This window comes from Helianthus annuus, chromosome 10, assembly GCF_002127325.2.
Source record: "Helianthus annuus cultivar XRQ/B chromosome 10, HanXRQr2.0-SUNRISE, whole genome shotgun sequence".
Classification (NCBI taxonomy): domain Eukaryota; kingdom Viridiplantae; phylum Streptophyta; class Magnoliopsida; order Asterales; family Asteraceae; genus Helianthus; species Helianthus annuus.
This window is the reverse complement of record NC_035442.2, coordinates 95203360-95272555: the sequence shown is the minus strand read 5'-3', so window position 1 is coordinate 95272555 and position 69196 is coordinate 95203360. Positions and strand designations below refer to the sequence as shown.

The following is a 69196-nucleotide window of genomic DNA, read 5'->3' as shown; positions in this document are numbered from 1 at the left end:
TATTCTAATTCGATTCGAATTCGAAACTTTAGTCGAATACGAATCGAATACGAATTGGGTTTTTTATTCGAATACGAATTCGAATCGAATTCGATAGGTTTTAATCGAATTCGAATCGAATACGAATTCAAGGAAAAATAAAAATTATTCGAACAATTCGATTCGATGAACACCCCTAGGAGGGGGGCCGGCGTGGTGTGCCGCGCGTCGCCGAACCAAGACGGAGGGGGAGACGGACCCATACCGTCCAGCCTAATAGTTTAAAATCACCTGCTGAGGTATTAAATTTTCGTTTTGTAACGTTTGGAGGTATTAACATTAATTGTTTGTTAAACTATTAGTACCTAAGTATGCTATTTGTACAAACCACATGGACTAACTATGTTAATTTCATCATAGAAATTAATACATCCAAACGTTACAAAATGAAAAGTTAATACCATAGAAGGTGATTTTAAACTATTAGTACCTAATGATGTTATTTTGTGCAAACCACAGAGACTATGTAATTAACTCTATATATATGATACATATTAAACGTGTTTAATCTGTGTTATTTATAGCAATTTTAAAGTTTATAAAGTTGACCGATAGCTAGTGGTGGAGTGGTAAGGGAGAGACCTTGTGTTCCAAGTGACTCAAGTTCAATTCCTGCCCCTAGCATTTAGTTTCTGCGGCACCTGGTGATGATGGGAGACTAGGCGAGTAGGCGGCGATCGCTAGTTCGATCCTTGAACTGAGCGGGTTTTACCTCACCGCACTGTCGTGCCTTCGGGCGAGTGTTCACGGGCTTCGGCCCTAGGTGAGGGTTTTCCCTGGTTCGGAAGACGAGTGTATCCCGATGTGGTGAATTTCGCCAGTAACCCATTTGGAGGATTCGTTGACCGTTTAAAAAAAAAGATTAATTCTAATATATCGAATTTAGGACCTTTACCTAATGAAAGTTACAAGCATCCAAAAGAATTGAACATCAAATCTTTCACGTAACTAAATAATGGATTAATTGATACACGTTAAACAAGTTTTCGTCTCTTGATATCCAAATCTATGAAATTATTGTCCCTCCCCATCCATTATAAAAAAATGGTCGTGCTATAGGTCCCAATTGGGTCCACACTAAGTATACACACTTAATTCGAAAGACCCATGTTAACAACCTTAGACAGTGATCCATCTGAAGCTGACAAACAAGATTTGGATAAAATTTGTATGTTTTACAAGTTCGTTTGGGTATGTTATATAGCTACATAATTTGTTAATTGTTAGTCATACGATTTGCTAATTTAGAACATGTCTAAATGGTTGACTAGTTGAGCATGCTATTTATTATTACAAACTAGTGGGAAAGCCCGCGCGTTGCGGCAGGTGCCCCGACTGATATCAGATTCAATTAGGCGGATGTCCCGACTGATATCAGATTCAATTAGGCGGGTGTCCCGACTGATATCAGATTCAATTATCATGCCTATTACGAACCACAACCCATTCCAGGTTTCTAACATTTTGTAGGTTTTCATTTGATCAGAATTTCAAGCCAGTAACTACAAGGCACACGAGTGCAGTATGTCAAGTATGCATTGCTTGATTTGTTTGTGGCCACATGTTTTTAACTCAACTGGTGTGAAGTATTATTTCCACAATATCAAAGGTAACTTATAACCTATATTAGACAATATGTCTTCTACAAAAATGAAACACAAAATTAAAAAAAAAATTGAGTAATAACTCTAGAAAGAAGAAAAAAGTTGCAATATAAATTACCTAATAAGCTATGGTGACAACCACCATAAAAAATGTAACAAAAAACAGCATTTGTTTTCTCGAGCAACATTTAGGCTCTGGTCTCACCGGTTTCTTCTTCATTCTCACCAGACATTTCCTCAAGTGATTTCCCGTTTGATTCCGGCACCAGAAATGTACACAATATCCCCAACAAGTTAATCACACCCAACACAATCAATGAGTTCTTTACTCCTATGCCCGGTGGATACCCGTGATCCGCCTTAGCAGGATCTTTATTTTGAGCCAAGTAAAAGAACCCGAAAGCCCCAACTATCGCCCCGAGTTTCCCTGACGCTGCGGATATCCCATGACAAGTTGATCTCAACCGGGCCCGGAAAATCTCTGCTGGGACGACGAATGTTGTCGCATTGGGCCCGAAATTTGCGAAGAAGAATGTTAACGAGTAGAAGACAACAAAACCCATGTTGTGTTTGGGTTGTGATGAAACAATGGTTAACCGGGCAGGGTTAACACACTGGTCTCGTCAAGAAGGGTTAATCCCTTCCTCTCGAGGATCGCTGGCTGGATCACCGGTGGTTGATCTCCTGCACAAGGAAACAAGCCGTGACTCGTAACAAGGAGGATGGGGTGGGGGGTGCTCCTTGTTACCACTCTCCGGCGTGAGAATCAGTAGTTTGCTTGGGAAGCAAAGTAAGATAGTAGTAGTAGTGAGAGAGTTGTGAGAAGATACCTCAAACCTGGTTTGGGGTTGGTATTTATAGCCGAGGAGTGAAGGAGGATGATGATGGATGGACTGACGACGTGCTGCACCTTTTCAGGTGTGTCAGGCTCGTCGGTTATGGAGGTTACGCCACGTCAGTCCATTGCTTACGTAGCTCTGACAGGTAACTGCCATTGGTGCCACTTGCACTGTGGTGTCAGTACCACTTGCTTGAGTACATAGGATGCGGTGCAAGCCGCATCGCTACGTGCGGTAACATCTGAAGTTACCGCGTCTCCTACTTGTGACCAAGGAATACGCGAGATGCGGTGCTAGCCGCATCGTCGTCTTGCCTGCATCCCTTGTCGTGACGAAAATGTCCGCATGGTGCGGTGTCAGCCGTACCGCTACGTTCATCTTCTTCTATGCCTAAGGTAAGGCTTTTCTGTATTGATAGAAGTGTTCACTAGATGCGGTGCGATGCCGCATCGCTGTGAATACTTCCGTTTTCATACACCAGATGTGATGCTATGTCGCATCACTCTACCGTTCTCATGTTCCATGTAAGTCCTTTGTTACTAGACAGATTGGATTCAACCCTTGTGTCGACGCGTTCCCGCATGGGCACAAGTAGGTTGTTAGTTAGTGGGGGTTTTGATAAGGGTAATGGTCACTCGCGGTCCATGCTGACGCGAGATCTGGGACCATACCCCTTCAAGTCCCCCCAGTCTAGTGTTGCTGCCACATACAAGGTGTATGTGGGAGGAGTACTGGACTATGGTGTTTGGAAGGTAGTTTGGAGTCTGGAGAAGATCCTAGACCATGTGTGGTCTTTTCTGTATGTAAATGAAGCTGGAGGTCCGGAAGGGTCATCTGACGCCTCTTCCGTATCGGTGAAGGAATCTCGTTTGATGCGAGATTCTCAGCCGATTTATGTCACCAGGTGGCCTGCCACCTGTTGTTGTGCCGAAAGTCTCTTGGAGACCTTGTTAGTAATGCTGCACAAACTTCGAACCAACCTCTGAGGTGGTGGTTCGAAGGTATGTGGAGGTTTCCCATCCTTTAAAGGTGGTCTTTTCTTCATACCAATTGTTGAATTGGTGCATGAAGAAGAAAAGAAACTTTTGGACCAATCTTTGAGACTGGGATCAAAAGTTGTTGATGCTTGCAAGTGCTTTGCTCAAGCTCTATGTTCAGCATCGAGTTATGAGACGACGATCCCTTTTTTGTTGGGTTTTCGTGTTTATCGTCATAGCTCTCTAGTAACCGCACGTTCTTTGCGGTTACCTCGTTGCGTCATTGTTGGCCATGTTTTGTCGAACAATGTATATTCGTACTATGGGTAAATAAACATGGTCATAGGCAAGGGTATGCCCACCATTGTTTATTCTATGCGGCCCATAGTCGGGCTAACAAAGTCATAAGCAGACTTGTTACCGCTGTTCGGACGCTTGTTGTTCGACGAGGGTTTATTTAGAGCGCTGTTCTGCGTTCGTTTTGGAGCCACTTACCTTCCCGCTCCAATACCGAGTTTGCTTTGCAGTAGCATTGTTCGGTGATGTGGAGTGAGCTTGGCTCTTCCGTAGCAACCACTCTGCGGAAGCTATGGTTATGTCCGTAGCTCCTCGTGAGTGTCTGTGGTTTTGCATTACCACATTTGCTCAAAGCGGGTGTGGCTCGGATGTAGCTCTTGAATGTGCGTTCGCGTGCATTCCCTTCCTTCCTTTTGTTAAAGAAGGTGTTCATGTACCCTCTGCGGTTGTGAACCGGACAGGAGGGATTTGAAGCTTGAAGAGAATGAAGGCAATGCGGTTCCCCTGTGTCTGAGATGCGGTTCAGTCCAACGGCCAGCGCTGGTTCTGAGCATCTGACACACCTGAACGGGCTCGTGTGTGACATGTCCGCGTATTCCACGTGTGCTCGTGGGTAGTGCGGATAGGTATTATACCCCCTTATAGTGTAGAGATATATATTTTTACCTATTTTTAGGGGTATGTTAAAAAACGACATGCGGTATGGGTTATGGTGCGGTATACCAGAGAAACCGCATGCCGCTTATAATTGGATAATGTAGTCGCTTTTTGTTGCATACGTGGCTGGACGCACGTGTGAGTTGGTGGAAGTTGGTGAGATCTTCCTGGCATGTGCTGAAATGAAAGGACGTTTGCACTGCCCGAGGCATTAAATGCACTGTAGCGAAGAGTGTAAACGTCTCTTGTGTCAGGCGCGTGGGTGGCCACGCGCGCGTGATAACCGTCAGCGGAAACGGCGCTCGACACGTGGTGTCATACGATTCGCCCTTTTTGAACGTGATCATTTGATTTCTCCCTCCGCATTAATTGCGATGGGTATATAAGGGGAAACCGTTCGTGGTTTCCCCTCACTTGTTTGAAATTTTCAAAAATTTGCCGGTGAGCGAAACTTGTTCTTTGTCTTCTCCGACGAAATTCCTTGAAGTTCTAGTGAGGGTTTTGGTTTTTCTGTGCACCATCTTCTGTTTCTTTGATATTCTTGATGGCTGAACCATCTAATCCACACAATGTGGAGGGTGAAAACCCTGAACAGCCGGTAGTATCGGCTGATGAAGACGAAGATGATGACGTTGACGTTCCCGGTGGTGGGTTACCGGTGTTGAAATGGTCCAAGGGTGGTTTTAAAACCCTGATGGCCACTGTGCAGATGGCCAAAGACTGGAATGCTACTTACCCACAAGTGGGGGACACCGGTGCCGATGCTCCGGCCGGTTATATAACCTTGTGGGCGATTTTTTCAACCACGGCAACCTTAGGTTGCCGGTGACGGTGTTTGTGGCGGAGGTATTGGAGTATTATCACCTCCATATCTCCCAACTTAGTCCTTTCGGAATGTTCCGAATTCGGAATTTTGAGTACACATTCCGTGGCCATGGCCTGCCCATTACAGTGGAGAATTTCCGGCGGTTCTACCAGTTGACGGTGAACACCGGTTTTTTCTCGTTTACTCAAAGGCATGGGAGTCTGAAGTTGATGACACCCCCTAAGGGTGTGACAGGCTGGAAGAAGAGGTTCTTCTACGTGAAAGCCTGTGCGGTCTATGCTAGCATGTCTTTCAGGAATGTCAACGTTGGAGTTTCTGATGAAGATATTCCTGTTGCTTCCGCAAAGACCGTGGACTGGTTCTCTAGGCTGCGGCCTATTGAACTCAAGAAGTTGGATAATGATCAACTGTGGATATTGCGGATGATGCTCTCCAGACCGGATAGGAAGGAAAGGCCCGTTTTGCGGGAACAGGGTGGTGGTAAGCTCTTTACACCTTGTTATTTTCCTTATTTCCCAAGTCTTTGTAGTAACCTGCATGCATGTATCAGCGGATGCGGTTGGGTTGTGGAGGATGTTTGAGCCCGATTTCAAGGGCCAAGTTGAACTGATTGCGGTTGAGCTGAAGAAAGGTTTCAACCTTGAGATTCTTAAGAACTTCCGCGTGCCGTCGAAAGCGGTGCTGGAGGCCCCGGTTCCGGGAGACGCAAGAGGTACGTCTTACGTGGCATTAGTTTTTTCAGTTTATCTTTTTGACTGGTTCTGTTGATTGTGTTTAATCCAGGTATCCTTGCGGATTTGGGGAAGTTTGAGAAACGCGTCCCCAAAAAGACTGTGGAGAAGAAAACGGTGAAGACCGTGCGGGGTCGTGGCAAGGGGAGTGTTGAAGGCTCAGCTGCCCCTTCTTCAGTTTTTGAAGCCGCAGGTACCTATCTTGTTCTCGGGGATATACCGATTACGTCGTAGTATCTGACACCCTTGAGGGTTTGGGTGTTATAGGTAGTGGTGCGGCTGTGGGTGGAACTGCTGTGGTTCCCCCCGTTGTTGGAGAGAAAAGGGGACCAGAGCAGAAAGCTGCTGGTGGTGGAGACCCGAAACGGCGGAGACTGCAGACCAGGAGAGTTGCTCCGGTGCAGAAGAAACCTGCCGTTGCTGCTGGTAAGTATATCTCTTTTCCTTGTTTTGTATGTACAATGGGTGGGAAATACTCATTGAATACTCTTTGTATTGCAGAATCCCGAGATGCGGGGTATTCTTTTTTCGACATCCCTGCGTCTCCTCCGCATACCGCTGCTGCGGGTGCGGGTGTATCGAAGGAGACGGTCGCGCCCAAGGAGCCTACGGCCCCTTTTGTTGGGCCGGTTCGCGATCCCCCCTTGGAGAAGACGGTGGAGACGACTGCTGACCGGATTTTTGACACTGTGGACTCCTCGGACAATCTGATCTCTCCTGATGAGGGTGATGGATTGAACTTGAGGTTTTCAGATGCCGGTAAGCAGAAGTCTGATGCTGAGGTGCGGCAGCAGGATGCTGAGCCGCAGAAGTCTCCTGCTGGGGAAAAAGGTAGCGGCTCGTCTGCTGGTGGTGCGGGTTATAACGGGCCTCCAATTCAGCCTGGGGAGTCTGAATTGGAGTATTATTACCGCACATACTCCCCGGGTCGCAGTATGGTGTATCACCGACCCCCCTGGACTGTTATGCAGGGGGACGACATTTCTAACGACCCTGCGGCATGTAGGGAGATTTTGGGTGGTCTGGGTACCCCTTTTGAAGTCGAGCGTGCCCGTGCCGCGCCCCGAGAGCTGCGTATTAACCAGCTTTCATCAATGCTGGTAGGGACTTCCATTGTGGCAAATGCCATTTTGGAAGATTATAAGGTGCTAGGCCGCCGCGAGGAAGAAACTGCTCGCATGCGGGCCGAGGCAGAGAAGTTGGTTGAGGCTGCTCGTGCGGGTGCGGAGCAGCTCGAGAAGGACAAGGCTGCTTTTGAGAAGCAGAAGCAGACTTCTGAATGGGCTGCCGCTGCCCAGCTGAAACAGGTGCGTACCCTTGCTAAACTTCTTGCTGATGAGCGCAAGAGTTGGAATGAAAAAATGTCCAATGAGCGCAAGAAGTGGAATGCATCGTGGGCTAAGCAGAATGACATTCTGTTTCATGCTCGGCAGGAGCTGACAAATGCCAAGGCAGCGAACGCTACCTTGAGCCAGCAGAAGGCTGCGGCTGAGGCCATTTCTGTGAAAGCGCTGCAGGCGAAGGCCGACGCCCTGAAGGCGCTTGGAGAGGCCAAAGAAGCCGGGGCTCGTGCCTCAAAGGCCCTTGAAGAGGCCGCAGAGAAGGAGAGCCGTGCTTCTAAGGCTCTTGAAGAGGCGAATGCGGAGCGCATTCGTTTGGACAAAGTTGTTGCCAGCCTGCAGGTATGTTTCTTTACCTCTGTTGTATATTTCCTTTCGTGTTTCGTAAATGTTTATCATGTAAACTGTTTACTATTTTTTGACAGGCTGATGTTCAGGCCCGGGAGGTCGCTGTTACGGACCTTACTGCCCGCGTGTCTGCTGCGGAGAAGCGGGCTGACGCCGCTGCTGAGGCCAAGGATGCCTTGGTGTCCTCTTTTGACCAGCTGGAAGCTGACCGTGAGTGGTTGCGGACTCACGGCATCGCGCGTGTAAGTATCCGTTGTCTTTGCATTTGCTTGGGTTAGTATCCAAGACTTATGATCCCTTTATTGCAGATTGTTGAGGCTATAATGAATGCCCCTGAGACCGCATCTGGTTTGGACCTGGTTAAGGAACGTGCGCGCGATGCTGGCTTCAAGGCTGGTTATAACCGCTGCATTGGGCATATCAATGTATTATCCGCAGGCGGTTATACTGATCAGGCATCTGGGTTCCGTGATGTGGATACCGAAGGTCGTCTGAAAGCGGCCGTAGCCTCCTTTTATGATACGCCCCTTGCCTGTGTAGGGGAGCTGGACGACTGTTTGGAGGTTGCGGACTATGTTGACCGCTTGCGGATGCTTTATCCGGATGTGGAAGAGGAAGAACCTGCTGGTGGTGCCGGAGGAGATGCGGGGACCAGCGGTACAAAATAGGGTTTAGGTTGGCGAGTGTGCCTCCTTTTTGTATTCCTCTTGTATAGCATAGGAACTTTATGTAAATTCACTAAGCATCCTGTGGACACTTGAATTTTTTGAATATAAAGTTTCTTTGTTCAGTTTATACAAGTGTTTTTAATTCTTGCATGTCTGAACGTATGTATGCGTAACTTTACCCATTTATGAACGGGGTCAAGTATACTCCATACTGTTGTTGTATGAGTATGCATCAATTCTGTTATTTACCGTGTGAGGGTTTTAGAATTGCTTAAGCTTTGTAAAAGCTTATATTACCGGAACTCTACCCATTTGTGAATGGGGTCAAGTGTACTCCATACCTTTGTCGTATGAGTCCGCGTCAATTCCATTGTTTGCCTTTTTTGGGCTCAGGAATTGTGTCAAGTGTTTGACAAAAACTTGTGTATCCGGCCGGATGAACATGCAAGTCTTTTTGCCTTTTGCTGGCCTATTACAATATTTGTGTGTGGTTACCACTTTGTATGGGTATCTCGAATGAAGATTTTGCCAATCTGTTTTTGGGATACCGCAAAGTGGAACACGCATTTGTAATAGTGATAACAAACAATAATGTATAAAATTGCGTATTTATTTATTTGCAAATGGCCTGCGGCCCGATAGGTTACATAGAGAAATGTAAGAACATGGCTTACATATAACAGCGTCGAAGCTGTTGTGCATTCCATGTGCGTGCGATAGGTTCGCCTTCTAGTGTTTGCAATCTGTACGCGCCTTTCCCTAAGACCTCTTTGATGAGGTAGGGTCCTTCCCACTTGGGGGCGAGTTTGCCTGGGCGCTCGGCATTAGATGCCTCATTGTCGCGTGGGACGTAGTCTCCTGGGTTGAAAGTACAAACGCGGACGCGCGCGTTGTAGTACTTTTCAAGTTTGGATTTATATTTGGCCTCGTTGATGGCAGCGTTTTCACGCCTTTCTTCCAAGAGGTCCAAATCGATCCTGCGTTCCATGTTGTTGTCTAGTTTTTCAATAGCCAACATTCTAGGAGAGGGGAGACCTACTTCTGCGGGGATCACCGCTTCTGAACCGTAGACTAGGCTGAAGGGTGTTTCCCCATTGCTTGTTTTTGGGCTTGTACGGTGAGCCCATAAGATACTTGGGAGTTCATCGACCCAGCCACGCCTGGCCGTTCCCAACCGTGCCTTGATCCCTTCGACTAGGCTTTTATTGATACTCTCGACTTGGCCGTTCCCTTGCGGGTGTGCGACTGATGAGAATATGTGCTCAATATGTAGTTCCTCTAGCCATTTTTGAAATTCGTCGGCAGCGAAGTTGGTGCCGTTATCGGTGACAATGCACATTGGTAATCCGAAACGGCAGATGATGTGTTCCCAAATGAACTTTCTTGTTATCATAGCAGTGGTTGAGGCGAGTGGTTTTGCTTCTACCCATTTGGTGAAGTAATCGACCGCCACTATGATAAATTTAACCGCACCTGGAGCGTCAGGGAAAGGTCCCACAACGTCAATTGCCCATTTCTGAAAGGGCCATGCGGTTGTGACAGGGACTAAGTTGTTTTTTGGCCGCAAGGTTTTTGGAGCATGACGTTGACAGTCGATGCACTTGCACAACTCTTTGACGGCGTCCAGGTGCATGCCGGGCCAGTAATACCCGGCATTCATGATTTTGGCCACTACCATGCGTGGTACAGCGTGTATGCCACATATGCCCTCGTGTATCTCTCGAATGAGGTATGTGGCATCCTGGGGGTTGACGCATCGTAGTAGTGGCCCGAGGTATGATTTGCGGTATAAGATACCGTCTCCCATTTGATAATGGCACGCTTTGTATTGTAGTTTGCGTGCTTCTGATTTGCTTTCGGGAGTCACACCTGATTGTAGATATGCGATAATAGGTGTCATCCATGATGTTGAACCGTATTGAATGACGTTGACTTGGCGCAGGGGTACCGAAGGATTTTGCAGGATTTCGATGCGTATCTCCTTTGCCAAGTGTTGGAAGCTGGTAGATGCAAGTTTTGATAGTGCATCTGCGGACTTGTTTTCGCTTCGATTAATATGGCGAATATTGAACGAAGTGAATTTGGATTTTAGTTGCAGGACTTGCTCGAGGTAGAGGATCATGATATCCCCCTTTGCGGCATAGTCGCCGCGTACTTGGCCTGCAACTAATAAAGAGTCGACGTGGGCTTCCAGATGTTGCACGCCGATTTTGACTGCTAAACGTAGCCCCGCTAACAGAGCCTCATATTCTGCCTCGTTGTTTGTGCTTTTGAATTCGAGGCGGATTGCATATGTAAGTTCTTGGCCGTCAGGGCTGACGAGTCGCAGACCTGCACCCGCCCCTTCGTCGTTGGAGGCACCATCTGTGAAGAGTGCCCATGTCTCTGAGGAGGGTGGCGTTGGTGCAGGAGTTTGTGCTTCTTCGCATTCTTGGATGCGATTCACCGGTACTTCGGCGGCGAAATCAGCTAAGATCTGGCCTTTAATCGCGGGGCGCGGCTTATAATGTATCGTGTGCGCGCCCAGCTCGATTGCCCATTTCGCTAATCTCCCAGAGATGTCGGGTTTGGAGAGGATCGGGCCGATCCTGTAATTGGTTAGCACTGTGATGACGTGGTTTACGAAGTAGCGTCGCAACCGTCTTGAAGCGTGCACTAATGCTAGTACCAATTTCTCCATTATTGAGTACCTCGTTTCTGGGTCGTTGAGCATCTTGCTGATGTAGTAGATGGGTGTTTGAACCCCCTTTCGCTCCACAATTAGTACCGCACCCACCGTGTTGTCCGCGGCGGATAGGTATAGTATGAGTGGCTCATCCTTGCGTGGTGCGGTTAGAGTTGGGAGTTGTATCAAACACTCCTTCATTTCCCGGAAGGCCTGTTCAGCCTCTGCGGTCCACTGGAATTGTTCTTTCTTTGAACAGCTCCGCAGGGTCTTGATGAACGGATAAGACTTAGCTGCGTGGTTGGCTAAGAATCTGTTGAGTGCCGCTAGCCTGCCGGCTAGCCGTTGCATATCCTTCATCGATGAAGGCGATGGCATGCGCTCGATCGCCTGGACTTTCTCCGGGTTCACCTTGAATCCATCTTTAGTCACGATGAACCCAAGGAATTTGCCTTCTTCCATTCCAAACGAGCATTTCCCTGGATTGAGCTTTATGTTAACGCTTCGCAGAGTTTGGAATGTTCTTTCAATATCTGTGAGCATGGTATTTTCTTCCATGCTCATGACGACCAGGTCGTCCATGTAGATTTCGACACTTTTGCTTATTTGGCCGCGGAAAGTGTCGTTCATCAACTTTTGGTAGGTTGAGCCCGCGTTGCGCAACCCAAACGGCATTTTTGTATAGCAGTAATTTCCGGTGGGAGTCCGGAATGCCGTTTTGTCTTCATCCTCGATTGCCATTTGTACTTGATGGTATCCTTTGTAGCAATCGAGGAAACACTTCCACCTGAATGGTGCGAGATTATCGACCTTTTCGTCGATTTCTGGAAGCACGTAACAATCCTTGGGGCAGGTTTTGTTAAGGTCTTTGTAATCGACGCACATGCGCCAGCCCCCGGACGGGTTTTCTACCATGACTGGGTTGGACAACCAAGTCTGGTATTTGACTTCCCGCAGGATGCCTGCGGAGAGCAGTTCTTCGATCTGCTCTTGCATCGCCTGATTTTTAGCTGACCCAAGGTGGCGTTGGCCTTGGATCACTGGCTTGATACCTGGCATGGTATTCAAGTGATGTTGCGCAATATCACGTGGGACCCCGGTCATGTCTGCGGGTGTCCACGCGAAGATGTCCTGGTTACTGAAGAGAAGCTGCTTCAGTTGCGCTTTGGTGGTCGGGGACAAGGCGTGACCCAATGTGACCTTTTGTTCTGGGTATCTCGCGTTGAGAACCCATTTTTCTGGCTGGTCGTTGGGAGTGGGCCTTGCGACCTTGGTCGGACGTACTTCGTCCGACATCATGACGTCCCTGCGGGCATAGATTATCGCGACCCCCAATTCGGTTGGGAAACCAACCGCAGAGTGGGGGACCGACGTAATCATATTGAAATCTCCTTGGGATTCTCTCCCGAGGAGTACGTCATATCTGGAGGTGTGAGGTAAAACCATGAAGTTTACCTCTTCTGTCCTTGTGCGGTTTCCGCTGGAAAGACGCACAGGGAAAGTAATCTGGCCTAGGGGAAAGACAGTTTCCCCTGCGAACCCGGTTAACGGGTAATCTACTGCTTGCAACCGATCTTTGTCCTCCTGGTCGAACTGGTTGAAGCATTGTTCGTAGATTATATCAGATGTACTGCCCGGGTCGATGAATAGACGCTCGGTGCAGTAGTGTGCCAGTTGGCCTGAAATGACGACGGCGCGCCTATCGCGCGGTCCGCCTCGGACTTTTGGAAAGACGACTTGCTCGTCCTTCCAGTTACATTCCGACCTTCTTGCCGCCTTTCGCGGCCTGCCCTTGCCTCCGTGGATCATGTGGGTGGAAGCCACGTGCATGGTTCTCTTCCCGGAGGAGGTACCTTCGCCATGAGGGGTAATGCGCTTGGTGGGTTTTTGCCCACCTGGCAAAAGATGTTGCAGTTTCCCCTCCTTTAAGGCGCGCTCAATCTCCAGTCGGAGACTGATGCAGCTGTTGGTGGTGTGGCCCGAGTCCTTGTGGTACTCACAGTAGAGTGTGAGGTCCTGATTTTTCTTGGACTTCATTGGTTGGGCCGGTCGCAAGAACTGTGGGTCCGCAAGGAGGACCTCACTTGGCGACATGGTGATCTCGGTCCAGTTGCGGTCCCGAGATTCTTTTTTTGACGCCCGATTGTCTCGGGCGGGGTTGTAGTTCTTTGGGTCGGACGTGTTGGTTTGCGGGAAGTATGGTTTGGAAATATCGCGATTTCCAATGTCCCGGTTGCGTTTATTGTTACGCTTGGACCCTTGTTGGGATGTTTCGGCTTGGGGTTTTGCCTTTGTCACATGCGTTTCGAGTGACCGCTGTGTCTGGGCGTATTTCTTGACCGCAGTCATGACATCTTCCCATTTTTTGGGCAAGCCCTCCTTGCCAGAGATGGTCATGATCATCTCTCTGTCTTTGACGGCCCGGATGAAGTGGTTTCGTGCCATCTGGTCTGCCACGTCACCTATCTCCAGGCACTCTTTATTATATCGGACGACGAATGCTTCGAGCGATTCGTCGTTCCTTCGCCAGATGTTCATGACGTCACACGAATCTCGTTCGTGGCGTCGCTGCTGGCAAAAATGTGCGAGGAACTTGGTACGCAAGTCCTCGAATGAATCCAGTGATCCCACTGGCAAAGAATCGAACCATGCCCTGGCCAGGCCCGTAAGGGTCTGGGGGAAAAAATTACACCAAGTGGGTTCGTCCCACTGGCCGTTGATGCCCGCGCCCATGAAGACGTTCATGTGGTCGTCCGGGTCGGTCGAACCACTGTATTTCCCAACGTTGAATGGGAAGTTTGTCGTGGTGACATGGGCGTTGGCGATCCGCGTGCCGAACTTGGAATTTTCGGCCGCTGCCTTTGGCCTGTATGGTTCGTTCGCAGGGCGCTTTGCCGCCCTAAGGTATGTGTTGCGGGGGTGACTGGGAGGAACATAGTTGCGTCCTCCTGGTCTGCTACTGGTGTCATGCGAATCACCGCGGTAGCTGTGGTCGTCAGGGTCGGTATGACCGTACCCTTCGGTGTATGGTTGTGGGCCCAATCGGCTCTGAATGCCTGGGCCGCGTCTGGAGGTTGATCGCCTCCTGTCCTCGCCATGGGGGCCAAGGCGGGTATGTACCGGTCCTCTGGTGTGGGACCCGTATGAGGAATCATCCTCGTTGAGGGTGTGGACCGAACAGTAAGACGATCCCCGTTCTTCACGTCGGCTTCTTGAAGCCGGGCGTGAATGTATCCTGCCGTCGTATTGTAAAATACGCTCAACAGGGGTGTGCGGTGCTGGGGGAAGCCCAGCTCGTATATTCGCTTCAGTACAAGCGCGGTTGTATGCTGCAGTCAGCGTGGCTGCCTGCTGCTCGTACCAGGCATGAACGGTCATGCCTGGTGGGATCACAGATGGGAACTGTGATAAGTCATGTCCGAACATAAAGGAGGGGCTCCTTTGTGTGGACGTGCCAATGTGTCCGGGTTGGGAGGTCGAGGCATTGACCCCTACCGGGTTTGGGATTGGAGGATTTTGGTTATCCGCAGTGTTGTTTTGGTGATCAGTCATGATCGTGAGAGAGGAAAAAGGATGGTTTAGAAAATGCTAAGAGTAGCGGTGGGCGCCAATGATGAAACAATGGTTAACCGGGCAGGGTTAACACACTGGTCTCGTCAAGAAGGGTTAATCCCTTCCTCTCGAGGATCGCTGGCTGGATCACCGGTGGTTGATCTCCTGCACAAGGAAACAAGCCGTGACTCGTAACAAGGAGGATGGGGTGGGGGGTGCTCCTTGTTACCACTCTCCGGCGTGAGAATCAGTAGTTTGCTTGGGAAGCAAAGTAAGATAGTAGTAGTAGTGAGAGAGTTGTGAGAAGATACCTCAAACCTGGTTTGGGGTTGGTATTTATAGCCGAGGAGTGAAGGAGGATGATGATGGATGGACTGACGACGTGCTGCACCTTTTCAGGTGTGTCAGGCTCGTCGGTTATGGAGGTTACGCCACGTCAGTCCATTGCTTACGTAGCTCTGACAGGTAACTGCCATTGGTGCCACTTGCACTGTGGTGTCAGTACCACTTGCTTGAGTACATAGGATGCGGTGCAAGCCGCATCGCTACGTGCGGTAACATCTGAAGTTACCGCGTCTCCTACTTGTGACCAAGGAATACGCGAGATGCGGTGCTAGCCGCATCGTCGTCTTGCCTGCATCCCTTGTCGTGACGAAAATGTCCGCATGGTGCGGTGTCAGCCGTACCGCTACGTTCATCTTCTTCTATGCCTAAGGTAAGGCTTTTCTGTATTGATAGAAGTGTTCACTGGATGCGGTGCGATGCCGCATCGCTGTGAATACTTCCGTTTTCATACACCAGATGTGATGCTATGTCGCATCACTCTACCGTTCTCATGTTCCATGTAAGTCCTTTGTTACTAGACAGATTGGATTCAACCCTTGTGTCGACGCGTTCCCGCATGGGCACAAGTAGGTTGTTAGTTAGTGGGGGTTTTGATAAGGGTAATGGTCACTCGCGGTCCATGCTGACGCGAGATCTGGGACCATACCCCTTCAGGTTGGATCCAATAGTTGTAAGGGAATGCTAAAACAAACATGAAAATTGTTATCATGATGAATCCTATTAGATGGATTGCCCGCGCGTTGCGGCGGGTGCCCAACTAATATGAGATTTAGTTATGATTTTATTACGAACCACAACCCGTTCTTGGTTTATTTAGTGAAAATGCCTTCTATAAAAATAGAGAAAGTTTGTTGGCCCAATCTATATTATTTAATTTTTTAACCGAATGTCTAAAATACCCTTTAGAAAGGATGAAAATTTTGTTAAATGATATGGACACAAACTACTACAAATTACCCTTTATCGCTTCTTTTCCTCTTCTTTTCGTATTCTCGAAAGTTTATATTCCTCCAATGTTGTTACCAGTCGCGCCTATAAACAATGTTTTTAAAACTATTAAAAAACCATAGGAGAAAAATGTGAAGAACAAAAAAATGAAATATTTTGTGATATAATGCAGTATACGTGTAAAACGCACCCCATCATAAAGGAACATCTTATTTTTATCATCTTCCCATGTGACCGTTTTACATATCAAGTTATCGACAATAGCTGCAATCGATTGATCATAAATATTTTAGTCAACCATACCAAAGAAATCATGTTATAACCAAAGAAAAAGTAAATACATGGAATCTTCTTGTTGGTAATTCGAGCTCAATCAGCCCGTCTTAAACTTATATGAGCACTTCTTCCACCACCGAATCGGTATTGTTCCTACAAAAAAGCAATGTGAACTAAAAAAACCGAAACATATAATTTGTACATGAAATAGTAACTTTAAGCATGAGGGCACAAGCTATAGGTGGCAAAAAAGTGTGGGCCAAACGGGTCAAAACAAATTAATACTCAGGACACTTTATTCTGTCCTCATCCAAAATTTCATTTTAGATAATATAATAAGTGTGACTTTCAAATACGCGTACTAACATATTTCTTCAATTATTTTGAGCGGTGAAAAACACTTTGGGTGACTTTTAAACTGTTTGACCCGTTGCTTTGTGAGTTTTGAGAAAAGAAAAATACCAGATTATAATCTTTAAGCTAGATCTCCTCCTCACAAGCAGAGAGCCACCAATCTATGTGCTCCATGATTTCTTTTCGGCCCAAAGTTTCATTTGATACTTCACTTATTTGCGTTTCACTTTTCGCTAAAAGTTCACCAGGGTCCACCACCCTAAAATATAAAACACTTGAGCTTCAATTTTCTAACATTTAACACGTATATTATTTGGAAAAGTATAAAAATGGACAGGAGATACGTTTGCAGGCCCAAACCGCCTAACCTATACTCAAAAGATTATTTATTTTGACTCAATACTTAACCCGCCCGACATAACAAGACTGCTTACCTGAATCCATCATTGCATTAGATTTTTCAAAAGTTGTTCTCGGAATAGTTCGATATGGGTTTTGAAACATAATTCTTCCAGTTCTACCCTCGTGGATTGTAGGGTTCCGGGGGAAGAAAGAGAGAAAGGGAAAGCTGATGGGGTTGCAGCGGCGCCACGGCCCTACGGCGCGTCACCTCCTCCTCTGTTTCTTTACCTTTTAGTTACACAGCTCGCTCTTCTTTAGCTCGGTGTTCTACGACTTTTGTGAACGGCATTAATGGCGTCTCATGGCGGCGATGGTCGTTGGTTGCTTGCCAGGTATGTGAAAGGCTCTTTGTAGGCTTTGTTGTCTTCCTTTTTCATTATTTATCGGTGTTCTTTGCGTTTCGAATTCTTGAATTGCATTTGATAATTTGGTGTTGTGTATACTAATTTGTTGACTGATTAATTATTTGTCATGTTGTAGGGTTGATATTGTTGTTCTGTTGCTACTTCAAGTTAGAATAGGAGTTTTTTTTTTCAACCCTATGCAGTTGATTCAGGTGATCTATAAATTTTAGGCATTTAGGTTTATGCTGTTTTTCGTATCGTTTTGTTGTTTTAGGTTTTGTTTTTTTAAGGCGTGTTGAATATTGTTTATCTGACGTTTGATTTTTCGTTTTTCTTTCTGATTTGTGTGTTTGGTTTTGTTTTGGTTAGCTGATGATGTCTAATAAACTATGGTTTCGGGTACAATATTGATGATTTTGTTGCTGTCGTTGTTTTCAGGCGTTGTAGAGGATATTTTAGGTTGTGATTCAAGTTGACATTTAGTTAGCAAGTAATCCGACAAGTCATACTCTACATTGAATCCATAGTTGCTACGTACAATGTAATTAATCAGGTGTTGCTTGGCGAGATCCAAAGAGTATCCTCGAGGGAAGGTAGGGCTGCCATTAAACTTCATTGATAATGGGTTTTTCAACAGTAAGTCCGCTAGTTTCATTGAAATTATATATTTATATGTGTTTTTCTTGAGATTGTGATTGCTTTGTTGGATATTTTGACTTTGTTCAGGTGTATGACATCAGATTATGATGCAATATCCACCATATTTGATGTTCATAAATATGCCAAAACACCAAAAGATGCAGTTGCAGAAGTGGTTAAAGCAGGTGTGTATGTCTTATTTACTACTTTTTATTATTTAGGTAACAAAAACATTCGCCCAGTGATTCAGAAGCTGTTAGACCATGTGTAGTAGTACACATGAATAATGCCCCCACCCATGGGCATTGTGCGACACGTGTCATCCCAGTCAACAAAGGGGCATTATGGGCGATTTTCACAAATGGGCGATGCCCAATAATGCCCCATCGATTGATTACCCAATTATTTAAAAAAATAAAAATAAAACAAATAATATTACTTGGAATATTCTTATTGGACAGACAAAAATGAGAAAGCATGCACAGGCGTTTTTTAAATAACGCGGAGGACCATTTTTTGAAAAAAAAAAAACGCTTAAACACGCCTAGGGGGTGGGCGTGTTTGGGCGTGATTGGTGAGGAAAAACGCCAAAATTGATACCACTACGCATGGTCTTATTGTACTGGCTGGGATAAGTGGACGTGGTAGCTTCCCTATGCATGTCGACAAGTTTTTTAAGGTTGATGCTTCTGTTTCTGATACATTACCAGTAGCGTAGTAATTTTTTCCGCCTTTACTTGCGAATGGGTCATATTTGGGTTGTGCTTTATCTCAAAACGGGTCAATAAAATTTGTTGTATACTTTTGTACATATAAACTAACGAGTAAACAACTTAGGAGTTTAAGGTTGCTTCTATTGTGTTGGCTCCAGGTCCTCAACACCTCCCTTCTTTCATATAAGGTTTTCCTCTACTGCGCACAGTTAACAGTGTTGAATGTCTGTTGCAAACAGGTGACAGAGGATGGACGACAAAGAAATATAAACTCTTAGGCTGGAAGGAGCTATACCACCAATAGAAGTCCAACTTCTACGCTGCTGGATTCCCGCCTTTAGAGACGTCAAAACATGTTACACACTGGTCAACTGACAGGTAGACTGGTACACCTCACATTGTTTACCCATATACAAAAAATAACACTATTATCATTGCATTACTACACATTTTAAGCTTAAAAGCATGTACACGTCTTAGAACACGACTTGGGTTTTAGTTATTAGGATGCAATAAGCTTAATCTACTACTATTTGAACTAAGATAATAATGTTAAATCATCTGCATATTCAGCCATCACCTATAAGAATGAGCTCGGTACCGTAACGGTACCAAAAATACCGGTCCCAAAAAACCTACTCTTGACGCCTTTACTTGCGAATGAGTCATATTTGGGTTGTGCTTTATCTCAAACGGGTCAATAAAATTTGTTGTATACTTTTCTACATATAAACTAACGATTAAACAACTTAGGCGTTTAAGGTTGCTTCTATTGTGTTGGCTCCGGGTCCGGGTCCTCAACACCTCCCTTCTTTGCCTCTACAACACTAGAGCACGTGTCCTTCTTTCAAGGCCTTCAACCTGGACTATATCAACAATTTTAGCTCAAGGTGAATATAAGTATTGTTATATGCATTGAAATATATTACAATTACAAACACTATAAGATATAAAAGGTTAACGGTAACTTTTAAAATGTTTCAAATAATAGTGATTTTTTAGGGATGTTAATCAGTAGTGTTCATGTTTTGACGAGTCGGACCTGCCTTGAACACGACATGGACCCGGATATCATGTCACACATGAAAAGTTATTTTTATTGAAAGAAATATGCTAAATCATGCTTATTTGTTTTTAATAATTTTGAACTTTCGGATAAAACTACCCAAAATAGTTTTAAGTTATTGTTACATAAACACATTTCTAACAAGTAAATGAATGGGTCAAATGGGTACCTCAAACACAGCCCGTTAAGTTAAACGTGTATCCAAGTTTGACCCACACTTGTATAGACTAAACCTAAATCCTTAAGACTATGGGGTGTGGAGGGGCTTGGGTTGGGGGCATTGCTCGACACGTGGCAGATGTGGGCTCCACCAGTCCACACCCAAAAAAGTGGGGTGTGGTAGCGGCGTGGCCAGACGGGGCGCCATGTGGTTTTTTTTTTATAAAATTGAAAGCTAAATTCATTTTATCCCCCCCCCCCCCCCCGCCAGGCTCAATCCCCACGCAAGCGGGGCAACACCATGGCCAACGCTAGCCCGGTGTTGTCTAGCCAGCGTTGCTTGGCAACCGCCGTCCCAACCCACACCCCACGGTCTAAAGTCGATCTCATAATAAGTTTCTTCAATTATAAATTTAATTTTAACAAAATGAATAATGCATATGTGGTGGTATACTATAGGCAGTTGCAAACTTTTTATCTGGAGTTATCACCAGCAAAGAGAGTACTAAAGTATACGCAACCTATGGTAAATGCAGTTGAAAAGTCAGAAATGCTAAAACATCATGACAAAGAAGGTAAAACCCAACTATGTGTTAAGACCATCAATTTTCTTACGAGAATGATTAGCCAATTTCAACCCTATGTTAGGTGTGTTTCTGCTGTTAAAATTATTCCTAAAAATTAATGCTTAATATTTTTTTATTAGGTTTTAAATGCACCAAGGCTATTTGGTTTCTACACCTAAGTAAGAAAGGCAAATAGATTAGTAAATAATGCCAGACAAGTCACATGTTTTAATCCAACCCTGTTTTGACCCGTTATCAAACTCACCCATACTATTGAGCACATATTTGATAAATTACAATTATACAGGTGGGGACCTTGACGTTACATGTCGAACTCACGTCACGATTATAAGTCACGAGAATCAGTTGGTGATTTAACACCAGAATTCTACAATGACATCCTCTTCTTTGTTGTAATCGACATATTAGAAGATTTTGACATCAGCAAAAAAGCTTGAGCACGCCTATAAGACATTCTAATACGACCCGGCTTCCATTTCGCTCACATGCATACAAAAACTCCGGATGACAATTAAGCACTCTACTACAGATGAAGAAAGCAGCAAACGCCACAAAGGAAAATCGCCTTGAAGGGTCAACGCAAAAGTCCTTTTGCTTCTAGGTATGTATGTGGACATGTAATCTTTTGGGTCCACTTAATATATAATATTTTGGTTCAACTGAAACATTTTCTCCAATTCAACACAGATTGTATGTATGTACATTGTATAAAGTCCAATTCACACATATTAAAGAGTCGAATACATCATATACGGAACACGACAAAAAACACATTGTAAAACGCGCAACGCGCGATGATGAATAACACTAGTTCAATCAAATATAAAGAAAAGATAGCCTGAAATTATATTTATTCAAGTGAAGTAGTAAAACAACGGGTCAAGTTATTCTACAAAGGCTTCTAATTGTAAGAAGTGTAAGAAGGATTTATAGAGTGACAAGTGTCCAATAACCTAAAACGAAACCCACTACATCACCACCAAAAACCTAAACACCCACCCCCACCCCACCCCACCACCACCCAAAAACCTAACCCCCCCCCCCCCCCCCGGCAAAAAAAAAAAAAACTATACCTCACCAAAAAAACCCCAAAAAACCTAACCCCCCACCCCCCAAAAACCTAAAAAAAATCTAAAAAAAACTAAACCCCCACCCCCACCACCACCCAAAAACCCTCGGCAAAAAAAAATTTTTTTTTGGGGGGGGGGGGGGTTTAGGTTTTTGGTGGTGGTGGATGTTTAAGGTTTTTTTTTTTTGTTTGTAGTGGGGTTTTTTGTGTAGTGGGTTTTTTTAGGTTATTCAACACTTGTCACTCTATAAATCCTTCTTACACTTCTTACAATTAGGATCCTTTGTTTTTGATCCTAATCCGTAAAACAACATCCTGGTCTCAAAATATGACTTGATGTTAGCAAATTTTGATAGTTCAGAAAGTCAGTGTGAAGTCACAGACTATTAACACCATATGAAATCATATAAATGCATAAAGGCTACAACAATCCAATTCACAACCATAATCTCGATGACTAAATCGGTAATCACTGACTCTTCTGTCTAATGATTATAATACTCATATCATTACACAAACTCACAAAAAAGATGTGTGTTTGACTTATTTGGTCAATGCTACTTCTGCCGTCTCCCAGTCCTAGAAGCCTGCTCTAGCATGAAAACTATTATCAATTTAGGCTACATTTCTCACTTTGCAGTAATTGTTGAAAAAACTAAGCTTTTGCAAACCAATTTTCCAAAATTAAACAACTTTAAAGTCAAACCTTTGAATCGATCCACAAAACATCATAGCCAACCTTGCCCTCTACCACATAGCTCTTCTCTAATGCCGCGATGCGCCCTCTAGCCAGCCTTCCGTGCTCTCCCATGCACGAACATGTGACGATGTTCCACCGTGGTGCCCTCCGACATGGCCATCTCCTCGCCAAACGCCATGACGGTAACACACAGACTGACAAAGGAAATAGTTAGTAGACTCTGAAACATCCAATGCCAACATAAAAGGACCAAATCTTAAAACTTTGTCATCCTTCATCTAAGTTTCCACAAAATATATTTTGAAATTATGATGAATATACCTTGTGAATCATCTCTGGCGTCAAGTTAAAAGGAACTCTGTTCGACTGAAACCAAAAGAATTGAAAAGGCCAGCATTAATATCACTACAAGTAGAAAACTCCAAGAATAATTAGAGGTGCAAGATGGGCGGATTGAATAATCAATCAAATCCATTATATTTATCCTTTATAATTAAAAAGGATGCTAAAAAATAAGAAAACCATCGTCTACAACATCATTAAACTTATCATAAGTCATTGGAAAAGAAATTTACCAGAGGATATGAGTATCTGTCGATGAATATACATGCCAGTCCAGGTCTACAGGAATCTGTAAGAATTAGGGTTAGGGTTTAGAATCAATCAAGCAATCGTAAGTGATGGAAATTGTGGGTGACAGTACCTTGGATTCCTTTTCAAATATATTGAGGTCGTTTTCAAGGGCGGCGACAACATCGGTCTTGGTGGAATCGGAATCGGAGCCGGACTCCCCTTCATACGTTCGCTTCCTCATCATTCTAAGTTAGGGTTTCCATCGCTTACAGATCCAGAAAGAAACAAAGGGCACCTGATGAAACACAGAATAACACTATGGTTAATCTGTGGGGTTGTTTCTCCTGTGGGTTCAATCTCCTTTCTAACTCGCGAAAATGACCTGGGTCCTGCAAAACAATAACACCATTAGTCTCGTTAAGAGGGGAATATGGGGGTTTCCCTCTTAACCAGGCTCCGGCGTGAGAATAAGTACTGTTCTGAGGAGGAATAAACAGTGTGTGTTGAGTGTGTGAGTATAGAGAGCAAGATGGATCAACCTGAATGATGAAGGGTCCTATTTATAGCCGGAGGGTGAAGGAGGGAGGAGCAGCTGTGCCAGCTGTGGTTGCGCGCCAGCTGTCCGACCAAGGGGAATATCCTCTTGGTCTCCTCTGCCATGACCAGGGTAGTGGTACACGTGGCGCTCTTACATTTGTTCATTTTGGAGACGTCGTACTGACGTTGTCGGGCTGCTCCTTGATTTGTTGCAGGCTTACATGGTGTTCAATGTCTGGTGACACGTGTTGTCCTTCTTGTCGGATGGAGCATCCTTGGTGCCACCTTGACGTCTTCCAGAAGCTTCTGGATTACCTTGCTGATGTAGGCGCCATGTAGTATAAAAAAGTGGTGTGGTCCTTGCCATGTAGGCGAGGAATTGGGACCATACCTCTTCAAGTCTCCCCAGTCCAGTGTGCCTTCTAGTTGAGTTGTTCGTCTAGGAGGGATTCTGGACTTATAAGGGTAGTGGTTGTTAAGGTTGATGTTTGTTATGCGCGTTTTTATGGCAATGGTTGCATGGCGCGCGGCGTGTTGGGAATTTGCAAAAGTTGAGCCAAATGGACGCACGGCGCATGTGTTTTGGCAACTTATAAAAGTTGAGCCAACTGGACGCACGACGCATGGGTTTTGGCAACTTGTAAAATTTGAGCCAACTGGACGCACGGCGCATGGTTTTTGGCAACTTGTAAAAGTTGAGCCAACTGGACGCACGACGCATGGGTTTTGGCAACTTGTAAAAGTTGAGCCAAATGGACGCATGGCGCATGTGCTTTGTAAAAGTTGAGCCAAGTGGATGCATGACGCATGGGTTTTGGCAACTTGTAAAAGTTGAACCAAATGGACGCATGGCGCATGACGCATGGCACTTGTTGGTTTCTTCTGCAGGAAGCTTTGTTGTCTTGGGGGGGAAACAACTGATGTGACTGTCTAGTGTCCCTGTCTTATCGGAGGTGAACAGACGCCTTTTTCAGTGTGTCAGTTGCTTTTCTCCACATTGTCAGGCGTGTGCCGTCCACGTTCCCGGAAAAAGAGGTGACGGTTTCTCTTTCATCTGACGTGTTTCTTCCCCATTGGATGTCCTTCTGGCTTCCTGACGGCCCACTACCCATCGCATTAAATGCGATGGGTATAAATACATGGCGGTTTCCTCCTCTTTCTTCACTTTTCAAAATTTGAAATTTGGTGTTCTCTCCCACTCCTTCATCTTTTTCCCTTCTTTTTCTCAAGCATTTTCGTCTTAACCTTCTGTTTTTCTTTGATCATGTCTGGGGCGAATCCTTCCCAGAAGAAGAGAAAGAATAAAGGGAAGGCTCCCCCTGGCCCTGACCAGGCAGTGATAGGGTGGAAAGAAGAAGAGTTCCACAACTTGGTGAGGGAGATGGGTTTTCGTCCTGAATGGGGAGCCCAGTATCCGACTGCTGGTTCCACTGCCATGGATGCACCTACGGGCTACTTGACTTTATATGCTGCGTTTTTCCGGGAGGGCAACTTCAGGCTTCCGATTACCAAGTTTACTGCTTCGGTGTTGAGGAACTATGGGCTCCATATTTCTCAGATTAACGCGATTGGGCTTCCCCGTGTTACTCACTTTGAATTTGTTTGTAGAGCCAACCGTGTTGATCCGACGTTTGAAATGTTCAACGTCTTCTACAGTGTTACTTACACCAATGGTTTTTATTCTTTCGACTCCCGGACGGGTGTTACTCCTGTTTGTTCCGTTCCTCTAAAGAGACGATTGGAAACAGAAGTTTTTCTACATTCGTCGCGGTGCTATTCCTATGGATATGCATTACCGGTCGGTGGTGAAGGGATCCCGAAGATAGATGTTTTGGTGGGTTTTGCTGAACAGGACTGGTACAAGAAAGTAACACATAAGGCTACTGCCATTTCGCAGTTGGAGGAGATGGCTTTGGTTGGTGCTGGGATGAGTCTGTTGTGGTTTCCGAAGAAGCCCTTGGGTGTTCCTGTTTATGGTTACCAAGGCAAATGTATGTAATTTTTCTAAAGTATATTCGAATTATTTTGTTTTTTGTGTGTTCTTCCTTATTCCCTTTTCTTTTGCAGTTGGATACAACTTGTTAAATGTCTTGGATCCGAAGGCTGCGGGTGCCATGGTTAAGGCATGCCAAGAGGATGGAAAGCCGACGTGGTTAAAACAGATTCGAGGCCGTTTCTTGCACCTGTCTGATGAGAGTTTCGCTAAATATGCTGTCACACCCCCAAAATCCACCCGCGGAGTACCACCGCTTGGGAGCGTGACATGACCAGGATCAAGCCATCAATCATATCAAACCATAGCAATTAATATTAGAAGTAGTTAATGTAAGTCACCATGACATGATTGATGTTCAAAAATCAAATACTGTTTAAGTAGCGGAAGCAACATAAAGTAAACCCAAATTAAGTTATAAGTTCAATAATGTTCATGATCCATCTGCCACAACGACCTGCTCCTTCCTTGTGCAAGCTCCATAAAGTACCTAAGGTCCTGCAAGGCATGCAGCAAATAATCAACAAACTAGTTGAGCGAGTTCACAGAAAGTAAGTTCATAACATGCATAAGTATAGCTAGTGGGGGCTTCCCATACTAGTGTGTACTAAAGGTGGGGGCTTCCCAAACCTTGTGTTCATATTACTGGTGGGGGCTTCCCATGTTTATCCTGGCTAATGAGGGCTTCTCATTAACGGTACTTACTAGACTAACTTCCGACCATGTGTTCTTCTTTACCGAGAACAGGAAAACGTACAGGGTCACGTAGGCTTTACGTGACGTGCCCTTCCCCGAGGACAGTGGTACGCGTGGGGGCTACGTAGGCTTTACGCAGCGTGGCCTTCCGACCTGGAAGCCAGTGGATGGTATTGGGTTACGTAGGCTTTACGTAACGTGTCCTTCCCGACCCGGGAGACATATGGCAAATGATCTGGGTTACGTAGGCTTTACGTAACGTGTCCTGACTAACCTGAGGACGATGGTCTATAGTCTGGTATATGCGTAAGTACGAGTAACTCCTTTTACAATAACATATCCAACCCAATTCCCAACCCGGGAATCCCATGCCTTGGCTGTGTGAACTCACCTTGGTTTGCTCGGCAGATACACAAATAAAGACTCGTGAACTAAGGGTGGTCAACCACGTCCTAACAGGGTTACCACATAAGTCAGATTCGGTCCAAGCATTGTACGTATGCTATCACATAAGTAATCACGTATAGTCATGGCAAACACGTACACGTATCAGCAATCCAACAAACAATCTAAGCGTTCGGCCCAATCATAACCCGGCCCAATTAACCAAACAGTCAAGATTCTCAATCGGCCCAAATAGTAAACGCATACAAGTCCATTAATAAACAGTCCACAAATCAAATCATTGGGCCCAACTGATTGGGCTCGTGACAGCGAAGACCCAAAACAGTGGTATGTGCAAAGGATGATCTCGACTCGCAACGGGGTTACGAGTCGCAACGGGAATCTCGAGTCGTAACAGTTGGACACGAGTCGCAACAGGTGGTCTCGGTTCATCATGGTTTGGTTACGAGTCGCAACGGGACTCGCAACCGTGGTTCCGGCTTGTGCTGTTCGTGGTCTCGAGTGGGGTTCTGACTCGCAACGAGTGATGCCGAGTCGCAACCGTGTGTGTAACTGGTTTCCATAATTCCTGCATTGACTTATCCGTGATTCTAGCAAACATCTAAGGCAGTTTCGAAATCAGATCAATCACAGAAATTTATCAACAGTTAATTATAACCATTCAAGAACATCGAATCAACATGAACAGCATTCATATGAACAGTAATCTATTTATATGAACATGTAACCGTGATTAATTACCTAGCCCAATACTTAGCACATCCACAAGTTACCATCCGAATCATATAGCATAACAACAGATTACATCGAGTCTCATCCGATCCGTATGAACACGTTAACAATCCGAACCACATATTAACATTTGATTTATAACAAAACACACATGTAAGCCGGTTCTTAATCACAATCGATCATACTATCATCACCCGAATTACATCATGCAATGCACAAGAATCATCTATAAACATCATGTAAACGCATAGATCATAACATCATCCTATACAGTCAAATAACAATGTGCACTAACCGGTTGGAATCAAAGAGAGGGAGAGTGATCCTCTTGTGCCTTGCCGTCAAGTTCGAGCAAAAGAGAGAGATAGTTAGGGTTTGTGGGTGTTGTGAGAGTTGAAAAACAAATGAGGGAATAACCCCCCTCTAAGATGTTTGTTTGCGTGAAAAGGGAAGTGGGCCGAGCCCACTCGGCTACTCATTGATCCGAAAGCAAGGTATAGCCCAAATGAGCTTGTGTACTCGGTTCGTGTACATTCACAACATACATACATACCACGTAATACATACACATATGCACATAATAATAAAACATTCATTAAATCATGGTATCACGTAGACACGTAACGTTACACAAAGTAAGTCTAAAGTTCGAGTTGTCACATTATCCCCAACTAATTGGAAATTTCGTCCCGAAATTTTGGTATGCACTCACTGAGGAAGCTAGGTAAGTTCAATGGTTCACTGGTTTTCCTGGGGTGTCACATCCTTCCCCCGTTGATCTGGAATTTCGTCCCGAAATTCCGAAGTAGTAGCTTCAGCCTCAGTAGTGGTAGCATTGGTTTCGAATAACTGGGGGTACTTTTCTGTCATCCTGTCTTCGCGTTCCCAGGTGTACTCTGGGCCACGTTTGGAGTTCCAACGAACTCGGACAAGAGGGATTCTCTTGTGTTTAAGGACCTTCACATCTCGGTCCGTGATTTCTACTGGTTCCTCGACGAACTGCAACCGTTCATCGATAGTGAGTTCCTTAAAAGGAATGATGAGGTTTTCATCTGATAGGCACTTCTTTAAGTTCGATACATGAAAGACATTGTGAACTGCCCCGAGTTCAGCTGGTAGGTTCAACTTGTAGGCTACCTTGCCAATCTTTTCTATAATTTCGAATGGTCCGACGTACCGCGGATTTAGTTTGCCCCGTTTGCCAAAACGTACCACACCCTTCCAGGGTGAGACTTTCAATAAAACCCGGTCCCCGACCTCAAATTCCAATGGTTTTCTACGCTTGTCCGCGTAGGCTTTCTGACGGTCGCGTGCTGCCGCCATGCGTTGTCGTATCTGTGCAATCTTTTCTGTGGCGTCCACTACAATCTCTGGACCCGTGATCTGACTATCCCCCACCTCTGCCCAGCAGAGGGGTGACCGGCATTTACGCCCGTACAATGCCTCGAATGGAGCGGCTTGAATGCTGGTGTGATAACTATTATTGTAAGAAAACTCCACCAAAGGGAGATGCTTTTCCCAGCCGTTGCCGAAATCGATGACGCATGCCCGAAGCATGTCTTCAAGTGTTTGGATCGTTCGCTCAGACTGCCCATCCGTCTGAGGATGATATGCTGTGCTCATGTCTAACCTTGAGCCGAAAGATTTATGCATCGCTTGCCATAGCTCTGACGTGAATCGTGCATCGCGATCCGAAATGATAGATGTGGGCACCCCGTGCCTCGAGACAACTTCTTTAAGATAGACGTCTGCGAGAGTGGAGAACTTATCCGTTTCCTTTATAGGTAGGAAATGTGCAGACTTGGTGAGTCGATCCACTATGACCCATATTGTATCGTTCCCACGCTGGGATCTAGGTAGGCCTGTAACGAAATCCATGGAAATTTCTTCCCATTTCCATTGAGGTATCTTAGGCTGCTGAAGTAGGCCAGCTGGTTTCTGATATTCAACCTTGACTCTCGCACAGGTCAAGCATTTTCCAACGTACGTAGCGATGTGGGCCTTCATACTAGGCCACCAATAAGTAGTGCTGATATCGTGGTACATTTTATCCGACCCTGGATGTACCGAATAGCGAGACTTGTGAGCTTCATCCATTACAAGTTCGCGTAGACCGCCATAAAGTGGGACCCAAATACGCCCCGTTACATAGTAGGCGCCGTCTGCCTTCTGTTCCATCTGCTGTCGTGAGCCGCGTAAGGCTTCAGCCTTGACGTTTTCGGGCTTCAGTGCTTCTATCTGAGCAGCTCGTATCTGAGCAGGAAGGCTAGACTGAATCGTAAGCTGTAGCGCTCGCACGCGCCGTGGTAAAGTGTCCTTTCGACTAAGGGCGTCAGCCACAACATTAGCTTTGCCTGGATGGTACTTGATAGCGCATTCATAGTCGTTAAGTAACTCGACCCATCGTCGTTGACGCATATTCAAATCCTTTTGCTTAAGAATATGCTCGAGACTCCTGTGATCGGTGTAAATCGTGCACCTGGTACCGTACAGGTAGTGTCGCCATATCTTAAGCGCAAAAACAACAGCTCCCAGCTCTAAATCGTGCGTCGTGTAGTTGCGTTCATGAACCTTGAGTTGACGAGAGGCATAAGCGATGACCTTGTCGCGCTGCATTAACACACATCCAAGTCCCCGAATGGATGCATCACAATAAACCACGAAGTCATCTGTGCCCTCTGGCAAAGAGAGGATAGGTGCACTGCAAAGTCTATCCTTTAGGTGCTGAAAAGCAGTCTCCTGGGGCTCTCCCCAGCGATAGGTAACACCCTTCTGTGTTAGTAATGTAAGCGGCTGAGCAATCTTTGAGAAATCCTTGATAAACCGTCTATAGTAACCTGCCAGACCCAAGAATTGGCGTATTTCTGTCGGCGTACGCGGTGCAGGCCAGTTCCTGATCGAATCTACCTTGGATGGATCGACATGGATCCCATCCCTGTTCACTACATGGCCTAAGAAGTGGACTTCACGAAGCCAGAAGTCGCATTTAGAAAGCTTAGCGTACAGCTGTTCCTTTCGAAGGAGTTCCAAAATAAGACGAATACTATGACGAACTTGTCTAGATAGGGTTTGCACACCCTGTTCATAAGATCCATAAATACAGCAGGCGCGTTCGTTAACCCGAACGGCATGACAAGAAACTCGTAGTGACCGTAACGAGTTCTGAATGCAGTCTTGGAGACGTCCTCATCCCGGACTCTCAGCTGATGATACCCAGACCTCAAGTCTATCTTCGAATAGTAACACGACCCTTGCAACTGGTCGAATAAGTCGTCTATGCGTGGAAGAGGATAACAGTTCTTCACCGTCACCTTGTTGAGTTCACGGTAGTCGATGCACATCCGGAACGTACCGTCTTTCTTTTTCACGAAGAGTACCGGAGCTCCCCAAGGCGAAGAGCTTGGACGAATGAAACCCTTTTCCAAGAGTTCTTGCAGTTGCTTTGACAGTTCCTCCAATTCTGATGGAGCTAGACGATATGGTGCACGAGCTATGGGTGCTGCCCCTGGAGCGAGCTCGATTTGGAATTCGACCTGTCGATGAGGCGGTAAACCAGGCAAGTCTTCAGGAAACACCTGAGGGTAATCACGTACAATTGGAATATCCTCCAATTTCTTTTCTTTTGCTGATGCGTCTGTAACGAGTGCCAGAATGGCAGTGTGCCCCTTTCGTAAGCATTTCTGAGCCTTCAAGAAAGAGATGATGCCAACCACTGCACCACTCTTGTCGCCTTGAACTTCTAGAGGTTCCTGACCAGAACGAGGAATGCGAATAATCTTCTCGCTGCATAAGATTTCTGCCTGGTGTTGGGATAACCAATCCATCCCAATCACGACGTCGAAGCTACCCAAAACTATGGGAATGAGATCAATAGAGAAGGCTTGACCAGCTAAGATAAGATTACAACCTTGAACTACGTGCGTGGCTTCTAGACTTTTACCGTTAGCTAACTCTACTACATGCTTGGTGGGTAAAAGTGTTGGTGCACGTTTTAGCAGTTGACACATTTTCACAGACATATAGCTTGTATCCGCACCCGAATCAAATAAAACAGTAACATAAATATTGTCGAGGAGAAACTTACCCATAACCACGTTGGGATCGTTCACTGCGTCGCCCCGACCTAGTACGAATGCACGACCACGAGCTTCATTACCGTTGTTGTTGTTGTTTCCACCGTTGTTGTTGCCGTTGCCCTGGTTGTTGTTGCGATTCTGGTTCAACTGAGGACAATCGCGTTTGAAGTGACCTTCAGCCCCACACTGGAAACATCCCCGGTTTCCACGCTGTGGCTGCTGCTGCTGATTCTGGTTCTGTGGAGCTGGTTGCTGAGGCTGCTGATTCTGATTTGCAGGACGAGGGCTCCTACAGTCTTTAGCCTCGTGCCCCATCTTAAGACACCTTTGACAACGACCCTTGTTACACGGGCCGTGGTGATGCCTGTTGCAGTTGTGGCACCTAGGTTGACTACCCTGATATCTCCTCTGTCTGTGACTACCAGAGGATTGCTGGCTAGGACTCTGATAGTGGTCAATCTTCTGTTGCTGAGCTTGTGGCTGAACAGTCGCGGAACCCCTGCTGGAATCTCCATCCCACTTTCTTTTACTGTCACCAGATGTAGCAGGAGTAACCGAGGTGGTGACGTTAGCAGTAGCATTAACACGCTTGGGCAGTTTATTCTGATCCACTGCCTGATCGGTGATACGGTGAGCGAGGCGTTGGATTTCCTGGATGTTTTCGAGGTTAGCCGACGTTACATGGCTCTGAATTTCTGGCGCCAATCCCTTGAGATACAACTCAATGCGCTTATATGGAGGGTCCACCATAGTAGGACACAGAACGGCCAGCTCATTCGACCGTTTAGTGTACGCTTCGATTTCCGATCCAATCATTTTCAAGTTGTACAGCTCGTTTTCCAGCTTGTGAATATCTTCACGCGTACAGTACTCACGCTTGATGAGTTCCTTGAAATCGTTCCATGGGGTGGCGTTAGCAGCTGCCAACCCTAAGATCTGGACTTGGGCGTTCCAGCAAGTCAGTGCTATCCCTTCCAAAGTACCGGTGGCAAACTTGACCTTGCGAGCCTCAGGGCACTCGCACATTTCGAATACTGATTCTAACTTTTCAAACCAATGGAGGAGTCCCACTGCCCCCTCTGTGCCACTGAAAGAGTTTGGACGACAGTCCATGAAGTTCTTAAAAGTGCAAACTTGCTGCGCTGGTTGACCTATTGTGTACGAATAGGACGAGAGTTAAATACGAGAGTTAATGTAGGATCTAAAGATCCTAGTGTGTGCCTATACTGCAGGATATACTACCTGCTTGAGCTGCTGCAACTGCCGCAGCAACTTGAGCTTGAACGAGAGCCTCTAGCTGGGCTTGTGTCATGTTGATTCGTCCAGACATGATCTTCATAGTAACATGTAGTATACGTAAGAATGGTTCGCGAGTAGGGCGATGACAGAAAAGTGTAAGCACGTAGGGTTTCTCATGCTATGGTATCATGTGTATCTAAGCGTAAAGCGAGCAAAGTTCTAAGCAATTCTAGCAAACAGGCAATAAACATAACCTTATTACCTAGGATGTCGAGTCTTGCACGTGGAGCGAAGCGTCGTTGTGGATCGTTGAGAGCACTGTTCTGGTTATAGTCCGGTTTTAATAAAAACGTTTTCCCATATTAAAACCAAGTTCTCTATAACCAATGGCTCTGATACCAATCTGTCACACCCCCAAAATGCACCCGCGGAGTACCACCGCTTGGGAGCGTGACATGACCAGGATCAAGCCATCAATCATATCAAACCATAGCAATTAATATTAGAAGTAGTTAATGTAAGTCACCATGACATGATTGATGTTCAAAAATCAAATACTGTTTAAGTAGCGGAAGCAACATAAAGTAAACCCAAATTAAGTTATAAGTTCAATAATGTTCATGATCCATCTGCCACAACGACCTGCTCCTTCCTTGTGCAAGCTCCATAAAGTACCTAAGGTCCTGCAAGGCATGCAGCAAATAATCAACAAACTAGTTGAGCGAGTTCACAGAAAGTAAGTTCATAACATGCATAAGTATAGCTAGTGGGGGCTTCCCATACTAGTGTGTACTAAAGGTGGGGGCTTCCCAAACCTTGTGTTCATATTACTGGTGGGGGCTTCCCATGTTTATCCTGGCTAATGAGGGCTTCTCATTAACGGTACTTACTAGACTAACTTCCGACCATGTGTTCTTCTTTACCGAGAACAGGAAAACGTACAGGGTCACGTAGGCTTTACGTGACGTGCCCTTCCCCGAGGACAGTGGTACGCGTGGGGGCTACGTAGGCTTTACGCAGCGTGGCCTTCCGACCTGGAAGCCAGTGGATGGTATTGGGTTACGTAGGCTTTACGTAACGTGTCCTTCCCGACCCGGGAGACATATGGCAAATGATCTGGGTTACGTAGGCTTTACGTAACGTGTCCTGACTAACCTGAGGACGATGGTCTATAGTCTGGTATATGCGTAAGTACGAGTAACTCCTTTTACAATAACATATCCAACCCAATTCCCAACCCGGGAATCCCATGCCTTGGCTGTGTGAACTCACCTTGGTTTGCTCGGCAGATACACAAATAAAGACTCGTGAACTAAGGGTGGTCAACCACGTCCTAACAGGGTTACCACATAAGTCAGATTCGGTCCAAGCATTGTACGTATGCTATCACATAAGTAATCACGTATAGTCATGGCAAACACGTACACGTATCAGCAATCCAACAAACAATCTAAGCGTTCGGCCCAATCATAACCCGGCCCAATTAACCAAACAGTCCAGATTCTCAATCGGCCCAAATAGTAAACGCATACAAGTCCATTAATAAACAGTCCACAAATCAAATCATTGGGCCCAACTGATTGGGCTCGTGACAGCGAAGACCCAAAACAGTGGTATGTGCAAAGGATGATCTCGACTCGCAACGGGGTTACGAGTCGCAACGGGAATCTCGAGTCGTAACAGTTGGACACGAGTCGCAACAGGTGGTCTCGGTTCATCATGGTTTGGTTACGAGTCGCAACGGGACTCGCAACCGTGGTTCCGGCTTGTGCTGTTCGTGGTCTCGAGTGGGGTTCCGACTCGCAACGAGTGATGCCGAGTCGCAACCGTGTGTGTAACTGGTTTCCATAATTCCTGCATTGACTTATCCGTGATTCTAGCAAACATCTAAGGCAGTTTCGAAATCAGATCAATCACAGAAATTTATCAACAGTTAATTATAACCATTCAAGAACATCGAATCAACATGAACAGCATTCATATGAACAGTAATCTATTTATATGAACATGTAACCGTGATTAATTACCTAGCCCAATACTTAGCACATCCACAAGTTACCATCCGAATCATATAGCATAACAACAGATTACATCGAGTCTCATCCGATCCGTATGAACACGTTAACAATCCGAACCACATATTAACATTTGATTTATAACAAAACACACATGTAAGCCGGTTCTTAATCACAATCGATCATACTATCATCACCCGAATTACATCATGCAATGCACAAGAATCATATATAAACATCATGTAAACGCATAGATCATAACATCATCCTATACAGTCAAATAACAATGTGCACTAACCGGTTGGAATCAAAGAGAGGGAGAGTGATCCTCTTGTGCCTTGCCGTCAAGTTCGAGCAAAAGAGAGAGATAGTTAGGGTTTGTGGGTGTTGTGAGAGTTGAAAAACAAATGAGGGAATAACCCCCCTCTAAGATGTTTGTTTGCGTGAAAAGGGAAGTGGGCCGAGCCCACTCGGCTACTCATTGATCCGAAAGCAAGGTATAGCCCAAATGAGCTTGTGTACTCGGTTCGTGTACATTCACAACATACATACATACCACGTAATACATACACATATGCACATAATAATAAAACATTCATTAAATCATGGTATCACGTAGACACGTAACGTTACACAAAGTAAGTCTAAAGTTCGAGTTGTCACATATGCCAACGTTGTTTTAGGTGAAGATGATGAAGATGACCCCATTGATCCTACTCGAGAGGAAGTTGTTGTTCTCTCGAGTGGAAGCTCTGGTAGATCTTCTGAAGGTCTAACTTCTCGTTGCGCGCGTGCAGGTCCCGCGCAGGTGGCTGTTAATGAGCCTGTTCATGAAGTCGTTGGTGATGATGAAGAGATTCTAGTTGAAACTGCTTCTCAATTGGAATCCAGGAAGAAGACGAAAGCTGGTGCATCGGGGAGGAAGGAGAAAGGGGTTGAGGACAAAGCTGCTGATACTTCTCGTAAGCGACCCTCTACTCTTCCTGTCCTTGATTACGTTGTCGTTTCTGATACATTGTCTGGTTTAGGGGCCGGAGAGAAACCTTGAGGGTCTGATCCAGATGACCGCTCTACCTTGACTGAAATGATGAGGAAAAAAGCCCTTGAGGATAAGAAGCGAAAACTTGATGAGCAAGCTGCTGCTCTCCTTGCCTCAAAGAAAGCTAAGCTCCGGAAGGAAGTTCCTCTTGCGCCCTCGGAATCTGACATTGATATGGGCATATTTAGAGGGGATCGTGGTAATCTCTTGGAGGAGATCTATGCTGCTTCCGCGCCTACAGGTAAAGGCTTTATAGTTGTATGCTTCATTGTATGCTTTCCGGGTTGTTTTTGATTGTTATGGTTGTTTTGTAGTAGGATTCAAGTCGGGTAAGGGCCCGCGCAGGTTTGATATTTCAAAAATCACTCCTCCTGCTTCTCCTCCATCGAGGACAAATGATTTATCCCCTCCTCGCGATGATTCTGTGAAGAAGAAGAAGGAAGATGATGTGACTGCTGAGCGTGTAGGTGAAGGTGGTGATGGTGGCGCATGTGGTGATGGTGGCGCATGTGGTTATGATGCGGGTGGCGACGACATGGGTGGTGATGGTAAAGGTAAGGGTGTTGACATCAAAGTGGAGTCCAGTGAGACCGCTCCACGTCAAACCATTTATACTAAACGCCCAGGGGGTGATGGTGGTGGTGCTACTTCAGGTGTGGTTCGTAGTCCACAGTTTGAGAACATCCATGTTGGTTCCTGGGATACCCATAACCCGGCTTGTGATGACTTGCCACATGCTCCTCGCTGGAATCTTACTCAGGGTTCCAGGATGAATGATGTTAACAACTGTCATGATTTCTTCTCCATGTCTCTCCCTCCGGCTGAGAGGATGTTTCAGAAGAAACGCAACCGCTTCGAGTTGTTGGACGATCATGTTCGTGCTGGAGTTAATTATTTCGCAACTTCTCAAGAGATTGTCCGCGAATGGAGACTGATGGGGAAGGAGACTGTTGAGTTTGAAGATGAGAAAAGGGCGTTTGCGGAAGAGAAAGAAAAATTCAATGATGAGAGGAAGGGTTTGCAATGGAGGGTTTCAGATGCTAAGCGGAAGCTTGAGCAGGAGAAACAAGTCAATGTTCAAAAGCAAAAAGACTGGGAAGTTGCTTGTGAACGTACTAATGCTGAGATGCAATCTCAGCGTGAAGCTATTGTCCGGTTATCCGGTGAAAAGAAAGAACTTGCTGATGAAGCCCATCAAGCGCGCGTTGCGTTTGAGAAGAAGGAGAAGGAATATGTTGATCGTATCGACAAGTTGGAGATCCCTGTTAAGCAGAAGGTTTCTGAGTGTGAAGCTGCTGAACGCCTTCTTGAAGAGAAAGCTTCTGAATGCCAAGTGTCTGAGCTCCTGGTTGAGGAGATGTCTGCTGACTGCAAATGGTTGCTATCACGCGCAGTGCCTTTGGTAACCTCTTTTTCCTTGTATGTGCTTTCTTTTTGTTTTAACCTCTTCTCTTATGTTGTTCTGTGTGCTTTTCGCAGCTTGCTGACCGTATTGTGCACTCCCATGAACTTGCCACGTACATGTTTGAGTTGGGTCAAGCGGGGTACAATAGTGGTCGGAAGGATGGCTATTCTGAGGGTAAAGCTGCGACTGCCAACAATGAGAAAGATTATCACTTCGAACTTTACAAAGAGAATTGTGATGGTAAAAATGCTGCGAAACGCAAGGAGTTTGCATCTCTGGAGTTTGCTGTTGTTAAAGCTGCTCAAAAGCTGTCCCGAAAGCCCGATGGTGTCGCCCTGTTGAAGAAAGCGCTTGGTGATGAAGGTCATGCGGCTAGAGGTGCTGGGACCAGTCATCCAGAGTGAAGGATTCCGGCCTACGTGCCGCGTATGGCCTTAGACGGCCTTGTAATCATCTGGCAACCTTATCAACAATTTCAATTTTGTGTACCTGTTATGCTTGTGAACATTTAACTATGCTTGACGTTTGTTATGTTAATATTTGCCTTTGTTTCATGCGAATTTTGGTATTGTCATAATATGTGCATGTATAATTACTTTGATTAGGTGTCACGAATAAATGATGGCACTGACAGGTTGTTGTTGTGTTAGCTACACCGTTTATTCTGTCGCTTTTGTGCGCGGGTTGGTTCGTGAATACGAAGTGATCGAGTTGCAGGTTATTTTGTGGACCCAACTATGTTCCGCTTTAGGGGCCTTACAATGTTTACTTACCATGCTATCGATATTTTCGTGTCTATGTGGGCACGATGTTTTGTTTTGGCGTTTTGTAGGCTTTAGTTATGTTTTTGACCCGGGTGTGCACTTGGTTGTGACGAGCTTTGGAGGTCTACAACGTTTCCTATGGTCGAGCCATTGGTGTTTTCATGTATGCCCAAAGTAATATATGCAGTTGTGACAAGAAATTTGCATGAGATAGATATAGCCAAACACTTCTTGTATTACTATAAATGTGTTGGCAATTCAGCCGTTGCAGTTACATAACCTTGTGAATGTTTACATATAACATTTTTTCAATTGCTGAGCGTTCCAAGTTCGTGGAACCTCCTTGTTGCCGATGGTGCGTAGCTTGTAGGCTCCTTTTCCGAGTACTGCGTCCACAACGTACGAACCTTCCCACTTGGGAGCTAGTTTTCCGGGTTTTTTGGCATTGGAAGCCTCGTTGTCTCTCAGGACGTAATCTCCTGGGTTGAAGGTGCAGACTCGGACTTTGGAGTTATAGTACTTCTCCAGCTTTGTTTTATACTTCGCTTCATTGATTGCCGCTATCTCTCTTCTTTCTTCTAGGAGGTCTAGGTCGATCCTCCTTTCTTCTTCGTTATTGATTAAGTTCATGGAGAGCATTCGTGGTGATGGCAATCCTATCTCCGCTGGTATTACTGCTTCTGACCCATAAACTAAGCTAAACGGTGTTTCTCCGTTGCTTGTTTTCGGCATTGTTCTGTGGGCCCATAATATGCTGGGCAGCTCGTCAACCCAGCCTCTTCTTTTTTCTCCCAATCTTGTCTTGATACCGTCAATGATGCTCTTGTTAATGGCTTCCACTTGACCATTCCCCTGCGGGTGCGCAACCGAGGATAAGGTGTGTTCGATGTGTAATTCTTTAAACCATCGTTGAAGGTCGTCTGCAGCAAAGTTCGTTCCGTTGTCGGTGATGATTTTGAGTGGTAGTCCGAAACGGCATATGATCTGTTCCCATATGAATCTTTTAACAATAGTGGATGTGGTTGATGCAAGTGCTTTTGCCTCTACCCATTTTGTAAAATGTCGATTGTGACTATTATAAATTTGACAGCGCCTGGGGCTTCTGGGAAGGGGCCAACCGTATCTATTCCCTACTGTTGAAAAGGCCATGCAGTTATGACCGGTACTAATTCATTCTTGGGGCGCATTGTCTTGGGAGCGTGTTTTTGGCATCCACTGCACTTCCTCAATTTTTTTACTGCGTCTAAGTGCATTCCGGGCCAGTAGTATCTGGCATTCATCACCTTTGCCACTACCATTCTTGGTCCAACATGTATGCCGCATATTCCTTCATGCACTTCTCTGATCAAATAGTTTGCGTCTTCGGGGTCAACGCATCTCAACAACGGCCCCAGGTATGACCTTCGGTATAAGATTCCATCAACCATCTGATAATGTTCAGCCTTGTATTGGATTTTCCTTGCTTCAGCCTTGTTCTCTGGTAGTATTCCAGATTGAAGGTACGCGATTATCGGAGTCATCCATGATGTTGTTCCTACCTGAATGACGCTTACTTCCCTTAGTGGCACTGATGGGTTGCTCAAAACTTCTATGCGCACATCCTTTGCCAGGTGCTGAAAACTTGTAGATGCGAGTTTACTTAGCGCGTCTGCCGGCTTATTCTCGCTTCTGTTGATGTGGTGCACCTTGTAGGAATAGAAGGTTTGCAGCAACGTCTTTGCTTGATTCAGGTAGAGCGCCATTACATCTCCTTTGGCCTCGTATTATCTGTTGATTTGCCCGGCCACTAACATGGAGTCTACGTGCGCTTCAATGTGTCTAACTCCCATTTTGATTGCCAATCTTAAGCCGGTAAGGAAAGCTTCATATTCAGCTTCGTTATTAGTGCTCTTGAAATCCAGACGTATGGCGTATGTGAATTCATGTTTGTCAGGGCTCACCAGCTGAAGCCCTGTGCCTGCGCCGTCTTCGTTAGACGCGCCGTCTGTGTATAGCAACCACGGTTCTTCTACTTGCTGTTTTTCGGCTTTTTCCATTGCTTTACATTCCTGGTCTTTATCATCAGGTACTTCTGTCATGAAGTCTGCTAGCACTTGGCCCTTGATTGCTGGTCTCGGCCTGAAAACCACATTATGGCCCCCGAGTTCTATGGCCCACTTTGCTAGTCTTCCCGAAATCTCTGGCCTTGCGAGGATGTTGCCAATATTGTAGTTTGTTAATACGTGAATGACGTGGTTGGCAAAGTACCTGCGTAGCCGTCTTGAAGCATGGATTAGCGCGAGCACTAGTTTTTCCATTATGGCGTATCGGGTTTCTGGATCGGTCAAGGTTCGCGACACATAGTACACTGGTTTTTGGACACCTTGTCGATCAACGAGTAAAACTGCTCCGACTGTTCTGTCGGAGGCTGACAAATACAATACCAGAGGTTCTCCTTTGACTGGTGCAGTTAATGTTGGCAGTTTGATAAGGCAATCTTTCATCTCGCGGAATGCGCTCTCGGCTTCCGGAGTCCACTGGAATTGGCTTTTCTTCATGCAGTTGCGGAGTGTCTGATGAACGGGAAAGATTTGGCTGCGTGATTGGCTAGGAATCGGTTAAGTGCTGCCAATCGTCCTGCCAACTTTTGCATCTCTTTGATGGTTGATGGGGAAGGCATTCTTTCGATTGCTTGAACTTTCTCAGGATTCACTTTGAAACCATCTTTCGTAACAATGAAACCCAGGAATTTTCCTTCTTCCATGCCGAAAGAACACTTTGCTGGGTTTAGCTTGATACTTACACCGCGCAAGGTGTCAAATGTCTTTTGAATATTCACCAGCATCATACTTTCTTCTTTACTCATAATCACCAAGTCGTCCATATATACTTCGATATACTTGCCGATGGCATCTTTGAACATTTCATTCATCAATCTCTGGTAGGTCGCCCCTGCATTTTTTAGGCCGAAAGGCATTTTGGTGTAGCAGTATAGCCCTGTCGGCATGCGGAATGCGGTTTTGTCTTCATCTTGGACGGCCATTTGGACTTGGTGATACCCCTTGTAGCAGTCAAGGAAGCACTTCGATCTGAATGTTGCTAGTGAGTCGATCTTTTCATCGATATCTGGTAAGGCGTAACAGTCGCGCGGACATGCCTTGTTTAGATCCTTGTAGTCTACACACATTCTCCAACTACCGGTTGGCTTCTGTACCATTACTGGGCTTGCCACCCATGTTTGGTATCTGACTTCCCTGATGATTCCCGCATTCAACAGCTCCATCACCTGCTCTTTCATAGCATCGTGTTTTATGTCTCCTAAGTGGCGCTTGGCATGTACCACCGGTTTTGCTTCTTCTGAGACATTTAGTCGATGTTCTGCTATGTGCCTTGGAACACCCACCATGTCAGCTGGTGTCCAGGCGAACACATCCATGTTCTCGAACAACAACTTTTTTAGCGCCGCGCGCGTTAGATCGGACATTGCAGGTCCTAAGGTAACTGTCTGTTCTGGGTACGCGCTGTTCAATACCCATTTTTCTGCTTCTGCGTGTGGTGCTGGTTTGCTTGCCTTTGCAGGTCTGACTTCATCTGTTGCTAAGACCTCCTTGCTTGCGTATATTATTGCTATCCCCGTTTCTGTTGGGAATCCCACAGCTGAATGCGGACCGGAGCAAATCATACTGAAATCTCCTTGAGATTCTCTTCCCAGGAGGATATCGTGTCTTGAATGCGCGGGCAATACCATGAACGTGACTTATTCTGTTCTTGAATTTCTTCCATCCGAGAGTAACACCGGGAACGATATCTGCCTGAGAGGAAAGACGGCTTAATTGCAGAAACCAGTAAGTGGGTAATCGACTGGCTCTAAGCGCGCCTTGTCCTCTTGATCGAATTGATTAAAACATTGTTCGTATATGATGTCTGCGGTGCTCCCTGGATCAATGAAAATGTAATCGGTTTGGTAGTGACCGATTACGCCCTAGATGACTATGGGTCTTCTTTCTCTTGGGCCTCCTCTTACAATAGGGAAGACAACTTGCCTTTCGCGCCACGAGTCGTCTTGTGCGCGTTTGTTATAATTTTTTCTTGGCTTTCGCGGACCCCCTTGAACCATGTGGGTTTCTAATTTCCGGAGTTTTTTGTTATCTGGCCCTTCTTCTCTTCTTTGAATTTGGCGATAGTCGCGCTTTCCACCCTTTACCAAATGAGTGAGTTTTCCATATCTCAAGGCCCTTTCTATTTCTTGCTTTAAGCTGAAGCATTCGTCAGTTAAGTGACCTGTGTCTTTGTGAAATTCACAGAAAAGATTGGGATCTTGACCCCTCTTGTTTCGCATTTGTAGGGGTGGTTTAAATCGGTGATTCTCGGTGGCCAAAACTTCGGAAGGGGTCTTTGTTAGTGGTGTCCACTGTTTCTCCCTATTTTCCCTTTTTACCTCTTTCCGGTGGGCTATCTGATTGATTATGTGGCGCGCATCCTCCCTTGCTGGGCTTCTTTCTCTATGACCGGACGCTTTCCATGGTTGGCTTCTGCCCTTTTTATTGTGCCGGTCATTGTGGTTATATCCGCGCTGACGGTGATCATCACCGGTCCACTGTTTGTCTGTTTGCGCAATGGTCTTGGCTGCTTCAATGAAGGTTTCCCAATCTTTGGGTCCTCCATCTCTTCCCTTTACTCGCTTGATTAGATCGTCGCATTTGACTGCCCTCATGAAGTGCGCGCGCATCATCTTCTCGCCTATATCACCAATTTCCAGACATTCTTTGTTGTATCTAGTGATGAAATCTTCCACGCTTTCGTGGTCCTTTCGCCATATGTTTAAACAATCAGCTGGATCTCTAGTATGTCTGCGCTGCTGAGAGAAGTGCACGAGGAACTTCTCTCGAAAGTCGATCCAGGATTTGATCCTTCTTGCTGGCAGGCTGTCGAACGAAATGCGTGCTGCGCCGACAAATGTTTGAGCGAAGAGATGGCACCAAGTTGGTAAATTCCATCCTCCTGTTGCTCTCGCGCCATTAAAAACTTGGAGATGATCATCCGGGTCTGTCAAGCCGTTGTATTTGCCCACGTTGTGTGGCAATTTTGTTTAGTCTATAGCGGCCGTGGCAATTTCCTTAATGAATTTTGAATTTTCAGCCATGTCGTCTGGACGATAGCTCAGAGTGTAGTCATGCTCTGCTTTTGGGTTATACCCTGCGCGCTTGCCGGGTTTGTACGATTCATGTTCTGGGTGTAGTCTGCTGAATACTGTGCTCTCCCCTTTGTATGTTGGATCATCTTCTTCATCGTCCCATTCAGTATTCATGTTGCGCGCGCCCAAACGGCTTTGAATCGGCCTTCTTTGAAGGTGAGAGTGTTGTACATAATTGCTTTCTATTTCACCATAAGTGTCACGCGTGTCGTGCCACTTGGCTTTCTGATGTTTGGCACAGGTCCTTTCTCCGGGCGCAAATTCCACGCATTGATCTGCTGAGTCGTGTGTGTACTTAGAGATCGCTGCGGTGGAGTAACGAATGCTGATTGGTTAGCTTGTGCTTGAAGCAAAGCTTGTTGTGCGCTAAGTTGTGTATACACGAGCTTTATAGACGCCATCTGTTCGGCATACCAGGAAGCCAGAGTTTTTCCTTCGGGTAGCCCTAGTAGTGCGGAGAAGTTCAGTTGTGCTTGTTCCGATGGAGCCGAGGGGCCAGGTCCATGGTTAGATGTTTGCACTGGTGGGGGTGTTTGTTGGACTACCCCAGGTGAAGGTTGGATAGTGGCTCCATTTGTGGTTTGGGTGATGATCCTAGTTGGAGGTTGGAAGGTGGGTCCAGTTGTGGTTTGGCTAACAACCCTGGATGTACTTCCAAAAATACTAGGAAAATCGTTGTTCATCTGCCCTTCTTGGATGATTTCGTTCCTTTGGCCCCTTTGGACGTGTGCTGTGTTCGAAATGAGCTTAAAGGAAGAAACTTCTCCATCCACCTGGTGTGAAGGGTTTGTTTGAGTAATTTTGACGAGTGTTTTTCGAAGAGAAAAGAGATGATCGTGGCTTTTAACCACGTGGTCGTGGGTTCGAGTCCCACGGATGGCGCCAATGATGAAACACAGAATAACACTATGGTTAATCTATGGGGTTGTTTCTTGTTGGGATTGAACCCTACCAAAGGAACAGATAATGAAAGCCAAAACTGGATCAGAGGAGTGGATCCAGAATAAGCAGATGTTTGGTTGCAAGCCTCTCCCCTTTTTAGTGGTTTCAACATCTGCTGACCTCCTATCTGCTGATCATGCAAATTGCTGACCTACAACTGATGATCAAGTCAAAGTCTGTTGAAGAACTAAAGCTCTGCTGCTCAATCTACTGCCTTATTTCAAGCACTGCTGATCATGACAAGTGCTGCTGGGTTCACAGCAGTGGAAGGATGCATCAGCTGTTTATGTTTACTTTATGTAATAAACTGTAACATCAGTAGTTAGTATAGCAGTGGTTGTATAGGTCAGTTGTTAAGAGTTTGTTAGGAGGTTAGATGTAACTTTCATGGTGACGTCAGCTTTGATGCTCAGTAGTTTGCTAGTGCCTATAAATAGAACAGTGCTCTGTACTGTTCTGTTTAGCTCTTTCACCATCATTCTTCCTGCACGAACAAATACTGAGCTCGGGCTGAGGGGGAGTTTGCGAATCATACATGCATTGTAATCAAAGTTTGAAATAAATTTAATCATTTGATTCTGTGTTGAAAATGTATGATTGAAAGCATTTCTTCTGTTTGATTGTGAAAAGTTTGCTTCCATTTAATTTCCGCTGCACTACTCTTCCATTATTCATCTAAATTCAAACACAAATCACAATCAATCCAAACTCAGATCCTAACAATTGGTATCAGAGCTTGGACAGTCAAATTTTATTTAACAATCATTTTGACGTAAATAGTTCAGCTCGAAATCGTTGATACTGATAGTTTGTTCGTCGTGTTGAAAAACAGAGCAAGGTTTAATCACCGATAAAGTTGATTAATCAGTGCCTGTAAAACAACCAGGATGTCGTCACAGTCTCAAGATGATAAGAATAACATTGGCTCGCTTTTTAAACCTCCTATGCTTAAAAGAAATGAATACAACATCTGGGAGAGAAGGATGTGTCACATCCTTGCTCAACAGAACACTGGATGTTGGAGGTCTGTTGTTTTCGGTCCTCATGTTCCTATGGTGCCAAGTGCTGAGTACACCAAAAAGTTCGTTCCTAAACCAACTGAAAATTATACAGAATCTGATTTTCAGAAGTTCGAACTTGATGCCAAAGCATTTAGCATCATAGCTTCTGCACTACCCAATGAAATCTATGCTGGGCTGTTACATTGTAACAGTGCCAAAGAATTATGGGATGCATTCAAGGAACAATTTGGGGGAACGGAAGAGGTTATTGAAAACAACAGGGAAATTCTGAATCAGCAGTATGAAACATTTTGTCATATCAAAGGGGAATCACTAACCCAACAATTTGAATGTTTCAGTTGTCTCATCAGTGAACTAAGGCTTGTTAAAGTTACATTTCCAAATGCAACTCAAAATAGCAGGTTCCTTAGATCACTGCCCGAAAAATGGGACACAATTGCTTTTGTCACCAGAAATTCAGCTGAATTCAAAGATCTGACCCTGACCCAACTCCATGGTAGACTCCTGACCTATGAAAGGGAGTTAAACCAGAAAAGGAAGCTGCAAGAGTCTGGAAAAGTTGCTGATGACTATTCATTTGGCAGCACAACTCTATTTGGTCAGGAAGAATCTAGTAGCAGCAGTAAGGATCAGAGTTATGATCACTTCTACTGGGGGTAATTTTAACAACTCTGATTCCCACTCTGCAAATTATGCTTTCACTACAAATACTGAAAATCATATATCAGATAACTTGTGTTTTGAACTGAATGATCTGCAGCATTTTGATCCCACTGACTTAGAAGAGATGGACATCTTGCATCAATTGGCTTTGCTTAGTGTTAGAACAAGCAAATTCTACAAAAGAACAGGGAGAAAATTCCCAGGGCTTCATGGGAATTTAAGGGTGGGGTTGGATAAGTCAAAAATCAAGTGTTACAAGTGTAATAGGCTAGGTCATTTTGCTAGGGAATGTAGGAGTCAAACCACTGGTCCCATAATTACTCACCCTGGCTCAAACCCTAGACCACAACAACAAAACACTGTGCACTATACCCAATATGCCCCTGCAGCACATGTTAACACTGCTCATTATGCTGCAACCCCTGTGCCTGTGCATTATGTTCAAACCACTGTTCCACAAATTTAGTATGTTCAGGCCCCTGTTCCTCAGGCACAAGTGCAACCTGTTGCACCTCAACAAGCTGCTCCAACAGTGACACAACCAGACCAGCAAAGCTTTTTCACACAAGGCTTTGTTGATTGGAGCAGCATGCCTGATGAACTTGGTGATGAAAATTTTGCTCTCTATGCTTCTAATGATACTTTTGATGATGAATTTTGTTTGATGGCATTAGAGTCAATACCAGAAGGGGTTGAAACTGAAGGTGAACAGCTAAGTGCTGAAACAGTGGATGAAGTTGCTGAAGCAGTGGTTACTGCAGTTGCTGGTGAACTACTGCTGGGAGAAAATTCAGAAACCCTGCTTGAACCACTGTCTGACCCCTGGTCCAAAGAAGACAAAAAGGAAGAAGAAAAGAAGAAAGCTGTTGAGGAAGAATTTAGAGCTGATGAAGAAGGTGATCATCAATGTGACTGTGCCATGATGGCTGCTGCTAAGGTATCACCTCAAGTTCTTGAAAAACTGTGTTCAGACAAATGTATTATTGCATTTGCTAACATCAAAGAGGTAAATGAAAACCATAGGAATAAAATCTTATCTGATGAAGTCAAATTTGAAAAGTCATTAAAAGAACTTAGAAACAAATTGGCTGAAAAAGATAAAGAGATCAACAGTTTAAAAGAAGAGCAGAGCATAACCAAAACTCAACTCCAAACTATGGTAGAAAAATACCAAGTTTGCAAAAAGGAGTTGGAGTCTACCCAGATCACCTGTGAAAGATGGGTGGAGTCTTGTAAAGGGTATGAGGTTATGCTTGCAAAACAGCTTGAAAGCAATGTTAAATTTGGTATTGGACATAGAAAATATGATGATCTTGAAAACACTGCTGGAAAACAAGCTGGTTCAACTGAGATAATTCCAACCAACAAAAACGGCCAAGAGGTTAAAATAATTGACAAACTTGGTAACAAAATTACTCTAGAAAGACCTGTGGGATCCTCAGCTTTTGAGGAAATTGAGAAATACCAATTTAAACCCACATGGTCTGATGAGTGTGATATCCTGGAAAACTTCAAACCAATGGATTTCACAACCACTGATGGTGTAAAGGCTCCAAAAGCATGAATCATTCCTATCAAAGATATCCCAATAGAGGTTCAAAACTCTGTTGCAAAGGAATCTGAGAAAAGGAAGAAAACAGAAAAGATTAAAAACCTGTTTTGTGATTTTTGTGAAAAGAAGAATCATCTAACAAAAGACTGTTTTCATCTTAAAGCACACGATCTAAACAAAACAAATGTTATTGTTTCTGCTGAAAGCTGCACCATCTGTGGTAAAAATAACCACAAAACTAAGGAATGTGTGTATCTCAAAAACATTGATGAAAAGAAGAAAGAGTACACTGCAAAAACATTCTTAAGTTCATCAGCATCATCTGTTGAGTTCACCAAGAAACAACCACTGTTTGTCCCAGTCCAAACAGCTGTCACAAAACAGCTGAACCAAACATCTGTTCAAAGAGATGTTCAGGTGACTGATGCACCCCCTGCCAATCAATTCAAAAGAGGTAAGGGACAACCATCATACCATAGGATCCCACATGTTTATGAGACTTACAAAAAGCCCTCTAAACCCAAAGTGAACAGGTATCCTTTTGGTTATCAACAGATGATTGGTCAAGACCCCCAACAGTGGTTAGAGAAAAACATTCTCAAAAATGTTCAAACCCCTGAGCTAACCACTGTCCATGCATCTGTCATCAGCCCAAACACTGTTGAGACCCCATCCAAAGGCTTATTGGCTTTGAAAACCTTAATGAACTAATCCTTTTACTTCATGTGCAGGGAGCTTCTGCATGCTTGGATAGTCTTTGGTATGTAGACAGTGGAGGCTCCAGGCACATGACAGGATGTAAAGCCCTACTCAAAGATTTCAAAATCCATGGAGGGGGTGATATATCCTTTGGGAATAATAGTAAAGGGAAAGTTCTGGGGCCTGGTATAGTTCAGTCTGGAAATATAAAATTTGAAAATGTCAATCTGATAGACAATCTGAAATTCAACCTCCTGAGTGTCTCACAAATGAGTGACAAGGGGTATGGGACATTCTTCACAAAGGAGTGTTGTAAGATTGTTGGACCAGAAATGGTTGAAAAGATTGAAGCAATAATAAAATCAGGAAAAACAAAACTTGTTGCTCAAAGAAGTGGCAATGTTTATGTTGTTGATATGTTAAGAGAGTGTCCCAGAGCTGATGCCTGTCTGTTCTCAGCTGCCTCTAACAAAGAGACAGAGCTATGGCACAAGAGACTAGGGCACACAAATCTCAAGACAATCAATGAAATTTCAAAAAATGGCTTAGTGAGAGGCTTACCACAAAAAATGTTTTCATGTCCTGAACACTGTGTTTCCTGTTTAAAAGGAAAACAACATAAAAGCTCTTTCAAGCCCATTGAAGAGTCCAAAACAACCCAGTGTTTGCAAATGCTGCACATGGATTTGTTTGGTCCAGTGCAAGTCATGAGTCTCAAAAAGAAGAGATATTGTTTGGTTATTGTTGATGACTTCTCTAGGTTTACATGGACCTTCTTTTTACACTCAAAAGATGAGACTGCGGGCATTTTGCAAGACTTTGTGACACAGGTTGAAAAGCAATTTGACCTTCCAGTGAAAGTCTTCAGGAGTGACAATGGCACAGAATTCAAAAATAAGGAGTTGGATGCCTTCTGTGTGAAGAAAGGGATTGTAAGGCAGTACAACATCCCTAGAACACCAGAGCAGAATGGGGTTGTTGAAAGGAAGAACAGAACATTGATTGAGGCTGCCAGAACCATGCTTGCAGATTCAGGTTTGCCATTAACTTTTTGGGCAGAGGCAGTAAATACTACTTGCTATGTCCAAAACAGAGTTTTGATCAACCCCAGGCACAAAAAGACTGCTTATGAAATTCTGTATAAAATAAAGCCATTAATCTCATATTTCAAATTTTTGGTTGCCCATGTTTCATTTTAAACTTAAAAGATTCTATCTCAAAGTTTGCAGCCAAAATTGATATGGGATACCACCTGGGATACTCAACCACTGCTAAGGCCTACAAAGTGTTCAACACACGGACCAAAGCAGTGGAAGATACTTTGAATGTAAAGTTCAATGAACTTTCATCAATGAAAATCCCTGCAAATCCTGCAGAATTGTTTGATCTTGAAAAATTCACTTTTGAAAATACTGCTGTCAAGACTAACAGTGCAGGTCCATCAGAAGATTCATCACCAGACTATGGATATGAGATCATCATTCCTCAAAAGTCTGCTACAATAGGGAGAGCATCAGTTGTTCAAAACAGTTGTCAAAGCTCAACCACTGCTACCTCAACAGTTGTTGACCAAAGTAGCCCTTTAACCACTGCTTCCACCTCATCAAACACTGCTGACAAAAGTCCTCAAACAGTGGATCAAAGTCATCAGGTGTCCACACCTTTACCCCCTATGCCACCACCTTTTGAAGCCATTTCTGGGTCATCAAAGTCACCAGCAGTGGTTAGCTCAGATGATACACATCTGCAGCCCTCACCACTCAATGCCATTGTTCCATACCAAGGAGAGCTCATCTTCTTGAAATCTCATCCACTAGATCAAATCATTGGCAACATCAATGAAGGGGTGCTCACAAGAAGGCAATCCCAAAACATTTGTCTTTTTGCTGGTTTTCTATCACTCCATCAGCCAGTCAAGTACCAAGAGGCACTGAAAGACAACAGTTGGGTAGAAGCCATGCAAGAGGAGCTCCAACAGTTTAGAAGACAACAAGTATGGGAGCTTCTTCCATTGCTAGAGGGTGTGAGTCCTATTGGCACAAAATGGGTCTTCAAAAATAAAACTGATGAAAGGGGTATTGTTGTCAAGAATAAAGCCAGGCTTGTGGTTCAAGGTTTCAGACAAGAAGAGGGCATTGACTATGATGAAACATTTGCCCCTGTAGCAAGACTTGAAGCTATCAGACTCTTTCTGGCCTTTGCTGTCAACCACAACATCAAGGTGTATCAAATGGATATCAAATGTGCATTCCTCTATGGTAAGATTCAAGAGGAGGTTTATGTTTGTCAACCTCCAGGTTTTGAGGATCCATTTAAGCCAGATCATGTCTACAAGTTGAATAAAGCTTTGTATGGCTTGAAACAAGCACCAAGGCCCTGGTATGAAACTCTGTCCACCTTTTTACTTTCCATTGGTTTCACCAGAGGCAGGATTGATAAAACATTGTTTTTAAAATGGAGAGGGAAGGATTTGATGATTGTCCAAATTTATGTGGATGACATCATTTTTGGAAGCACATGTAATAAAATGTGTGAAGAGTTCAGACAACTCATGACAGCTGAGTTTGAAATGAGTGCAATGGGTGAACTCTAGTGCTTTCTTGGTCTCCAAGTAAGGCAGCTGCAAAATGGTACTTTCATCCATCAAGGCAAATATGCCAAAGAACTTTTAAAGAAATTTGATATGGATGATTGTAAGCCATGTAGTACACCCATTGCAACCAATAAATTGGTCATGTCTGAAGAAAAGGATGATTTGGTTGATCAGACCTTATATAGAAGCATGATTGGGTCCTTATTGTACCTAACTGCATCTAGACCAGATATCATGTTTGCAACATGTGTCTGTGCAAGATCCCAATCAGCCCCTAGAAAGTCAAACCTTATTGCTGTAAAAAGGATATTCAGATACCTCAAAGGTGCTCCCACACTTGGTATCTGGTATCTGGTATCTAGTTGATGGTAAAATTAAGCTTTCAGGTTTCTCAGATAGTGCCTTTGCTGGATGTGATAAAACAAGGAAGTCCACTTCAGGAGGGTGCCAATTCCTAGGCAATTGCTTAGTGTCTTGGCAAATCAAAAAGCAAGCAGCTGTTTCCACATCCACTGCTGAGGCAGAATATATAGCTGCTGCAAGCTGTACAGCCCAACTGCTCTGGCTTCAAAATCAGTTACTGGATTTTGGTATCACTGCCTTGAAGACACCACTTATGTTGGACAGCCAGGCAGCAGAAAATATCATCAAAAATCCAGTGTCCCACTCAACCACCAAACACATCGACATCAGACATCACTTTGTGAGGGATTGCTATGAAAAAGGTTTGATTTCTCTGCATCATGTTCCAACTAAGGATCAGCTGACAGATGTGCTAACCAAAGCATTAGACACATACACCTTTGAAAGCTTGATCTCTAGGATTGGCATGCTAAACATGGAATAACAGGCAAAATCCTGCTTTTCTATGAATAAAAGCATTAAAATGTTTTCAGAAAATCAAAAATCCATCCTTAAAAATAACTAAAAATGAATTTTTCATTAAAAATCCTAAGAGTCTGCCATAACCACTGATGGGTTCAAAAGTCTGCTCTACTTCAAAAGTTTGTCCATTGCTGAAAGTCATCCCCTATTCTCATTTTCCTCTGATAAGCACTGATGTTCAAAATCAATGTTGTATCCACTGCTGTGCTATCCACTGATAGTTAAAAGCATCCATTGTTCTCCATTACCGTTACAACTACTGTCTTCACCAGTTGTTTTCACAAAAAGTACTGTTCAAAAGTACTGTCCTTCATTTCACCAGGGGATGGCATGCGGACAGTACATAGTGGTCAGACCTTTTGTAACCGCTGCCACATCAGCATTCACTTTTCCTCTATAAAACCCCCTTTTCAAAGCCCAAACAGGGTTTCACTGTCGAATTGAATTCTTAAAAATTCTTTTCTGAAAGCAGTTTCCATTCCATTCCATCAAATTTCTTCACAAACTCATTTTCGATCCTCATCTTCAAAATGACAAAATCAAAATCATCCGCAAAATCTTCCAAAGGGGCCTCTCAAAAGGCTACCTCCACAGAAATCCCACACAAATCGTCTCACAATCTTCTGGGTCTTCTCACAAAGCCCGGCACCACCGATACCTTTGATTCCATCCTTGATATGCTTAATGCAACAAAGTACAAAACTTTGTTAACCGCCGATGCACTAATCTACTTGACAACCCAAAGAGAGTTCTGGAAGAATGCAACCCTTGAAAAACAAGGTGAAACTGTCACTACCATTACCTCTTCTCTAAAGGGCAAAACTGTCAACATCACACCGCAATCCATATCAGAGGTCTTTCAGCTCGCTGATCAGGAAGGTAAAGATTCTTTCCCTAAAAACGAGTTAAAAATTGACTTCATTGAGAGAGGGTATGCAGACACAATGATGAAGAGGGATACCTTACAAAAAGTTTTCTTCCCTCCTGCAACAAGATTTTTATTCCATACCCTTCTCACGTGTGTTTCAAATAAAACCACTTCTTTTAATGAAATACCACTGAAGATTCAAAACTTGGGATATGCTATTTTACAAGAAGAAAATTTTAACTATTCCAAGGTAATCTTCAATGATTTGGTTAAAAATGTTGAAACAAAATCATTCTTACTGTTTCCAAGACTTTTAAGTTATTATTTTGAGAAAAAATTCAGTAAGAATGATATTGCGGTAATAAACCAAGGTGAATCTCTACAAATGCACAGCTTAACTGCTGAAACTCTTACAAGAATGTCAACACCTTGCAAAACACAAGCAGAGGTGCCTGAGCAGACTTTAGCAGCAAACACTGCTCCTCAGGCATCTGCTGCTGAGCCCACTGCTCAAGGTGATCAAGGTAGCAAAACAACTGCCTTGAAACCCACACCTAAAATCACCAAAAATCCACAGAAAAAGAAAAATCAAAAACCCCCAAAACCTACTAAAAAGGCAACTCTGGAGGATGAGATACCAGAGCAACTGCCTGTGACAACATAAAAGTCACAACAAACCACTGCTGCTTCCTCCTCACAGCAGTTGGTAAAAATATCTCAAACCATACCTAAAAATCCTCCTGTCTCTTCACAAAAAGATCAGGTTGTACAAATAGGGTCACCACATCATGATGCTCTGGAAGCACTCGTTTCCATCATCCACAGCCCAATGCCCGGGGCAATTTCGCTTTCTAAACCTACCTTCACATCCCCAATTCCACCAAATACCAAACTACTGTTGGATGCAATTGATCTGAACCTGGCACAAACCAGTCCTTCTCAATCACCTGTCCATGAGAATATACCTCAACAACAGACTGGTCCTGATGTATCAATCTTTGCTAACCCACCAACACTACCTGAGGAGGTTACACCCCTTGAGTTACAAGTAACTCTTGGTGGTAATCCAAGTGAAGCAGCCACTACAAGTGTTGAACCTACAGGTTTACACTTGGACAGTGGTTACTTCAATAAGACTTCCTTGGAGGCAATTCCTTCCATAGCACCTCTGTTATCTGCTAGTGAGTTTGTATTAACCACTGGTTCCATCAAAAGATTATCAAGTGTTGAAGGAAGAAGACCCCAGTACCAAGAAAAAGGGGCATCAGTTGTTGATGTTTGGAGTACACTCCCTACCTCAACATCTGATACAACCACTGCTAGTGGGAAATCAGATGATCCCAATAAATTGGGTGATGTTTTAAAATACCAGGAATTGACGGAAAGAGTTGAAAAACTGGATACATCTGTTGTAGAAATCAAAGAAATGCTGCAACAGTTGTTAACAATTCAAATGGTACCATCCCCTGCTGTTCCACCTCAAGCACCTGCTCCACCACCAACAGATGTTACAAATGAGCTCTGGAATCTTTTTCAACCATTTCTCCACCAACAACAACAGATGGCTGAGCAGCAGCATGAAAAACATGTTCAAGAGCTCAGAGAAGCAATGGAGTCTAGTTTCAAAACCACACAAGCAGACATCAAGGCTCTAAAAACACATCTGTTGGCAACCACTGGCACTGCTCCTCCAACAGTTCTTTATATTGATGAAATCCCCTCAGATAATGCCAAAAAGGGGGAGAAAATTAAGGAGTGGATAAAGAAAGGGATTGATAATGGGGTGTATCTTGATCCCGAAAAGGATGCAATGCTCAGAAACATTCCTTTGCCAGATGGTAGCAAAAAGGTGATGTTACCCAGAATGCACTTGATGATGGTGTCATAAGTGTAAAAAGGGATAGAGCGGCAAAGGATTTATCAAGGTGGAATGAGGAGAAGAGAGCTTTCATGGAGCTGAATGAGCAGGGTTGTTCTGGTGAAAAGGATGATCAAAATCCTGTTCCAAAAAGAAATCTTACTAGAAAAGTAAGAAAACCCAAATCCACACCATCCAGCCTTCCTAAGCATACTTCAAAACCACCATCCAAAAGCCACCAACATCAAACCTCCACCCAAACAGTTGCTGAAACTTCTGTTGTTCCAACATCTGCTGGTACTTCAGTTGTTACAACAACTGCTCTCACTTCAACACACACCACTACCACTGCCTTATCACCATCAAAAACAACATCTCCACCATCATTTCCTGCCTTAAAGCAGAAGACAGCAGATGTTAAAACATCTGTTGTAATGGCAACAGTGGTTGAAACACCAGTTGTTTCAATAACTGTTAGTCAGTCACAAACCACTGCCACTCAAATCACCTCACTGTTCCACCCAACACATCATCTGCCTCTCCTAAAATTAAAAGGAGAAGGATTATCATACCAGATGATGATTCTCCATCACCACCATCAACAGCTTTAAAATCCAAGCACTTGTCACAATTCCAAAACCCATTCCTCTCTCTTCAACTCAAATTCAAAAGCCATTACCTCCTGCAGGTGTTGTGTTTCCTTTAGAACTCATAGCAGTTAGAGATGAAATCAAATCTTGAGTAAACTGCCATTTTGGTCCCTGTGGTTTGGTCAATTTTGCCACTTTAGTCCAAAACTCAAACTTTTTGCATCCGGGTCCCTGTGGTTTCAGTTTTATTGCCATTTTGGTCCAAAAATGAAATCATGTCATATTTGTCTTATAAAATCCTGTTATTTTGTCATTTTCCGCAGGGGCAAAATGATCATTTCTTTTTTATAAATAAATACCATATTTTATAAGATAAATATGACCTGATTTGCCCCTGAGTAAAATGACAAAATTGCAGGATTTTATATGACAAGTATGAAATGATTTCATTTTTGGACCAAAATGGCAATAAAACTGAAACCACAGGGACCCGGATGCAAAAGATTTGAGTTTTGGACTAAAGTAGCAAAAGCAGCCAAACCTTAGGGACCAAAATGGCAGTTTACTCTCAAATCTTTCTACTATGAGGATAACCCTGCCAAAAGGAGCTTGCCTTCAGTAAAAGGATATCCTAGGCCAAACAACATTGAAGAATATTTAGAAATTAAAGCCAAGCAAGCAGAGGATATCGCTAACAAAAATAAACAAGGGAAATTTGATAGGGAATTTTAGCAAAACTGTCAGTTTCTTCTCACACAGGTCAGAGCAATGGAGCAATTTGCCAAAAATGTTAATCAACAAATTTCAGAAAAGGCTGATGAGACCCTGAGAAAAGACTACATTGAAAATATCATGACCTACAAGAAATACAAGGGGGACAAACACATGTACAAACACTGGACCGTTCCTGAGCTTGAAAAAGAAGTAGCCAGGATTCATGAAATGACCAAAAATAAAGTCCAGCAGACTCCTCCTGAAAAATTCAAACAATTTGAAGCTGAAAAGGCATTAGAGTTGAAAAGAATGAAAGAGGAGCTTATCACAGCTGATTATGGGTCAAGGAACTCTGTGTCAAAGTGGGGAGAAGCTAGGGTCAGGGCCACCTATAAAAGGTTGGAGGAACTTAGGAAGAAAGACCCAACAGCTCCACAAAAGCCTGACTACTCCAAAGCTGCAAGTCAAAAGAACCACTGCTCCTGCTGGTGCTACCATCTACAAAAGAAGGAGTCAAAACCGGTTGGATGCTGAAACAGTTCAAGATCTAATTGCTAGTAATGACCTTGTAAAAGAGGGCATTATGTTAATGATGAAAGAAGAATCTGAACTGGAACAATTTGCAAGTACTGCTCAGCCAGTCATGAATAGGCCAGCATCACCAAATACCTCTTCAAATAAAAAACTCCCAAGAAACCCACTAGGCTCAAAAGTACTAAAGTGGAAAACTGATAAACAGACCCACGTACTGACAGTGTTCAAGTCTAGTGGAGAAGTGAAGAAATTAACAAAGGAACAAGCTCTTGGCCAGAGTCTTGAAGATTTGCAGGATCTCCTTGATCTTCCACTTAGCAGGGATGATGATGATACAGATGCCTTAACCTTTGAATTACAACTCAAAGGGCAAATAAGGGAACTGCTGATGAGGCAATAAAGATCTACAATAATGGAGAGTTTTGGCATTATCTGTTCCAGGGGGAGATTGTTGGGACAGAACCCTACCAAAGGAACAGATAATGAAAGCCAAAACTGGATCAGAGGAGTGGATCCAGAATAAGCAGATGTTTGGTTGCAAGCCTCTCCCCTTGTTAGTGGTTTCAACATCTGCTGACCTCCTATCTGCTGATCATGCAAACTGCTGACCTACAACTGATGATCAAGTCAAAGTCTGTTGAAGAACTAAAGCTCTGCTGCTCAATCTACTGCCTTGTTTCAAGCACTGCTGATCATGACAAGTGTTGCTGGGTTCACAGCAGTGGAAGGATGCAACAGCTGTTTATGTTTACTTTATGTAATAAACTGTAACATCAGTAGTTAGTATAGCAGTGTTTGTATAGGTCAGTTGTTAAGAGTTTGTTAGGAGGTTAGATGTAACTTTCATGGTGACGTCAGCTTTGATGCTCAGTAGTTTGCTAGTGCCTATAAATAGAACAGTGCTCTGTACTGTTCTGTTTAGCTCTTTCACCATCATTCTTCCTGTACGAACAAATACTGAGCTCGGGCTGAGGGGGAGTTTGCGAATCATACATGCATTGTAATCAAAGTTTGAAATAAATTTAATCATTTGATTCTGTGTTGAAAATGTATGATTGAAAGCATTTCTTCTGTTTGATTGTGAAAAGTTTGCTTCCATTTAATTTCCGCTGCACTACTCTTCCATTATTCATCTAAATTCAAACACAAATCACAATCAATCCAAACTCAGATCCTAACATTTCTCCTGTGGGTTCAATCTCCTTTCTAACTTGCGAAAATGACCTGGGTCCTGCAAAACAGCAACACCGTTAGTCTCGTTAAGAGGGGAATATGGGGGTTTCCCTCTTAACCAGACTCCGGTGTGAGAATAAGTACTGTTCTGAGGAGGAATAAACAGTGTGTGTTGAGTGTGTGAGTATAGAGAGCAAGATGGATCAACCTGAATGATGAAGGGTCCTATTTATAGCCGGAGGGTGAAGGAGGGGGGAGCAGCTGTGCCAGCTGTGGTTGCGCGCCAGCTGTCTGACCAAGGGGAATATCCTCTTGGTCTCCTCTGCCATGACCAGGGTAGTGTTACACGTGGCACTCTTACATTTGTTCATTTTGGAGATGTCGTACTGACGTTGTCGGGCTGCTCCTTGATTTGTTGCAGGCTTACATGGTGTTCAATGTCTGGTGACATGTGTTGTCCTTCTTGTCGGACGGAGCATCCTTTGTGCCACCTTGACGTCTTCCAGAAGCTTCTAGAAGCTTCTGGATTACCTTACTGATGTAGGCGCCATGTAGGATAAAAAAGTGGTGTGGTCCTTGCCATGTAGGCGAGGAATTGGGACCATACCTCTTCAGCACCGTTAAATCCCTTCCTCTCCTCGCCAGTTCTGGATATTTATTCCGGATTCTCTCTCTATATGCATAAACTGAACATGAATTGAAACTTAATTGAAGGAGCTGAATAGATTAGAAACGGAAGCATTAAATAGTTAGGCTGAAATCTCCAAATTAACCCTATAGTGTCTTAAAATTTTTGGTGAAATCCCTTTAAAATGGCTTACATATCCTTATACACGGTGCTTTATAACTTGTAAACATGGTAAAATTACCATCTTGTACATCACTTCTCCTTTTTATAATAGTATAGATAATGACGAAAGAGTTGCACATCTTATAACAATTCTGAACCGACACCCTTGATAAATTTTCCGACACTCTAAAAATATTTAAAATATACTAATATGTCTTTAAATATACCCCGTATGTGAAAACCAAGCCCAAATACAATATAGCATTAAAAATAAAATAAAAATAAAAATTGTAAGTTAAGGCGGGCCGCGTAAGCCTCAGCTTAACCTTACGCAGGCCGCGAGAGAGTGAAAGGTGGCTGAACCCTGGGCCGCCACGTGGCCCAACACATGTCGAGCCTAGTTGGTGATCCAAATGGGCTACGCGTTGACCTAGCTTTGACGCGGGCCGCGTAAGCCTTGTGCTTGTTTTACGCGGGCCGCGAGAGACCCAGTTTCCAGCCCTATATAAGAAGGCCTCGGGATTTCATTTCCGATCGCTCAAAATCTTTCTTTCTTACTTAAATTCTGAAGTGTAGATACTATACCCGGGTATTATACCCCCCTAAATAGCGAGGTTCTGCTACGATGTAAGTATTATAACCCCTGGAGACGTATTAGATACTCTGCCCGATTGATCTAGGGTTTTTGTAACGGCTGTCGTGGTTCTGCCCGACGTAGTCGTTGGAATGCCGTCTCGGGGAGGGTATTACTAATGTTAAAATGGGTTATTATACTAACACACGTACATTTGTGTAATTTATAGATTATTCCCAGGAAATCCTTACTGAAAACCCTAAAACAACAATGTGAGTTGATCCACTTTTTGTAAATCTTTTTGTTAACTGTTTTTACAAAACCTTAAATACCTTTCCATGCGAATAACAATTATTGAGTATATGTAAGAATACAATTATCGTGGGTATGTTGGGGTTTTGTATACAAAATTTGTTACCACCTGGTCAAGGAGTAACATTTCCACAAGTCAGGTCTGACAGTACTGACGGGTGATAATTGATATAACTTGGAAACAAATGTAATTGCGAGATCGCCCTCAATACTGTACACTGTGAATGATTTTACTTGAATTTGATTAAACTACGATTCACTCACTAGTTTTCCCACTGACAAAATGTTTTTAAAACGCGTTTCAGGTAACAATATGTGAAAGCCAAATAGAAGCCAGCTGGACAGCACTGAAGGCTTGGAAAAGTGGCAATATAGTTACCTAAGAATAAAATAGATGTTTTGTTAAATAAAATAGGATTTATTCCTATAAAAGTGTGTATACTGAAAACTTGGGTTTTACCCATGTGTTTAATATTATAAAATGTGGTGGTTTACTCTGATAACATATTTCCTAACTACGGTCCTGATGAAAATTTCCGCTGCCAAATTGGATAATAACATGATACCACCAAAACTGGCTTGCGGCCACCCGTTCCCGGGGATTAGGGATCGGGGGTTGCGACACATCTAAACCGGTTCATAAACTGAACCCGAAGTTCAACAAGAATCGAAATTGGTTTGGCGATATGGAAAGGAACCAGTGTAAGCCTGATTGAAACAATAGGTTTGGGACCGGTTTGTAATCCTCTCCTTTGAAACTGGTTTCAACTCGAGCCAAACCGGTGGAAAACCGATCAACTTTGAACCCGAAACTAGTTTTGACATTTTTTACCAACCCGGAGTGGTGTAGGTTATGAACCCAAATGTGTGCACCTCTATTGACGAACACCACACCGCAACACAAAACAGTACTAGGGATGGCAATTGGCCCGGTACGGGTTGGATATGGCTAATCCCATACTCATAACCGGTTGTAAAATCTTGTCCCGTACCTGGTCCATTACCGGTCAAGTATTTGGCAATTATTTACTCGTTGGGTATCGGGCAAACCCGCAGGTATCATGTATACCCCGTTGGGATTTTCATGTATATATAATTTTTTACTTTCCGAGTAAATTGCCATTTTAGTCCCTGAGGTTTGTTCCAAATTGCCATTTTAGTCCAAACCACTAGCTCCATCTAAAACCCAACATTAAATGAAGGGCAAAATTGACCTTTCACTAATTCTTTTATTTTCTTGTCATTTTTAATTAAACAACAAAAAAAAAAAAAATCTAAAACACATCCCTTAACCCCTTCTCTCTCTCCTCCCTCTACCTTTCTCCTCCCTTTATCTCTCTCTCACCTCGGCAGATAATAAACTCCGACCACCCCCAAAATCAACCAGTACAATTGTCATCATCATCATCGGAAACCAGGAACCACCACAATCATCATCGTCGGCACACCAACATCAACACAACACAAGACAACACACCATCACCCCTGCAAACTACCTACAAACTGCCACCGCTGCACCTTTTAAACCAAATTAAACCTGCAAATCACCACATGCAAAACCCAATTACACCTGAAAACCACCATAGTGTCATCTTCTTAGACCATATCACAACGTCAAACCTCTAACCACACCTACAACCCCCCTGTTCTGATTGTTATTTCTTGTTACAACCCGCACGTTCGTGCGTTGTTACTACTCGTTATACTCGTTACGCCTAGCACCGGAGATTCAAATCATAATGTAGCTATATCGCATACATCGCTACTTCGCAGTATTTTCGCATATTACGCATACTTTATCGCTATAACACATCACATCGCACGTACTAACACTCACGATGACGTTGAGTAAGGACCTAATCTACCCTCCTCGATAGCCGTGATGTGTCGCAACGTAACGCATATTCGGAACGCGCAACTCGATTATCGTACCGCAGACTTTGAAATGAGGATATTTATACGACCAAATTATAATAAATATATGAATGTGGGTATGAAAATGTGTAACCAAACTATCGCAACGCTTAATGAGCAAAACGAAACATCGAAACGCAATTCGCCAGAGACCACCGATCGAGTGACTGTTCGATCGAATGGCCAACCGATCGGATTGCCACTCGATCGGATTGCCATCCGATCCATGGCACTCCATCACCTTTCTCCTATTCACCTATAAATAGCCTTGTCACATCACTGTTTAAGTGATGTGACAGCTCTCATTCGACCAGCATGCTTTGGGGCTATTTTCTCTCGATTTCTCGCGATTCTTGTAAGTTGCTACCTCAAATCTTGTACTTCTATGATCTGCACGCACTCCTTCATCGTTTCCAACACCAAATCTCACTTTTTCACGGTAAAATCCTCTGATTTGGGGCGTTCTAAGGTGATGTCATCATGGAGTTCTTAGGAACAATGAAGTGTGACCTCATCTCATCAAGAACAGTTTAGATCTAATGGATTCCACGGTGTGTAAGCACTAATTTCACCTAGATCTAAGTCAAATATAAGTATTTCAAGTCTCCCTCAAGCTTTCTTAACTTTTTACTCAAAACCGATAGAATCGGAGCTCGTTCAGGCCTTCTACTCATTCTCTAGTGAAGTGTCGATTTGAGAACGGATTTCTATCGACGAGATGACAGGTAACGGGTTGAACACGAACAACCATCAAGGACAGTTAACTGATCGGATGGGGTGATTCCCATCCGATCTGATGATTTGGCCATTGGTGGTGTTCCATTGTTTAATACGTTGTCATACTGTCTCGGTCAAACCGCAAACCTTTCAAAATAATCAAGTTCAAGACTAATTGGTACATTGGGACGGATTGTCACCCGATCGGATAGCCATCCGATCGAACGACTATCCGATCGGCTTGCACTTGGTTCCACACTTAAACTATTTATCCAAACTTTCAAAGATCTGAACATCGAACGGATTGCCGCTCGATCGGATAGCCATCCGATCGATCGACCATCCGATCGTTAACACTTGGATCTTGAACACTTAAACATTTTGCAAATCTCCACAACATGTCAGTGCTAACGGATTGCCAACCGATCGGATTGCTATCCGATCAAGTGACAATCCTGCTGTGACTTGATCTCACTAACTGTCCTGCCAATCGGATCGCTATCCGATCGAACGACCGTTCGATCGATCGACCTGAAGGGTAGAGATACTTCTCTGTTTTCAAAATGCTACGGCAAAAACTTCAAAGTCACATCATACACCAACTCATCTATCCCAAGCGAATGTCAATCCAATCGAATGGTCATCCGATCGGATGACCATCGGAACGGATTTACATTCGATCGAGTGGCAAACCGATCGGACTTATACTCGAACCCTTTTTATTGCATTTTGGGTGTAACATACGTTTCTATCAAATCAAATTTATCAAAACGAATTATTTAATCGAACTGTTTATCACTTGCGAATAAGTATTATGCATATTTATACATGATGCTAGTTACATATGTGTCAGGACTTATACTCGTAAGGTCCCGCCTTAACTAGTATAGTACTATAGAACCTAACGGGGTCTAGTTAGGATGAATAGCAATCGCAATCGCAGCTCGAGAGACTTAGCTGGTAGTATCTGTCTTGTATGCATGTATGTTGAGGTATCTCGTTTATGTATTTGGTAATTCGCAGCACTTTTAACTATTTACGCTACTCTATCAAAACTTGTATACTCGCCAATACTTTTGTATGGACGTTGTTTTTAACGTATGTTACAGGTTTAGTCGCAGTCTACATCAAATCAAGCTAGGAAGTCTAGAAACTCACCTAAAATCTAGGTTGTCGGATTTGTATTGTTCGAGTGGACAAGAAATATGTGATAACTTACGTGGCTGTATTGGTTGTTAGTATGGGATAACAAATGTAATAAATATTGTCGCTTTATAGTTGTTGTGGATTCTCTTGAGCAATCTAATTCGCCTAGTGCCGCGCCCCGATGATTCCGCCATCGGTTGGGGTGTGACAGATTGGTATCAGAGCCATGCTTATAGGGAATTAGGCCAGACTTGACCTAGTCCAGGTCAATGTCTTAGAAACGACCTAGTCTATAGTCTATAAGTACCAACGGGCCGACTCGTGCGAACTTAGTAGGATTTGCACGGGCCTACTTGATACTCTCGTTCGAATCCGTTAAAACTAAAACTTCGCATGAACACCGCATACTACAACTTCACACGGAGAGCCTTTCCTAAGGCTGGAATATTACATAGCCTTTCCTAAGGCCAACACAATACACACGTTTTCGAAAATACTCAAGTAACACAACCGAGTGGTCCAGTCGAGATTAGGCGTGAAAACCAAGAACTCTCGATAGGATTGCTCACTCAGCGCATTTTTCTAGAACGAGAACTTTTCGTTGAGCTAGGAGTAACATCCATAACTTAACGAAAGTCTCCATTTCAAAAATCTAGCGGAACTCTCGAACTTATTCGAAGAGCACAACCACAGCTAGGAGCGAAGTAATTAAGTCAGGGGTGAAACCCGCATCTTAATAAACCGTTCCACTCTCTATGAAAATGGTTTTCAAAAGCTCTTACCAAGGACTCGACCATAACGATGACTAGGAGGACGGATGCCATGAGCTGCATCCCAATGGAAACATAGTCTTCTAGGGCAACACGCATGCACGAACTTGTTGGGTATAGTTGGGTTACCTTGGGCAGTCGACGCCTAAACACCCAAGGCACTCTATCTGTTTTTCTAGCATACAATTTGCCGATTTTACGCTTTACGGAACCTATTCACGCTTATGTGTTTACAATTTAAAACTTTACGCTTTAATGATTTCACAATTTATCGATTTTCGCTCCCTGCTTTTGTAAACACACAAGTCGCACAACCATCGCAATCTAAAACGAAAGACCGAATGATCGCAACAAAACTAATGTCTAATTACTCGCTCTCGCTCTCTCTGCATCGTATTCTCGCGCTATCTATGTAAGCATAAAGGTGTAGTTTATACGAACCTATATATACATATACAAACAAATCAATTGTGTGAAGAACTTAGGGATCTCGTGTCTCCTATGTGGCTCCTATGTGAAATCTATTATATTACCCGCAACCAGTTTTGATCGCGCTCAATCGCATCGCAAAAATCATTATGATCGAATCTCACTCCAAATCTCTCTCTCTCTGTCTAGATGTCTTCAAACGACTCTACGTAGAGGCAAACAACTAGGAGAAGAGCCAAACGAAGCGCTGAGAAGAGGATTGCCTCGCTTATGGCCAAGGAAGTGGCCAAGGTCATTCCTCAGATTGTCGCTCAAGTGCACTCTCTCAGCAACTCTCGAACCTCGGAAGACTATAAGATGGAAGCGCCGAAATCTGCTTTCCTCTACAAACACTTCAAAGCCTGTGACCCGATGGAGTTCACGGGTGAAGGAGTTGTATCCCAGCTACTCCAGTGGTTCGATTCTATCGAAGTTACCCTTCGTCAGAGTGGGTGTCCTGATAGTTACCGTACTAGCGCAACCGGAGTATTTCAATCGCGAGCACTCGACTGGTGGACAACCGAACGTAACAAACGTGGGATCTCCGTAGCTTATGCTCTCTCTTGAAATGAGCTGAAAGAGCTCATGAGGAAAGAGTACTGCCTTCCCCACGAAGTCCAGAAACTAGAAGACGAATTTTGGTAAATCAAGCAAGCCGAAGGTGACAATACTGGCTACACCGCAAGGTTCAAACAGCTTAGCATAATCTGCCCAAGTCAAGTCAACACTTCGGAAAAAGCCATCACGAAATACATTCGTGGCTTGCCTGAATGTGTGGGCGATTTTGTCAAAGCTGCAAGACCTTGTTGGTGCATCCGTCTGTCGTCTTCGTCTTGTATCGAGTCTTGTATAGAACATGCTAGATTAGGGCACGAGAATCGAGAAAATGTGAATTATGGAGATTCCGCTTGAAATGACCTTGGTCAATTTCAAGCGAAATCACCCAAAAACCTAATTCCGCTCGAGATTTAACATCTGATTTCGCTTGATCTTAAAGTGTTAATTCCGCTTGAAATGTATGTGACATGTTCAAGCGGAATCAGGTCCCCTATATAAAGGGTTGGTTGGAGCGAAATCATTATCAGTTGTTCCGGTTTTGCCACGAAGTGCTGCCGAAGTGTCGACTCGTTGTAAACGTCATTCTAATCAATCAAATCGACAGTTAAAGTAATATGTGCACTGAATTGACCTCAAAATGTCTGTTTCCGCCTTTCATTTTGAGTAAAACTCTTCTGATCGACTCGTTCGGGTCTGAAAATGATCCTACAAGTGGTATCAGAGCTCCGGAAGAAGAGTTCTATACAATTCAGCTGCGAATTCTGTTTCTACACCATTCTTTTTCGAAATTCAAAACTTTTCATGGTTAAAATTGGATCAAATTTTCACAGTATGTGCGTAAACATGTTTTAATCAATCCTTAAAAGTTTTAGCTTAAAATTCGATCTAAATCAGGTTCAATTTGTAATTCCGCTTCAAATGCAATGAGTAAAAGTGACGTCAGCAGCATTCTGGTTGATTTCGCTTGAAATCGTGTTATTCCTCTTGAAATTTGGATCTTATTCCCCTCGAAATAGAGATCCCGCTTGAAAGTTTCCTGTTGATTCCACTTCAATTGAAGTTCTGTTTGAAAATTTCCAATTGATTCCGCTTCAACTGAGATTGTGATTCCGCTCCAAATTACTTTGGGATTCCGCTTGAGACTTAGTGGTTATTTGTTGTTATTTCGCTTGAAAGTTGTGAATATTCAAGCGAAATCAGAATTCTGTTTAAAACTGATATTCCGCTTGAACTGACTGATTTTTGAAATTCTTGAATTCCGAATCATGGACGACGAATTTTATAACGCATTCGCTACACCGGTTACCCAGATCAGTATTGCCCAAAACACGATGTTGGAAAATGAAAAGGGAACGATGCAAAAACCGCCCAAACTTATGAACATCGAGGAATACAAAGGTTGGGAAGGTCGTTTTGAGAACTGGGTGCAAGCAAATTATCTAGATGCTTGGGAATGTGTTGAAACGAAGTATGTGAGACCGATGAATGACGATGAAGAGGTGATTGCTATCAAGGATATGAGTGCAGATGATAAAAGAAAATATAAAAATGAGAAAATGATGTTAAGTTTGCTACAACAAGCTGTGAAAGAAGACATCATGGTCTTATTGCAACATAACGGAAGTTCTTATTCAATCTGGAAAGCATTAAGATCAAAGTTTGTTGGTAGTCAGGAGATGGTCAAAAACAAAAAATCACTTTTAAAGAAAGAGTTTGATTTGTTTCGTGGGTTGAAAAATGAAGGGCACAAAGCAGATTATTGAAAGATACTGCAATCTTTTAGCCAACATGAGAAGATTAAGCATCGAAAAAGATAATGAAGAGTTGATTGAAAAACTTGCTGATGCATTGCCCCACGAGACTTGGGGCACATATCTCATGATGCTAAGGAACAAGAAAGGCTTTAGTAACTTGACGCTTAGCAAATTCATTGAAAAGTTGGAAGCTTAAGAAATGGAACAAAGAAAGATTTCCAGAATGAAAGACTTTGATGGTGAACAAGACATTAGGCTTTACTACAAAGCAGGATTGAATGATAAAACAACCAACTTGTCACCGAAAGTTGAAACCGCATTCAATGCAAAGAATTCATCTGGTAGTTCATCAAAAGGATCAAACAGCAATACAAGCTTCTCATCATTTCCATCATTTGATCCAAATGTTTCAACATCTAGAAATGGCAAACAGCTTCAATGCAATATTGTGTTGAATATTGAAAATGATCAAGAATATTCTGAAGAGTTAGCTAAAAGCCATATGTCTTTATTGGGAACTGTTCTTGAATCTTATGGTAGTTTTGTTGCAGGTCGAATCGGGAATCCAATGCTGACTAAGGAGGATTACGACCAGATCGATGCTGAAGAGATGGAGCTGATGGACATAAAATGGTGCTTGGCAAGCGTGTTGAGGAGAGCTGAGAAATTTAAGCAGATCACTGGAAGAGATGATCTTCGTGAAACTAATGTTTCTACTTTGGGTTTTGACAAATCTAAAGTCACTTGTTTTCGTTGCAGGGAAAACGGACACTTCAAAAGAGAGTGCAAGAATCGCGAAGCAAGTGGAGCTCAAAATCCATTCAACAACAACAATGATTATTACAGAAAAGCCATTTACCATCAAGTATCTCAACAACCACCTCAACAACATCAACATCAAGCACAAACTGCACATGGAAGGAATGTGATTGAAGACTCTTCAAAAAGAGCTTGTGTGGTTAATCAAGAAGAGAAAAAGCCATCAACAGGTTTCAACTGGGATAAATATATTTTATCTGATGCTAAAGCATGTGTCATTGATCAAGATGACGAAAAGTTACCTGAAGGGTTTAGCTGGGAGAATTTCACTTGGGATGATTATATTCCTGACCAAACTCCTGTTCACACAGCTTTTGTTGTCCGAGTTGAAGAAGATAGTGATGATGACAGAGAGTATCATGCAAGAAGATTGGCAGTTCATTTTAAAATGTTGGAAGAAAGTGGTAGTGAAGATGAGAAAGCCAAGAAGAAAAAGAAAAAGATCAAGACACCGGTAAGCAGTGATGATCAAGAAACTCCGATTGTCCGAAGAAAAGTGAAAGAATTTCCGAAGTTCAAGATTAATGAAGATGTTATTGCAAAAGAAATTCCTGTGAATTGTGAAACTTGTGTGATCATGAAAAAGAAAAACAGTGAATTGCTTAACAACATGAACAGGTTAAAGGAATCTTATGATGTGCTCAACAAAGCTATGAACATGTACAATGATTCCAATGAAGAGCAAGCAACTACAATGAAGACACTTCAGGGAGTGTTAATGATCAAGCAAAAAGTTGTGAACAACTACATCGAGAAGTGTGCTGCTCTTGAACAAAAGTTGGAGTTGCAAAGAATTGAGACTGGAGAGTAAACCATTTGTTGAAAAGTTACTCATGTACTTCTTATGTCATTGACAGGATTTACCCAACTGTTGAAGGCATGAAGGCATTTAAAGAAGATGAGATAACTGAAGAGCAAAACATCACTGATGAAAAGACTCCAAAGAAGGAGAATGACACAAAGAAAAAGACTGACAAGAAGAATTCTAGTAAGAAACAAGGTTTCAGTTACAACAAGTGTCCACCCCTGCTGGATAATGGATATTTGCCCGGAAATCCAAATGATGAAATAGTCAAAAAGGCTACAAACGTACAGTGGGAGTCGGAGTCTACAGTCAATTTGCCAGAAAATATTGATGTCACGTTTACATCGTCTGACACTGATCAACAATCTCAATTATTGAAGAAAGTGGTGGATCATGTGTTAGATAACGATGAAACTAAGGAGTCAAAGTCGGAGTCTATGTTGGAGTCAAAATCTGAGTCCAGCACTCCGGGTCAAAATGAAAAACAAGGCAAAATAGTTTATGATAAAGAATTCCTGTTATCAAAATCTAATTTGAGTGATGAAACATTTAAAGTTGCATATACTTTGAATGATTCTGACAAATTATATTCTGATGAGGAATTTCCAATAAGAGGTGTTAAAACTGAGATGATAAAAAAGGTTTTCAAACTTACAGAAATTAACATTTCTGAAATAAAAGATTTAAATCTTACGGATAAACCTAAAAAATACACCTCAAGAGTTAAGCAAAGAGAAAACAAGAAAAAAGGTTATGGCTCTGGTTCTGGTTTTCAAAAGAAACCTAACCATGGAAATTTCAAAAAGAAAGGTCTTGGTTTTACTCCAACAGAAAAACAGAAAAATGAAAAATATGTTCGTGATTTTAAATCAAAAATGACTTTTGTTTCAGCAACATCATCAGAAGAAGAAGAAAAGAAAGCATTTTGGAGACAGTCAAATAGAGAGTTCCTTGCAAAGAAGCAAGAAGAAATGAAGAATGCTAATCAGAGAAAGAAAACTCGAACCTGTTTCAAATGTGGTAGAATTGGACATCTTGCGGTAAACTGTTCGCAAGCAATTCAAACCAAACAGGGAGTTTTCAAACTCAAAGAGAAAGTGGTTGAGTTTGAACCGCCAATTGACCGAACTAAATTATTCAAAAACTGAAAGTTTGAAATTGGTGAATGTTCAAACAGGTTTTACAGGAAGAGAGCTAAATCTAGCAACCAGAAATGGGTTGTTAAGAAGGCTGTTTATAGTTCTAGCGATGATTTTGATAGGTCAAAATCAGAGGAGCTATCTTTTGGCGATGAATCTGATTCCACAAAATCAGAGGAGCCACAGGTTGTTTCAGAAAATGGTGAAAAATCAGTTTCGACTGTGGATGATGAGAATTTTCCACCACTTCGGGCTGAAAATTTTAAAAATAAAATTGGTAAAGTTGAGATATCAAACCAATTTTATGATGATAAAAAGGTTTTTGATGTTGAAAAAGCCTTTAACCCCACTGTAAAACATAGTTTTGGAAAAATGATTGACAAAAAGGTCAAAGGGGTTAAAGAGTTCTACGAGAAGAAGAGGGGAGGTAAGAAACCGAGTGTTGATGACTCGGTAACACCCAAGGCTGGTTAGGCTTGGGTGGATATTTTCTTTAAATAGAAAAACCTGACTTGCCGGAGCTCCCAAGTTGGTAATCGCGGAGC

General features: G+C 43.6%; 2 protein-coding genes and 2 long non-coding RNA genes across 9 annotated transcripts; 1 reads left to right on the top strand and 3 right to left on the bottom strand.

The window, feature by feature from the left end:
* Positions 1-1831: 1831 nt before the first annotated feature.
* LOC110882156 (inorganic phosphate transporter 1-4-like) lies at positions 1832-2243 on the bottom strand. Its single transcript, XM_022130241.2, has one exon. The coding sequence runs from the start codon at positions 2204-2206 to the stop codon at positions 1832-1834; it is 375 nt and encodes a 124-aa protein (XP_021985933.1). The 5' UTR covers positions 2207-2243.
* Positions 2244-16794: 14551 nt separating this feature from the next.
* Positions 16795-20820, top strand: LOC110885353. 5 transcript variants are annotated; one of them, XR_002562107.2, is made up of 8 exons: positions 16795-17200; positions 17349-17424; positions 17651-17805; positions 17939-18036; positions 18804-18942; positions 19318-19454; positions 20249-20364; positions 20663-20820. It is a non-coding gene; the product is annotated as an uncharacterized LOC110885353 (long non-coding RNA). The 5 variants fall into 5 exon arrangements; XR_002562104.2 differs by having other exon boundaries at positions 16796-17200; positions 17651-17848; XR_004869201.1 differs by lacking the exon at positions 20249-20364 and having other exon boundaries at positions 16797-17200; positions 17651-17848.
* On the bottom strand, positions 19309-23190 carry LOC110882157. Of its 2 annotated transcripts, none has more exons than XR_004869202.1 (5): positions 22849-23190; positions 22721-22776; positions 22467-22511; positions 22152-22339; positions 19309-19425 (listed from the first exon to the last, which is right to left on the bottom strand). It is a non-coding gene; the product is annotated as an uncharacterized LOC110882157 (long non-coding RNA). The 2 variants fall into 2 exon arrangements; XR_002560004.2 differs by lacking the exon at positions 19309-19425 and adding an exon at positions 21663-22032 and having other exon boundaries at positions 22849-23189.
* Positions 23191-38749: 15559 nt separating this feature from the next.
* Positions 38750-39361, bottom strand: LOC118482657. Its single transcript, XM_035978244.1, has one exon. It carries the CDS (start codon positions 39359-39361, stop codon positions 38750-38752), a length of 612 nt encoding a protein of 203 aa, XP_035834137.1.
* Between the last annotated feature and the right edge of the window lie 29835 nt (positions 39362-69196).

Coding starts and splice junctions, on each gene's coding strand:
- LOC110882156 (XM_022130241.2), bottom strand. CDS start 2,206: ATGGGTTTTGTTGTCTTCTACTCGTTAACATTCTTCTTCGCAAATTTC.
- LOC118482657 (XM_035978244.1), bottom strand. CDS start 39,361: ATGGCGCTCTACCTGAATCAAGCAAAGACGTTGCTGCAAACCTTCTAT.